The sequence below is a fragment of the Primulina huaijiensis genome, chromosome 10 (assembly GCF_012295235.1).
Source record: "Primulina huaijiensis isolate GDHJ02 chromosome 10, ASM1229523v2, whole genome shotgun sequence".
NCBI classification, from domain to species: domain Eukaryota; kingdom Viridiplantae; phylum Streptophyta; class Magnoliopsida; order Lamiales; family Gesneriaceae; genus Primulina; species Primulina huaijiensis.
Genome location: NC_133315.1, coordinates 14,964,626 through 15,035,491, shown reverse-complemented (window position 1 = coordinate 15,035,491; position 70,866 = coordinate 14,964,626). Strand labels below are relative to the sequence as shown.

Here is a 70,866-nt window from a genome sequence, read left to right as displayed (position 1 = left end):
TTACATTGGTTTTTAGCTTGAGTCCTTCACTGACTTAAGATCGGAGTGGTCCCGCCGGACACCTCTCCGGCCCCCATTCACGTGGTTATTTTCTTGGTTGCAGATCCTTTCATCCACCCCAAGAAGCAAGCTTTTGACCCAGGAGTTTGGTTCTCTTTTCCTTTACTATATTGATAGCAGATCCGGTAGAGTTCCCGACCCGCTCCTCCATTTCACTCGGATCGCATCAATATTTTTACTTTGCAAATGTAATTTATCTCTAGAGTGCTACGCGTGAGCAAGTTTAGGATGGCTGACCTTCATGATTATATAAGAGCTTGTTTACAGACTAGAAAAGTTGCTATGCTAGCAATTCTAGTGTCAGGGGGAATTGTACTGCAATATTCTTAGCCGGGTCAGATACTTCTTTGATGCACTCAGAATCAACCAGCGGTCAAAGTTTTTCTCTACAAACAAATTTGCCGATGCTATGTACTTACATCAACTCAATCGTGCTGGTAAATTTCTTATGGACCTTCATACTTGCGTTTGTCATCAACCTGCATACAGTTGGATAGATGCGGCTAAGTTTCTGACGGGTGCTTCAGCAATTGGAAGCATCTCCATATCGGTTATTCTAATGCATGCTGGAGTGATTAGTTTGGGAGCAATGGTGATGGAGCTGTCGTCTTTCTTGGTAATTGTGTTCTCCATTCTGTGCTACCTTAAGACAAAGAATGACGATGGATACAGTATGTTTTAAGCTATTAACTCTACCTGTTGTCCTATACAACACGCGTACTGGTCTCGGTCCATGACTGAGCATTCCATTCATGTTCGTTTGTTGATACGTTGATGATCAAGCAAAAATGTATATCACTAACATGTTCTTAGAAGGACGTCTGAGTATGATACGTTATATTTGTGTTTCTGTTTTCCTGAAACGAATAACATAATCCATTGCTGCTGATACCCCTGTAAAGGCCTGGGTCCAATTGGAAAGCCCAGAATAGAGGTCAGCTTCCCGGACACTTCACTTCTTCCCAGGCACTTCACTTCTTCCCGGGCAGTTATCGTAGCCCGGGCTCTTATACAAACACCCGGGTAACCGACCACCCGAGCCACCTCGAGAATTGAACCACACTCGAGTATGATTGATACAGGCCGTCTAATCTGTCAGAACAACTTGGGCTTGGAGTGTCCTAGAAGTCATCAGAAGCTAGGGTATGGGCAACCGACTTGCCATACTTCGTAGGTGGCACTGGAAATTTTCTACTATAAATAGCAGATATTAATGTCATTTACAGATTCTGAAATCTTTGAACTCTTAAGAATTTTACATATTTTCTCTCAAATATTGCTGGTAGTCTTCTAAAAAAACCTGCTGACTTTAGCATCGGAGTGGCTACGTCGGATACTTCTCCGGCGCCCATTCACGAGTTCCTTTCTTGTTTGTAGGTGATTGTTACAGCCATTCTTTCACTCAAATTCCCCAAACATTATAAATTATTGATTTGACCCATTGGAGCTCCTTACCCGGCTCATCTATTTCAACAAGATCACATCATTGGCGCCGTCTGTGGGAAACTTGAGTTCAAGACGTTGATATGGCTCGTACCAGAAGAACTAACCAAGATAATTCTCGAGCCCAGGGAGATGGAGGGCAAACTTCGAGACAAGGTGAAGTTAATAATACTGGGCCAAATCTCATCAGCATGACCCCGGAAGGATTGAAAAAGATTGTATCAGATGCCGTAAAGCAAGCTATGGCCATGAAAGAAGTTTCTCAGCATGTTACCCCACCCGACAACAGACAGGAGCGGGAGCAGGAGCAAGAGCAAGAAGTGAGGAGGGAAGAGGAGGTAGGAGGAGAGGATGAGGAGTCCAGTGCTGGATCCAAATCGCCTACTGTGGCTGAGGAGTTGTTGGAACTAAGACAGAAAATGAAGGTTCTGGAAGGGTAGTTGGAGAGTCGTAGTATTTCTCGAGCTATTGCTAAGGGTTGCCCATTTGCTGATATCATCGTCCGGGAACCTCTTCCCGGAAACTTCAAATCCGCCAAAGTAAAAGATTACGATGGCAACGCAGACCCTGAGGAACATTTTTCCAGATTCGAGAACATGGCCATGCTGCACTGTTACACTGACAGAATAAAGTGTAAAGTGTTCCTAACAACGCTGGTAGATTCAGCCCAGAGATAGTTCGAAGGATTGTCCTCTCAAAGCATACATTCCTTCAAGGACTTTCAAAAGGTGTTCTCACACCATTTTAGCAGCAGCAAAAAGTACAAAAAGACTGCTTTCAGTCTTTTCGAAGTCAAGCAGAGCCCGGAAGAGAGCTTAAGGGCTTATATCAGAAGATTCAACAGAGTGGCTTTGGATGTCCCCGCCTGTGCCACTGAAACAAAAACTACGGCATTCACACAAGGCTTGAGGGATGGTGAATTTTTCAAGTCGTTGACCAAAAAGGTGCCCGGGGATTTCGAGAACTTATTATCCCAAGCAGAAAAATACATCAACATGGAGGAAGCCCAGAAGCAGAAGAGGGAAGCTGTAAGGAAAGAAAGAGGAGACCGGGTAGCTAGGCCCGAGGAGAAAGGGCAGAGAAAGAATAATCCAGGACACTTTTCTCACCATGTGCCTCTTAAGATTGCCCGGGACAGAGAGGTCCAGGAGTCCAGTAGGGATCTGGCCCCGGACCATCAGTTATCCCGGCCGGAGAAAAGAGGATTTTGTACTCTCCATAAGGTGTGTTATCACAACACCGAGGACTGCAAAACATTGAAGGGAAACTATTCCTCCCCTTCCGCCCCAGAACAAAGTCAAGCCAATAAGAGGCCGAGATTGCCATGGACATCTCCACAGCCAGGGTCCAGCGCCCGGGGAGGAGGTATGAGGAATGTACTGAGAGGAGAGCCCGGGAGGAGAAGAGAGCCTGAGCGTGAGACAAAAAAGAATTCACCCCCTGCTACGGGGTTGATAAAAATGATATCAGGAGGCTCTACTGATGGAGACTCCAACCGGGCGAGGAAATCGAGGAGTAGGAGGGAGTGTATGGAAGTAGAGGGAATGAGGAGGAGCGAGGCGGTCATCAATTTTGCCCCAGAGTATTTGAAGGGGGTGAATCTACCCCACAATGATACCCTGGTTATCCAAGCCCGGGTGGCAAATTATGACATTCTGAGAGTCTTTGTTGACTCGGGCAGCTCTGTAAATGTAATTTTTAAATATGTCTTTGTGCAGATGGACTTACAGGGTTATCATTTGGAAGCTGTGGAAACTGCCCTCTTTGGCTTTGCTGGCCATGTGGTCTACCCGGAAGGGGAAATTGTCTTACCACTAACCCTGAGCTCCCAGGATCTCAAGAAAACGGTGATGACTTCTTTCACTGTGGTGGACTCCCCATCATCTTATAACATCATACTAGGTAGGCCGGCCATGAATGAGCTGAGGGCTGTGGCCTCTACCTATCACCAAAAGATAATGTTTCCTGTGGGAGCCCGCGTGGGTGAAGTCCGGGGAGACCAACCTTCCTCCCGAAAGTGTTATGTAGAAGCTGTCCGGGTAGATCAGAGAAAAGCTAAGAAGGAAGGGAAGAAGGCCCAAACTGGTGAAGTAGGTAAAAGATCAGTTGAGAAGGGAGAGGTGCATTTCGTGGCAGAAGAGGACCAAGAAATTGTAGAGATTGGACCAGGCCAGCAGATCTGAGTGGCTCGGGATCTCAATGTATCCACCCGGGTCAGTCTACTTAACTGTTTAAAAGCTAATATTAATGTTTTTGCCTGGTCCCAATAGGAGTTGACGGGGATCTCTCCCCTGATATCGGAGCTCCAACTGAATATTCTCCCGGGATCTCACCCGATAAAGCAAAAAAAGAGACACTTTGGTCCTGAAAAGGACAAAGTTATTAATGAGCAAGTAAAATAGCTTTTGAAAGCCGGCCACATTCGGGAAATTCAATTCCCTACATGGCTCTCGAATGTGGTATTAGTGCCCAAATCTACCGGGAAGTGGCGCATGTGTGTAGACTTCCGAGATCTCAATAAGGCTTGTCCCAAGGATCATTATCCTCTGCCCCGTATTGATCAATTGGTGGATTCCACCTCGGGCTTTGAATTACTGAGTTTCATGGACGCATACCAGGGGTATCGTCAAATCCCCCTGGCCAAGAGTTATCAGGATAAAGCCAGTTTCATCACCTTGGGAGGTACATTTTGTTATATTGTAATGCCTTTCGGGTTAAAGAATGCAGGAGCTACTTACCAGCGTTTGATGAACAAAGTCTTCGAGAAGCAGCTGGGACGAAACGTGGAAGTCTATGTGGATGATATGCTGGGCAAGACCCGGGAGGTTGCCAGCTATATTGTTGATCTAGAAGAAACCTTTGCCACTCTCGTGCATTACGGAATCAAACTTAACCCGGCCAAGTGCATTTTTGGCGTAAAGAGTGGTAAATTCTTGAGATTCATAGTGACAGATCGGGGGATTTAGGTGAATCAGGAGAAAGTCAAATCTGTGCTGTGCATGCCATCTCCCCTATCTGTCAAAGATGTACAGAAGCTGACCGGGAGGATTGCTTCCCTCTCTCGATTTATTTCCCGATCAGCACACAGGAGTTATCCTTTCTTTCAACTCTTGAGGAAGGCCCAGCAATTTGGGTGGGATGAAAAATGTGAACAGGCCTTCCAGGATTTGAAGATTCATCTTGTTGAACTTCCGATGTTGGTAAAGCCTGAGCCCGGGGAAAAATTGTTTGTTTATCTCTCTACTACAGAGTATGCTGTCAGTTTAGTATTGATAAAAGAAGAAGGCTCTGACCAAAAGCCTGTGTATTATGTCAGTCATGCTCTGAGAGGCCCTGAGCTCCAGTACAGCGAAGTAGAAAAGATTGCCCTGGCCTTGGTTGTGATCGCTCGGAAGCTACGACCATATTTCTTGTCTCATCAAATCATAGTACTCACTAATAGCCCTTTGGGGAGAATTATGACTCACTCAGAGGTGGCCGGGCTGATGATTAAGTGGGCGGTGGAGTTAGGGGAGTATGATATTGAATACAAACCCCGGGTGGCCATCAAAGCACAAGCTTTCTCAGATTTTTTATCCGAGATGGCCCAGCCCGATGAAGAAGAAGTATGGAGAGTGTTCGTGGATGAGGCATCTAGCCTTGCGGGGTGTGGAGTAGGTGTTGTGATAGTATCCCCCACAGGAGAGAGTATTAAATTAGCAGTAAAAATTGATTCTTGGGTAACTAATAACGAGGCCAAGTATGAAGCTGTCCTCGCTAGTATCCGAGCAGCACAGGAGATCGGAGTTTCTCGGGTTATTCTCTATTCCGATTCGCAACTGATCACTCAATAGATAAAGGGTGTTTACGAGGCCAAGGATGACAGGATGCTAAAATACTTACAGCTCATAAAAACCCAGGCAAAGACCTTTGTGGATTGGGGTATTGAACAAATACCTCTGGAGGAGAACGGAGAGGCGGATGCTCTGGCAAAAATGGCTGCTTTTTTATCTGAGGTCAGCACCCGGGAAGTGTTACATGTTTCTCGTTTAATCCTCTCTATAGATGAAAAGGCATTACCAGCACTAGAGGACTCCTGGATGACATCCTTGATCAAATTCATTACAGCAGGAGAACTACCGGAAGACAAAATCCAGGCTCAGAAAATCAAGAGACAAACTCTCAGGTTTGTTCTCTTGAATAATGGCTTGTACAGAAGATCATTCCAGGGACCTTTATTAAAATGCTTATCTGAGGGAGAAGTGGATTACGTCTTCCGGGAAATTCATGAAGGGTGTTGTGCTGAGCATCTCGGAGGAACAACTTTGACCCGGAAGATGATGCTCGCCGGGTTCTGGTGGCCAACTCTTAGCCAAGATTCTACTTGAATAGTCATGTCTTGTGAAAATTGTCAATATCACTCAAACTTTCAACACAGCGCCCGGATACTCCTATGAAGCCTATTTGGGCATCTTGTCCCTTTGATCAATGGGGTATGGACATCGTGGACCCTTTCCCAATTGCCCGGGCTCAGAAGAAGTTCTTATTGGTGGCTGTAGATTATTTTTCTAAATGGGTAGAAGCTGAGCCATTGGCCAAAATCACTGAACAAGAGGTTTTAAAGTTTTTATGGAGAAACATAGTATGCCGCTTCGGAGTGCCCAAAAGACTAATATCAGATAATGGAAGACAATTCCAGGGAAGGGAGATTACATCTTGGTGCCAGGAAATGAAAATCACTCAGTCTTTTACTTCCGTTGCCTACCCTCAAGCTAATGGTCAAACAGAAGTCGTCAATAGAATTATTATACAAGCATTAAAAACTAGGTTACAAGGCAAAGGAAAAGACTGGGTGGAAGAGCTACCTAGTGTTCTCTGGGCATATAGAACCACTCCCCGGGCCCCTACTCAAGAAACTCCTTTCAACTTCGTATATGGTGCCGAAGCAGTCTTACCAGTTGAGATCGGACAAACTTCTTCCCGGGTATAATCTTACCCTGATAATAATGATCAAAGCCGGGCCATAGAGTTGGATTTGGTAGAAGAAAAAAGAGATCGGGCATCTATTCAGATGGAAGCATATCGGGGCAGGATTGTGAAATCATATAATAAGAAGGTCCGGATCAAGAATTTTCAAATAGGGGATCTGGTCATGAAAAAAGTCAATCCTGCCGGGGATGTTGGGAAACTAGAAGCTCGGTGGGAAGGACCTTATAAAATAACCCGAAAGGTCAGCTCAGGATCTTTTTATCTAGAGGATGCCCAAGGACACTCTCTTAAAAGGCCTTGGAATATTTTTCATTTAAAGAATTATTATACTTAACAAGTGTAACTGTTTATTGGAAGATATAATGAAAGATCTATTTTCCCAGAGGAATATTGTGCATTTAGTTATTGTATATCGGGAAGCCACCCCTCGACCAATAAAAAGCCCAGGGCACTACACCCTGGCTCGGGGAACCACACCTAGACCATTCCCAAGTCCCGAGACATGATCTCCGGCCCAAGGCTCCGTACCTTGGTTCTAAAAAGCTCTGGGCACTACACCCTGGCTTGGGGAACCACACCTCGACCATTCTCAAGTCCCGGGACATGATCCCCGGCCCAAGGCTCCGTACCTTGGTTCTTAAAAGCCCAGGGCACTACACCCTGGCTCGGAGAACCACACCTCGACCATTCCCAAGTCCTGGGACATGATCCCCGGCCCAAGGCTCCGTGCCTTGGTTTTTAAAAGCCCATAGCACTACACCCTGGCTCGGGGAACCAGACCTTGACCATTCCCAAGTCCCGGGACATGATTCCCGGCCCAAGGCTCCGTACCTTGGTTCTTAAAAGCCCAGGGCACTACACCCTGGTTCGGAGAACCACACATCGACCATTCCCAAGTCCTAGGACATGTTTCCTTGGCCCAATGTTCATATTTCCTGGTTATTCAAAGCCTGTGTCTTAACTTAAAAAGATCGATGATTCTTGCACATGGATTTGTTGCCTGAGTAAATGATTCTTTATCCAGGTTATTTATTAAAATGCCCGGTTAGTTTTCAACACTTAGAAATTTTAGTGGCTCATTAAGTCAGATATATCTCGGTTGTGTAGAGCGGGTGTTAAATATTTGTCAAAATATTATTGATAAAACAATTGAAAAAGAAAATTTCATTAATAAAAGCCCGGAGGCTAAAAATTACAAAGAAGAATGAAAAATTACAATCCTAGTCTATATCAATATGATCGGACCCCGACTGATCCCCTTGGTTTTCCTCCTTCTCCTCCTCACCATCCTTGGGAAGGGATGCAATAGCCAGTCCAAAATCAGGAAAATTTTCCTTATCCTGGGGTAAGAGTCCAGCTCCCTCAAATTGTTCCCGGCACTTGTCAAAATCGGTCTTGAAGAGAGGATAAGCCTTATCTACCACGGCCTTCTTGAACTCAGGAGATTGAAGGAGGGAAGCTTGCCATTTATTCCTATTATACTCCGCCAAGGACAGAGCACTATCGGCCTTCTCTGCCCTGGACTGCTGCACTTCTATCTGCTCGGATATAGAATGGTTTCTAGATTCCGAGACAGACAAGGCACTTTGCAGATTCTCCTCCCGAATAGCAGCTTCAGTGAGGTCTTCCCGAAATTTGTCCAGTGCCGTGTGAGCATACTCTAAGGAAGCTTTTAGTACGGCGACTTCCTCTTCGTGAAGGCTTTTAGCCCGGCCAAGCTCTCCATGCAATTGATCTTGGATCTCTTGGGCAGCCCGAGCTTGTTGGCCTTTCTTGGTAGCCACCGACGCCACTTCCTCGAAAGCCGAGATCATCATTTGGGTAGCCTATACAAAGGAAGTCAAAAAAAAAGGTGGGCAAAATAAAGGATAAAATAAGAAAGGACTTACAGATAAGAATCGGTTGGATCCCTCAAGAAACCGGGCACCAGGCCTCGGATTCTTCAGAAAGGCCTCCTCTTCAGAGGTAAGCATATGCTTTAAACGCCGGATGCCTGTTGAAGTGGCCCCCTCCAAGAAAATGTTGGGCCAGGTGGGTTGATCGGTCATAGGAGGCTCTTGGAGAGGCTCCTCTGTAGATTGTCGTCGGGGAGGGGTGGTTGACCGAGTCGCTTGGGACGAACTCTGGCCCCCTTCTTGGTTAGATCCACCCAAATTTTGCTCCGGGCTTGTGACAGCCTTTCGCTTCCTCTGGATGAGGGGAATGTGGTCTTCAGGGTCTTCCTGGGATAAATCCCGGGTCACCTCCTCTTGGTGGGCCTCCACCCGACCCAGCTCAGCTTGCCTGGCTGTTTTCTCCTTAGCCTGTTTCTTCTCAAGGGCAGCTTTCTGGGCTGCCAACTTTTTCTCTTTGGCTGCCTTTTCAGCCGCCCATTTCTGCGCGAAAGCCTCTTGCATTTTGGAGTTATCTGCAAAGTAAAGGGTTATTAAAGATTGCAAAACATGAATAAAGGATAAAGATTAGAGGAAAGAATAAAGAAAGTTACCGGGTTGAGAGTCCGAGCCAGCAACCTCGTCAATCACCCGATCTATTGGGTCTTCAGCCCAGACGCTCAACCCATATGCAACCAAGTTCTCCTGGGAAGAAGGGAAGAGGAAGAGTATTTTTGACCCTCCACCAAATCTTGGCTTCGGGTGTAGAATTCCTTAAATTTATAAGCTCGGGGAAGGGCAGGTTGAGAAGAAAGAAAGGGGAGAAACCCTATTAGACAAGATAGTGGGGCCGGGAGTTGGATAAAGAAGTATCTTCCTTTCCATCCCTTTTGAGAAGGGGGGATATCATCAAGGAACCGGGCCTTAAGCCTGGCAGAAAGAGAAAAGGCATTGTTACCTAACCTACAAACAAAGTAATATTGAAGAATGAGGGGGTTGATGAAAAGGTTATGCATGCGGAAGAGGACATAGGCCGAGGCCATAATCCGGAAAGAGTTGGGGTGAAATTGATTAATAGGTACACCAAAGAGTTTGGCAACCTTGATGTAGAAAGAAGGGATGGTGAAGCGAAGACCATTTTTGATTTGGTCCCGGAAGAAAGTAGTATACCCGGAAAGAGGGCTATCTGCCCGATCAGAGGATCCGGGTATAATAATAGGAAAACAAGAGGGAATAACCCCCAGAGTTCGGAGTTCCTCGTCCGCCCCCGACCGCAAAGTGCTGCTCATTGAGGAGAACCAAGGAACTCCCGGGGCCTAAGAAGAAAGGCGGTCAGAAGCCCGAGCTTTTCCCTTACCCTTGTCCTTTCTTGGAGCTCGGGAAGTGCCCGAGGATGAGGGTTTTAAAGAGGAGGGTTTGGTTAAAAGGGTTTTTGGTTTTTTGGAAGGTTGGGTGTTAGAACGGCGAGGGGGAGACGGAGAGGAGTCAGAGCGCTGTGCGGTGGACTCGTCGCTAGGAGAGCCCCGCACATTTGCTCCAGAGATAGAAGAAGTAGAATTAGACATATTATGAAGGAAAAACTTACGATTTTTTTTTGGGAGGAAGACGGTTGAGGATCGTCGGAGCTAAGTGTTTTTGCGCGGAGGAGCTTCAAGGAGAAAATTCGCAAGGGCTTCGCCGAGATTTTAAATTTGTAAGTGTTTTTTCGAAAACAGGAGGCTTAATATATATAGGCGGTGAGAACAGATCTCGGCCGTTGATCCAAGCACACGTAGACGATCAGGATGCGCCTCGGAAATTTTGCGGGTATACGAAGGGACACACGCAATTATTAAAGTGTCAGACTTATCGGCTTCTCGGAATGCCAAACGTTTCTGACCGTTGGAATGGAAGGGCACGCGTCATTATGACACCTCATCAATAGCCCGGGAGATATAAGGCCCCGGTACTTTATGTTAACCCCGGGAGATATAAGGCCCCGGCACTTTATGTTAAGCCCGGGGGATGTGAGACCTCGATACTTTATTTTAAACAGGGGGGATATTAGGTGCTGGCGTTTCAGTTTGTCATTTATCAGTTATTATCAGTTAGTCTTATGGCAGTTATTATATTCAGTTCATGATATACACATCAACTGATGAAATTAGATTCTTGCAGCACAGTAAAAAACAAAGATAAACAGAGAAACGTTTTATTTATTAAAAGAAATGAGCAGAGAGTACATTCAAATATTCTTCCTCAACGGCATCCCTCCATTTGTTTAACCAACTGGTTAAAACTCCGGTGGAAGTCTTGGCAAAGCTATCTGAATCTGCTATATTCTTCAGGAGCTTCATCTCTTTTTTAAGCATCAGCATGTAGACACCTTCGTGAGTAAAGATGTCCACACTATCTGCAATATGGAGGCGCCGGCGATATTTCTTCATAAGAGCCACCTGCTCAGGGGTGGGAGTTCCCTCTACATACTGAGAAGATTCAAGCTCATACAGCCCTTCCCAGAATCGAAGCACTTTATGGAAGACTTCATCCTCCAGTTCAGTCTTTCGTTCCTCCAGAGTTGTTTTCATGAACCCCTCTGCCATATCAAAAGTCTTCGAACTACTTGAACCTGCCATTGTACTTCTCAGATAATTATTTGCTGTTGAGGGTTACTATATATAAGGGAAAGGAATCAAGCTCCACCGTTGATCCAGATCAAATCGGATGATCAGAATGAGTCTAGGAAATTGTAACAGGTATGTGAAGGGACGTGTACGCATATCGATGTGTCAGACTTATTTGATTCTCGGAATACGAAACGCTTTTTCGGCAGGAAGTTAATGCTAAACGCATGCGTCATAAATGATACCATACGGACTTCGTGAGAATACTAAACGACACAGTACCTAAAGCCCGAGAGATGTGAGGCCCGACATCTCATCCTCAGCCCGAATTGTATCAGACCCCGGTATCCCATTTCATCTGTGGGATATTTGAAGCCTCCGATGCTCTTACACTCCGAATTATGTTCCAACAAAAGTACAGATATGACTAATCGGGACAGCGAGTCAAGCTCTAGCCCGACTATTTTAGGGATGGGTGGTGATACCCTTGTAAAGGCCTGTGCCCAATTGGAAAGCCTAGAATAGAGGTCAACTTCCCGGGTACTTCACTTCTTCCCGGGCACTTCACTTCTTCCCGGACACTTCTCTTCTTCCCGGGCAGTTATCGTAGCCCGGGCTCTTATACAAGCACCCGGGTAACCGACCACCCGAGCCACCTCGAGAATTGAACCACACTCGAGTATGATTGATACAGGCCGTCTAATCTGTCAGAACAACTTGGGCTTGGAGTGTCCTAAAAGTCATCAGAAGCTAGGGTATGGGCAACCGACTTGCCATACTTAGTAGGTGGCACTGGAATCAAGGTACCTACCTCATTTTCTACTATAAATAACAGGTATTAATGTCATTTACAGATTCTGAAATCTTTGAACTCTTAAGCATTTTACATATTTTCTCTCAAATATTGCTGGTATTCATCTAAAAAAACCTGCTGACTTTAGCATCGGAGTGGCTACGTCGGATACTCCTCCGGCGCCCATTCACGAGTTCCTTTCTTGTTTGTAGGTGATTGTTACAGTCATTCTTTCACTCAAATTCCCTAAACATTATAAATTATTGATTTGACTCGTTGGAGCTCCTTACCCGGCTCATCTATTTCAACGAGATCACATCAGCTGCTTTACTTCAAAAGTTGTTGAAACAGTGTGTCGTTTATTTGTGAAAGAATGTTGTTTGAAATGCCAAAAGAAGTAAGGTAGTAGTGGAGAATGGCATGGTTGGGGAGAATGAAGAAAGTAGTAGCTGTAGTTTTTGCAATAGATATAGGTTGGATTAAATTACTTGGCACCTTTCTTTTTCTTTTTCTTTTTCTTTTTCTTTTAATTTTCAAGAAATAAAATCAAATATTCAACAACTTTATTTTTTCAAATATTTTTTTCGTCCATTTACATCTCCGACATAATCATGATTTTTAAGTTTCACACCTTTAAAAATATTTTATTACTATATGTGTAATTTTTAATACCAATAATTATGTTTTGAAATGTTAAAAATATGACATGTATAAGGAATTTTTTTAGATATATGGATATGTATAGTAAATATCATTGAATTATCGCTTTCTTTTACCATATGATATTTATAGCAGATAATATATTTTTCTAAACAATGAAACGAAAAAGGAGTGGAGTGGAAACCTAGCAGGTCAGGATGACTCATCTTTCTCGAGAAGTAGAGCGAGTAGTAATAGGAGGAACTGTTTAAGTACTGGCCCAACAAAAGGAGAAAAAGGCTAGGCAAGATTTGTACTTTCTATTTGACTTGAGCCTTTTTAAAGTTTTTTCCATCTATTTTTTGTTCATAATAGACTGAGACCGAGCCAAGAGTCAAAAACACGAGGCCGGAGTGCTTCGAAGCATGCAAATCAAATGCAATCACTTGCACAGTTTTACACGGCCTATTTGGATTTAAAATATTTAGCTTAAAAAGACATTTTATTAAGATTTTTTTTAGTTTCTTTCCTTAAATAAAAAGTAAAAAGATTTATAATTTAGATAAAGAATTTACTTTTTTAAAAAAATTAAAAGTTCGGAAACTAATTTTTTTAGGTTCCTGAAATAGTTATTTGTACAGTACTTCACTTTCTGCTATCTACTTTATTTTATAAATTTTTTTTATTTTTTTTCCCCATAAAGTGAAGTACCTGTGTCTTGAATTATTACTTCTTTATCGTTTTTCTACCACGGAAACATGACTTTTTTTTATTTAAAAATGTTTTTCTTGAAAAAAAAATTACTCCAAAACTTTTTGTAACCAAAAGTAATAATATTATGTGATTGAAGGTCAAAGCACATTGCATTTCATGAACATTATGAAAATCCAGGTCTAACCAAGAAGGTTTTAAAATTAAACGACGATAATGAAAATATTTTATGTTTTTCACACAAAATACATGTGACAAGAGAATGCAACATTAATCACGTGGAATCCTTATCAATCCCTCCCACCCGAAATCTCTTGGGACATTTCTCTTCATCCTTGCAGTTGGTTGACATCCTTGTGTCTTTTGCCTCCACTGAGCATCTCTTATAAGGTTTGAATCCGGTCCGGCAAACTTTAGTCATCGACTCCTCTTCCATATCGGGTAACCGGTTCTGGTCATTAAGGTTGAACTGCAGCCGTCCTGTATTTTCCATGTCACTATTCTTCTTTCGCTTAAAATTTAAATCATGAGAAAAACTCTGAGGTAGTATTTCTCTAGAGAAAAGCGCCTGAAAGGCCAATCTCCCCTGCAAGCAAATTGAAAACAAATTAGTGCAATGCACAAACTTGTCTTCTTAGAAAACAAGGCATAATTCTAAGTCACCTCTTCGGATACTTCCTTCCAAGGGTCATTTATGCTGCAAAGGCTTCTATAACGTCGGCTAACGGGGTCAGTTAATGGATGGTTTTCTTCATCTTCTTTCAATTCCTTATCTTCAAAGTTCTTTTCCTCTTTTCCATCCGCTTCTACTTCACTGCTGGAAGGTGTATTTGATCCACATGAAGAACGGTCTACCTGTTTTCTACCCTTGGACTTGTTCGAGTCCAGCGGCTCCACTGTGTCTGCCATTGGCGCTGCTTCAGCCGCTGCCGATCCAGAATGTGGTTTCCCGCCTTCGCTTCCTTCAGAACATGATGAGAATAAAGTTGAATGCTGTTCTTCCAATTCCTCCAAACACTCAGGTCCCAGTTGTTGATCTTCTAATACAAGATCAGGAATGTCTTCTTTTTTATCACCATTTGCTGATCTCATATTGCCATCTATTGGAGTTGCAGATGTTGACGGAGCAGTAGAGGTAAATCCAGGATGAAGTGGTGGACATAATGGAAGCAGACCGTGTGCAGCCCACCAAGCAGTTGCAGCTGCCACTGTAGCTGCAGCAATTGTCGCCATGCTAGGAACTGTATTCATCTGCTTTGGTTGAAGTCCTCTGGGTGTGCCTGTAGAGGATTCCCCTGATGCGTCCATGGTAACACATGGCCATAAAGTTGCTGCAAAGCTAGCTGCAGCATAGGCTGCTGGATTTTGTAACAAAGCAGATACAAGAAGACTTGAAAATGTGGATGATAAGTGCAAAAATGATTCGTAATCATCTTGGTGTTGGAATGCGGCGGATAATGGGTGAAAACCTGGAAAGGATTGATGAATGGATGAACTTGATGCATTACTATGATGCTCAGGAGTAGTAGACCCACCCGGATTCATGAAAAGACATGGAGGTCCATGAACACTCAATTTTTGGTATCCAGAGTCTGTGCGTGCAGTGTCTAAGACAACACTTTGTGTATTCATTCCAAACCCTCCTTCAAGAATGTGAACAGGTATGCGAGGCAGACAGTTTTGTGAGGCGTCATCGTTTGGGGTTGGCAAGTTGTCAATATTTTTGGGTTGCTTCAAATCATCTATTTGTTTGCCCTGCCAATATTTTCCATGGTACGGATGTGAATTTCCAATATTGGAGGTGTTAAATGACTCATCATCCTGAAGCAGTTGCTTGTTACAACTCTGATTTGTCAGAAGTTGTTTGGCAACAGAGGCTTGAGTTGTTTCATCCTGATTATTTGTTTCAGTTGAGAGTGGGACATATTCCCTAAAGGTGCATAAATTTGTTGGCGCAACTGACGCTAACGAGCTTTTGCTCACTGAATATGAGTTGGCACGAGCACCTGTCTCGTGAAGAGAGAAAACCGCGGAGTCATTTTCAAGGTTTCTATCATCATGTTTTCTGTTATTCCCATCATCACTAGATTTCTGGAAGGATGCGAAAAAACCATGTCAATTTCAGTGATGGAAAAAATTAATAAAACAAATATGAAATTGCATACTTCAAAGAAAGGAAGAATAACGCACGGAAAGCACAAGAAAGAGATGATCCTATAAAAGACAATGTAGTATGCACTGCGATAAAAAAAAAATCCAATGAAAATATTTAAGCAATACCTCAGACAATGGCTCCTGCTGTAAGTCCAGAGTCGTTTGACCCTGGCACAAAAAAGAAAGAGGAGCTGATAGTTTCCCATCCTTCACTCCCGTGCTCATCTTTCGAGGATAAGGATTAGTGGGTTTCCTTTTAGGCCGTGGTGGAGGAATATTAATGTTTAGAGTATGCCCAATTGGAACTCCTTTAACAAAGGACTCCTTTTCCAACTGGATAAAGCAAATACAAGTTACGGGTTTTAACACAAAATTTAACTTAGAAGGAGCATTATCATTAAAGTACTTTGGACAATTCAAGGAAGTTTTGATTACCAATCCGGAAATCTAATAGAATTAACCAAATGGTGTTCACAATGTGCAAAAAATAATGAGAATTTAACGCAATCTCTTTGAAGATTTTCACAGAGAAATGATTAAGGCGTTATAAGAATCTAAGGTTCATACTCGTTAATCACCACACTATTGTTGATATCCACAAGTAACACATGTAAAAAGTTAGCTTGTCAATAAACATATTATTTTAATTTAGTATTATTCTAATTCTGTCATTTAAGGTCCTGCTGATTATGCTACTTTCAGATTTATTTGTTTTCTTAGATACTTGTCTAATTAAGTTCGTAAAAGGGTTGCATGTTTATCACATGTCTACCAACCAATAATCAAGCACCAATAAGAGACACTTCCCTTCAAAGTCTAGGGCAACCATGGGCCACAAACTTTGTGTTGCAGCGACAACAACAGTTAAAAAACAGCATATTAAGCAAAAAAAATTGCCACGTAAGTAGGGCCAAGGACAGCGACAGTTTGAACTTTGTTTTCGCCTATAGAGAAGAACAGAGAGAAATAAACTATACTCAGTGGCCAATGTCTTGGTCTGGATCTGTGTTTCAGTCTTATGAAGACATGAGATTGCTTTAACGATAGTAGATAACAGAAAATTGACCCGACAATTAAAGAAATAGAAATCCTAAAGCGAACAAGGGGTCATGCAAGCACACAAAAGAAGAGCGCAAAATAAGAACTCGTCTTCCTAAGATAGGAGTGGTTATCTATTATTATTAATGTAATCTCGTGTCTTCATAAGACCAAGTACATATCCAGACAAAGACATTGGATCCTGTGAACATGGGGTCTACGGGAAAGAATGCAAGCGCACAAAAGAAGAGTACAAAATAAGATGCCATCTTCCTCAGATAGAAGTGACTCAATCGCCTTGCACTCAAAGCTGTCATTAGAATTTTTCACCAGACTCAATCGCCTTGCACTCAAAGCTGTCATTAGAATTTTTCACCATATAATTATTCATAAACTCTTAATACTTTTGGACTACAAATTGTATATTATTAATTAACTAAATAGTGAACCAGTAGTTCCCTCAATTCACAAGCTGTTACGATCAAGCGCTTAAGCTATAGCTGTTAGCCAAGGCGTAACTTTATTTCCTTATACTCATGATATCGCATAGTACACTTACTTGGGTGCTAATAAACCGGGCTGTAAGGCTCATTAGTCTGGAGAGGTGTGTGCATGTCTGCTGGTGCTGTCTCACATCCCTTATAGATCACTCTTATATTTCCCAACCGTCGATCTTGTCTCCACCAAAGATAGTATCATGCGTTAAGATTTGGTGTCACTCTTTTACGGCCCACCTAGCTAACCAGATCAAGCAGCGTAATGCCAGCATCTTGACGCACGAGAACTTCCTAGGAGGTCACTCATCTCAGTACTAATCTCACTCATGTACGCTTAACCCAAAATCCTCCCAAGAAGTATATAATTATGTTTCTTGGGAGACTTGAACTCGTGACCTCGTTCTGATACCAATTGTTATGATCAAGCGCTTATAACTAGGCCAAAGTTATAGCTGTTAGCCAAGGCACGACTTTATTTCCTTATACACATGGCAGCGCAGAGTGCACCTACTTGAGTGCTAATGGGTCGGACTGTTAGGCTCATGAGTCTGGGGAGGTGTTAGTCTATCTGTTGATGTTGTCTCATATCCTTTATAGATCAGTTTTACCTTTTCGCTAACGCCGGTAATGTCCACCGCAGAGATAGTATATGGCGTCCTCTTTTATAGCCCACCTAGCCAACCAGATCAAGCTGGTTGGCGTCAACAGCTTGACGTTACGTGACTTCTCAGGACGTCACATATCTCAGTAACACTTTCACTCGTGCATTTATAACCCAACACCAGCTTTGGAACACAATAAACTTATATCATATCATATCAGAAGGAGAGTTCCATAAACAAAGAAATAGAAATCCTAAAGTTAACCCTACAATGGAAAAGAATGCAAGCACACAAAAGAAGACTACAAATAAAGACCTTGTCTTCCTATCTGTGATTCAATCATCTTGCAGTAATAGTTGTCATTGTAATTTTCACCAAATAATTATTCATAAACTCGTAATACTTTTGGGCTACAAATATTGTACATTTATAACTAAATGGTGAAGCAATCATTCCCCCAATTCACAAGCTCTGGAACCCAATGAACTATTGGATAATCATAACGAGCGAAAGTTTCATAGCTAAATTAAATCTTGTAGTAAAAGGGTCTTGATGTGATTCAATCATCCAACTAACTTGGGGTCTAGAACGTGACAAAGAGTTCATAACATTGTTCATGCGTTGCCCCTGTCTCACATGTATTGAAAAACGATGTTTGAAGTTTGAACTGGTTAATAATTAGCTATAATATACTCCTACAACAACTTGAGTTAACCATTTTCGTAGACCGAATACGATTATGAAGTAGTTACTACGGGAGCTCATTGTGGAAACGTGTTTGTGCAGGCTTGGGCAGTCGCCAGAAAAAACATCGGGAAACAAGTGCTATGTTGCACAAAGTATAGGTGTGTGAGATTCACAGCTTGAACCAGCGAGACATATTCCTACATCCACGAGCGCCATCTTTTTGAACCTGTAGGGGTCATCTCTAAATTCCCAGGGCTATTAGGGTCGGGTCATGAAGAGGAAGTCGCATTCTGAAGGAGAGGTAAATATGATGCTCTAATCCCACATGGATTAAAAAATGAGTTTGAATTGGTTAATAATTTGCTACAATGTACTTCTATAACAGTTTGAGTAACCATATTATAATTATAACATCATAGTTGTTACAGGGGCATAACATCATAGTTGTTACTCGGGCCCGGGGTGTGACACTTCAATTTATTTTAACCATGATGATTGTGAGTCAAAAACATATGTCCCCTTGATGGAACTAGATTTTGATTACTAAAATATTAATAGATCACTTTGTGACACTCAAAACAAGGTACAAGATTGTTGTTGATCCTGAAAGATTCGATTACATGGATCATCTATGGGACGAACCAAATCACCAAAACAACTCAAAACATTAATGATTAACAAACAAACAAAAAACTGAAAATAGGCTATTCCACTGAGAGACCTAATCTGACTGAAGCACTCAGCCAAGGATTAAATCATTTTTCTAGGCCCAACATATTTGAGCTCGTAACAACCTACTTGCCACAAGGTGTGCTATTATTTATATTATATAAGGCACTATGCCATGAATTTTGCAAGTTATGATCAACAATAACACGAAAAGCATACATTATCCTATTATATACATTTTATATGGGTACAAAAGGAGTTCATGGTAACATAGGTTTTCTTCTCTTTTTCACACTTCATAGTTCATATACATCTTTTGAGTTAAGGAGTTAATTACCTATAAAGACAACAAAGAATAATGAGAACGACCAAGAGACAATTGTAAAGAGAAATCTATCATATTTCAAATAGCAAATGTTATTGAAGTCAGTCTCTTACTTACGCCATGTTGGTATCAAATAAGCCAAGATATCAGAGACAACTAATATGAGTTTGATAAGTGAAAATAGTTCCTCAGAGAGGTATGAATTGACATTTTCATAAGTTGAAATTTAAATTTGAGCTGAACTTGAGCTCAATCTAGATAAGGTTGAGTCCTTCGCTTCTTTTTCCAGCTAAAGTTTGGAATATATGCAGGACATTCAGCATTGGATTGGCTCACTTGCACTCTCGAACGTAGAAAGTGCATGCGACCTTGGAAAACTACTATTCTTACGCAGATATAATTATATATACCAATACTCCATGCAACCATTGATGACAAGGTGTGTTTCCCAACAAGCACTCTTATAATAGAGAACACCGCACTGGGCAAAGATGTATTTTGATGAATCAGGCAACAGTTTGTGCCAGAAAAGTGACTACAAATGTATTTTCTTGTTATGGAAAAAACAGTTTACATATAAACTTAAATTTGAAAATTGTTCAGGTGAGAACCTCACAAACATAGTTTTACCTGTGTCTTAGATAAAATCTAGAGGTTGAAAATTTTCCGAAGTCATCAATTCATGATAGAAGTATAATTGATGATTAACCTTTGTGAAAAATTTCTGTGCATGACTTCTGATCTGCACTGCAGTCTTGGTTCCAATATGTTCTGCATCACCACCAAGAGGTCTTTCATAAAGAGAAAATGCATCTAAAAACAACGTTTCTTAAACAGAGTTGACAAAACAATAACCAATCTTTTTGAATGATTATAAATCCATGATCAAGAGACTTGATTAAGGGAAAATAAATGGCCTTAACAACATAAGAATATTGGGCAGTCTCAAATCAATTATTGTCTCATCTATAAATCTATTAAGTAATGCTAGAACAGTGACCTTCTATACGCTGCCAAGCTCGCCCATACAGCTTGAGGGCTTCTAAAAACTTATCATGTTCCTCCTCAGTCCATCGCTCACGTTGCTTTGTTATTGTATAAGGTTTCCTGGTCTATATATAAACACAAATTTCATTGCTACGTGATGTTGAAATGTGAACGCATATATTTAAATGACACTAAACAGCAGAGAAAGGATACCTTAACTAGAAGTTCTTCTCCAGAAGAATAAGGGTCCATTGAAAGGACAAGGAGCTGGTTCAGATAAAGAGGCTTTCCTTCATCACTAGTCACAATAACTCATAATAGCTAGGGCTGTGGTGATAGTTTTATTGCAATCGACCTGCTAAAGTAACACTAGTAATGCAAAAGAGAAACTTACAAAGAAATCAATGGATATCTATGATCTATATCTGATAATCAGAGCACAGATTGACAGCTGTAGAAGTTGAGAATGTAATCATTTACGTTGGTATCAAATACTTTAAAATAATATGAAAAAACTGTAAACAGCATCTATTATTTCATATAAATTAAACCCCGGGCAAAATTCCAACATTTTTCTGCTGCATACCGTCAGACATTAGACTTTTCGCTTAAATCTCCTTTCAATTTCACACTCAAAAAAATATGGTGGACAGGCATTATCCGGTCAAATCCCATGAATCCTCCTAAACCAAAAGTACTGTTACTATCTTCGGAAACAATTAAAAAAAAACGGCATGTGTAAGAATCAGAAATAAGCGGCAGACAGAGACAAGGCAGAGGAGATCCACGTTAGAATCCAAAAGAAGTACCAGCAAATAGTAAAAGTAGAACTGTATTTAATTCCTTAACCAGAATCCTCACCAAAACGAACCACGCGCTGCCTTAACCCTTGCTTCCGATCCAAAAAGCCATGACAGAGCACAAACACATAAAATGGAAGGAAAAAAGACCAATTCAATCAGTGAGTAACAACTGTCACAACAGTCGCCATCTTCAGATATCAAAACACCAATAACAAGCACTCAAGAAGGTACAATTATTATACCTGCGACGCCAAACACAGCACGACACAGCTCCGATCCTTACCCGACCATGCATGTGCAAGACCTAGCCGGAGAATCATCAACGGCGGATCGGAATCCTCAGAACTCCGCCGGAGAAACCAGAATATATGCGATAATGCGAGCAACCACTGAGCAGCAAACGCGCAAGAATTGCTGGTAGAAACAGCAATAGATTGAAGGAGAGAGTAGGATTTCTTATTTATTTTCTGAAATTTGCCGAGGAAAAATTTGAGCCACAAGTGGGTTTCATTTTTTAATAATTAAGAAAAATCGAGGCCAAAATGTGGCTAGGGCAAGAAGAGGGCCGCCACGTGGCAGAAAACTGGTGGCTGGATAACCTACTCCAAGAGTCCTCACCTCCCTTTGCACTTTATTTTAGCACTAAGCCAGCACATACACACATTTTATTTGGACCGTGCTAAAACAAAAGGTTTTATGACCAATTAATTAATTTATCGGATCTTGAATTCATATTTTATAAAATTTTATAAAATATAAAACTCAAAAATAAAATTTACCTATCCAACTAAATCAAATATTTTCATCCCTTCAAATTTTAATTTAGTGACTTCTCCCTCACCCTACCTTTTTCTTTTTGCTTAAGCTCTCCATATTCGGGGATTAATCGATTCTTAGAAACATCATCTATTAAATCAGATAAGTGTTAGCACCGGAGGTGCTTTCAAGAGTCCGAGTTCTATAAATAATGAATAAAAGATAAGACTGTCAACCCAACCAGATTCTCATACGATAAAGTCTCTCGAAATACTCCTGAACGAGCTATTCTAACGAGGCATTTCAATAGTAAAATTTATGGTTTTTTTATAGTTGATATTTCAGTAAGATCTATTCGAGAAACTGAGATTTTGAAGATAAAACAATATTTTTTTGTAGTTTATATTATTTATACTTATAACCAAAGATCTCTTGACTAAGTGATAAGGTCTAAGACTCAAGTTCTAAGAATCATATGATATTGGATTCAAATATCACTTGTGTAGATAATAGTTATTAGATAGAAATTCCTCTGTTGTATCTAAAATGATATACGCTCATAATTCTTAGCACATGGGTTTGTAAATATGGCAAAAACTTATGTGAGACGGTCTCACGGGTCTTATTTTGTGAGACGGATCTCTTATTTGAGTCATCCATGAAAAAGTATTACTTTTTATGCTAAGAGTATTACTTGTTATTGTGAACATCGGTAGGGTTGACCGGTCTCACAGAAAAAGATTCGTTAGACCATCTCACAAGAGACCTACTCTGTAAATATATATGAAAGATTACATTAATTTGTTTTCTTGTGCACGATTTTTGTATTATATAAAGTATAATTATACTTCAGTAATTTTTCTCTTGTTAAATTTTCCAATCGAGTTTTTCAAAATACTCGTTCGAGCAATTATTTAAATTGTATTATTTGAATTTATGATACTTATAAAATATACACAACCAAAAACATACAAGATAAGAAATTAATTTTAAATTTTTATTTGTAGTTTTAGAATATGCTAAATGTTTTTATAAAAAAAAATTCAGAGAATTTAAATTTTCATCAATTTCCTTATTATAGTTTGTGCAATTAGCTCCTCAACTTCTATGTACAATAAGAAATTATTTCTAAAATATTTTGTTTTACCAATGTTATTTTTCAAATTTTCCCTAAGTTTGCGGTGTCCAAGGTTCTGAAAATATGATTAATGCAAATACAGATAGGGGTGAGCAAGATCTCGGTTAAACCGAACCGAATTAACCGATTTTAATTCGGTTAATTTGTGATCGGTTATTAAAACTAATTCGGTCGGTTCGGTTATCAAAATAAAATTCGGTTCGGTTCGGTTCGGTTCGGTTATTGGCAATTCGGTTCGGTCACCAGAATGCACACCCCTAAATACAGATTAATCAACATGTTTAAGAGAGAGTTCACAAAAAATTATACTTTTAGATTAGTGATTGATTATTTATAAATTATGAAGTTGGAAAAATAAAAAATAAATAATGTTTGAAAATAAAAGTGAAAAATCGAAAATTTTTAAGCTAAAATATTTGTTAAATAGTGATACTAATACTATTTTTTAATGAAATATAAAAAATATTATTAATTAGATAACACACTTCTCTTTCTCTTTATAATTATTGGATCGTGAGAGAATATATTTTCATTTATTTACTAAACTCAAACCTTCTTATTATTTATATAAGTTGTTTAGGTTTATTCTTAGGACCTAAGACGAGAGGATTAGTTACTAATTGTTGGTCAGTGCTCATTAAAAGAATATGTGAGACAATTTCTCGGATCTTTATCCGTAAGAGGGTTAACTCAGTCAATACTTACAATAAAAATAATATTTTTCATGTGTCGGATAAAGAGAGTTAACTCAATCAATACTTACAATGAAAAATAATACTTTTGACATAAAAAATAATATTTTTCATGTGTCGGATAAATGTGTAAATCTGCCTCACAAAATTGAATCGTGAAACATTATGATATGAATTTTTATGTCGTTAAATATAGATTTACTGAAGTTTTTATGGTTCGGGAACGGGACACACTTTGTAGTTACATGTCATATCATATATCTCTAAATCAAAGGAAAATTGAAGTGACAATCAAATTCTGCGTTGGCTGTGTGTGTTTATTATGGCCCCAAATCTCATGGGGACACATAATGGAATTATGCATGATCATAATTGAATTGAATGGTACCTAATAGATCGTGTAATTTGTTAACCTTCTTGTCATATGATATTAGTATAATTACTAAGGTGTGAAATGTTTTGTGGCCATTGTACTATTGAAGGAAATTAATATTTGTAAAGTTTGTTTTGTTTCATGGATTTAATTGGGTGACATAACTTCCATGTTTTTTTAAAAAAAAAATTATTTTGGTAAAATAAAAATATCGTGAGTAGTATACATGAATTTATAATATTGGTCATTGTAACGCAAATTTCTTTATTTCATAAAATCGCAAAAAAAATGCAGATACTCGACCTTCTTGAATTTGATAAAAAAAAAAAAAAAAAGAAGCGATCTTCTTAGATTTGAATAATTTGAAGAAAACCATGACGGACGATTTCGTTTATCTTATTGAATTTGATGAAGAATGCGACCTTCTTGAATTTGAATAATTTGATGAAGAACACGATGAACGCCTTGAATCACGCCTTGAACTTCGCTGATCTTCTTGAATTTGTGTAAAAACATTTCATGTTCGCAATCTTGATTTTGATGTTAACAAAATTTGTGATTGCATTTCTAACATATTTACTTATGTGTGAAGTTGCAAACACTAGAAGCAAACTGAAAATGAATTATGCACAAACTGAATTTTTGGCAAGTTTCGGTTTTTTGATGATATCTCTCAGCTGGATGATTCAAATGACAATCTGTCAAAGTAACTCATCAGAAAACTCAATTTGGAACAAGTCGTATTGCACGTCAGTTGGGCAAAATCGGATGTTATCAAGGTCTAACTGATCTCTGAATTACCGAACGGATTGCACGAAAACAACAATCAGTTGGGTATGAGAAGTTGCCGTATTTTGATCATATCTCTCAGCTCGATTATTGAAATGAAGCGATTCAGTATGTGTTGAAAATATAAGACGATGATGTACAAATCATCTTCAGAAGTCAAAGTCTGAATCGAAGCTTAAGGTGCTGATAAATGACGATGAAGCTACTATTTTTGCACAAACTGAAATCAACTAGTCTGATTTCAGCACACCAGCTGAAACTGAACCATCTGAACTAACCAAACCAGTTGAACTTATCCAGACCAGCTGAAACTGAACTGAACCAGCTGGTGACCAACTAAACTAAACCAGTAGCTGACCAACTGAGCTGAACCAGTAGTTGCTGACCAACTGAACTGAACGATCAGTTGAACTGAACAACCAGCTGAGTTGACCAGAGTTGACTAGTTTAAGCTCGGGAAAATGTCCAGCAAGGCGAATTTGACCGTTTCAATTTCAGAAACAGTACAGAAACTTTCCAAACAGTCATATTCTTGTATCTAACGTATATATCATTGTTGGAGCCTATAAATACAAATCTTGAAGATCAAACAAGAGCTTTTGATGAGGATTCAAAGCATGAGCAGTTAGCATGAAGAAATAAACTAGTTGAGAGCACAAGCTCTTGTGTGAGGATACATTTGAGATGTACACTGTAAAGGATAAATTCCTCATACATAATCACTCACACATGTACAAGAGAGTTGAACTTCAAATACTAGTTGAGTGAGTCTTCACACAAAGACGTAAAACAATGTGTTTGTAGTCTTTGCATATGAAACATTAAACAATATGTTGATTGTGAGGTGCTGCCTGCAATCTTGAGTGCTAGAAGTTCTAGTTGGGTGCTGTCCTTCTGGAGTGAGTTTGTACAAGGTGTTTATTTACCTATTGCATTTACTCATCATTTTTATTGCTTTTAAAGATGCATTATTGAAGTATTTTATGTGTTCTTCAAATACCAAAAATATTGCAAACAAATTGTTTGATAAAATGCATCAACCAAAATTTTTTTTACTCATTCAACTTGCATATATTTTAAATGCTTTACAAAATATTTAATCGGTTTCTAAGAAGGATTATTTCGAGTGTCTTCCGCTTGGTTTGAACACCAAACTCGATTTAATTCATCGGTATTCAATATTTCAAGAACCGATCTATTGAAGCTCAACGATTTCTCCCAAATCAATCCTAACAAGTGGTATCAGAGCTAGTTGTTCTAAGAAGGACATTTGAAAGCTGATATTTTAAAATATGTTTTATTTAAAATAGATTTCAAAATCCTCTTAAAAACTTTATATGAGTTTACCGTGGGAAGAGAGAAGATTGTTGGATATACAACTAACATTGTAGACACTTCTCTCGACTCTGTATTTTGTTGTTTTAGCAACTTGTAGGGTTTTGAGTTTAAACTGACAGCAAAACAACTAAACTGATCAGTGGACAAGATTTTAGTTGCAAGCCTACCATTTTAGCTGATCAACAGACGAAACTCAGCTACACTGAAATGCTGGATGATTAGGAGCTTAATCATCAGCAGTATACGGCTGCTTCATTGTCATATTAGATCAAAATAGATGATCAATGCGTTTAAGCATCAGCTGAGTACAGTTTGAGTCAGCTCGATCAGTTAGACAACACAGAGATCAAGTCCAAAGCAAATTAGATGCTCTCCTAACAAAGAAAACTCAAGATCGATGCAGCATTTCAAAGCTTCCAAGGCAAATAGTTATTGGTATATTCAGTTCTATTATATATAAACTGACTGATACTTGATATTGTTTAAAATTTGCTATTGTAGTAGCAATTTCCCTTACACATGTTTGTGTGCATAATGTATGACACAAGGGACGCTTATTTGATTAAATAAATATCATGTTTATCCAGTTGATTTCTATATAACTTAATTGTTATATCAAGATTTATTGCCTAAACTGCCTGAATGTTAAAAGATGTTAAAACTTTATTAAATCGCGTAAATGATTATATTTTTAAGGGGGGGTTTTTAATTCAGTTCCTGAGGGAGAATTTTCTTATCCTCGAACTGAAAAATGTTTTAAACTTGTTTTTAATTCAGTTCTGAGGGGGAGTTTCTATTAATTATCCCTTGACCTGAAATTTTCTTTCTTTATTTTTCGCTTAAATGTTTAAAGTTTTTTATTCTCACAAAGGAGGATAGTCAAGTTTAAAAAATTTTAAAATCGTTTTAATTGCTTAAGTTTTGTGATCTTCAAAAAGAGAGAGATTGTTGGAACATTCATGTTCGCAATCTTGAGTTTGATGTTAACAAAACTTTTTTTTTATTTCTAAAGATTTTATCTTAGTGCGCAGAAATCTACCAAAACAAAACTGAAGGTATCAAGACCTAAACTGATATCGCCAACTGATTGAGCAAAATTGAACCAGTTCAACTGATTGACCAGCTGACAGGTAGTTCAGCAGAAGACCTTCAGAAGCCCGGTCAGCTGATGAAAAGCTCAATTGACGAAGAGCACAGCTGACCAGTTCAACTGAAGCAGTGAAATCAGTTCAGCTGACGAGCCAACTGATTTCACCAAACCAGTTCAAGACCAGTTCAACTGACCAGTTCAGGACATCAGTTATAAATTGACCAGTTTTAAGAACACGAAAAGTTTATTTTAATGGAAACCATTTGTGCGCATTTAAGTAAAGCAATTGTCCAGTTAAAGGACAATAATAGACGTTGCAGCAGAGCTTAAAGTCAAGACGTTCCAGATCGACTGTCAGAAAGGACAAGACACATATATCGAGGAACAGATTCAAATTGCAACGGACAAATTTGATGAGTCTTGATGAACGGTCTCAAAGCTTCTATAAGTACAAGACCAAGACCATCAACAAAAGTGTGGAAAAATATATACAAAAGTGTGTAAAGAAGAAGGGCACGCTCAACTCACATCTGTTTTCAAGAAGCAATAAGCCCAGATTTGAGAGAACACTTCAAAGTGTTATCAGCTTAGATTAGAAACACTTTTCCCTCAGTGTGTGAGAACAATTTCGTATCAGTTCTCAGGTATGCACACACACCATCACTCACATATATTCAGAGAATGAGTGTACTGATAAGTTGAGTGAGTCTTGCACATAGACGTTAAACTTATGTATGTAGTCTTTAATACATAGATGTTAAACAAGTGTTGGCTGGAAGGTGCTGCCTTCAGTCTAGACTAGGAGTTCAGTTAGGCAGTAGGATAAGTCCTAAGTTGAGTGGGTTTTTATAAAAATGTTGTATAAATCAAAGTCTTCTAGTGGATCTTACTCGAGGTGGTAGAAAGGGTAACATATGAGTAGTTGAAGTCTCTGAAGTATCGAGTGTTCTAGTGCCTTCGAAGGCATTTCGAACACTATATTCTCCAATGAGCTGCAATAGCTCGTGTTCTAAGAATGTTAACACCGATGAAATAAATTTAGTTTGGTTTAAAACCAAGCGAAAGAAACTCGAAGTAATCATTCGCGAAGAATACTGTTACTAGAAAACATTTTAACTTATGTAAACTGAATAACTGAAAAAAGGTAGATTAGTTTTTGCATTCATCAGTTCAGTTATGGTGACAACTGAACTGACGGATACTCTAACTGATCAAAACAATTTGAAAACAAAAGTTAGTCAGTTAAATACACAAGATATGTTTATGGATGTTCGGAGACTTCAACTGCTCCTACGTCACCTCTTCTACCTCCACGGGTAGGATCCACTAGAAGACTTTGATTTATACAACACTTTGTACAAACCCACGCAACTAGGACTTACACTACTTCCTAAACTGAACTCCTAGCTACGACTGAAGGCATCACCGTCCAGCCAACACTTCTTTAACGTCTGTGTGTCAAAGACTACATACACAAGTTTAACGTCTTTGTGCAAGACAATATTTGAGTGGTTGAGAGTGTTTGTGTGTGAGAACTGAACAAGGATGTTCTCACACACTGAGGGATAAAAACTTTTATACTAAACTAATAACACGTTGAAGTGTCCATCTGGGCTGATTGCTTCTGAAAGCTGATTTGCAATGTGCGTGCCCTTTCTTTTCTCTCTTATTTGCGTTTAAGCTTTTTCTCTCAGTATCTTGTTGTTGTTGTTGAGTCTTCACTGATCTTCTCTTTATATAGGCGGAAAAAACTAATCGTACAGTGAGACTCATTTATTATATCTGTTGCATCTTGAATTCGTTTCTTGGACTTTGTGTCACGACTGTTCGACTGCCCTTCTGAAACGTTTTGTCTTTAATGCTCTGATGCAACGTCCATTATTGTCTTTTGACTGTATAATGGCTTTGTACCTTCATGCACAGCTGGAATCCACTGAAAGAGTTTGTCTTCATCTACAACTAAAAGATTATAACTGATGCTTCGGACTGGTCAGTTGAACTGATCTTTAGTTGGGCTGATGAAATCAGTTGACTCGTCAGTTGAACTGATTTCACTCTTGTTCAGTTGAACTGATCAGCTGGGTTTCTTCACCAGTTGAACACTCCTTCGGCTGGCCAGGCTTCTGAGGTTCTCTTGCTGAACCACTTATCAACTGGACAATCAGCTAGACTGCTCAATTGACGTAATAGTTAGACTGATTCAGTTTGTGCGATCAGTTAGGTCTTCAATTTGCGATGTAAACAGCTCATGACTGATCCTAACTTCTGCACACTAAGGTAGCTTATTAGTAACACAAATTAACAAGTTTTGTTAACATCAAAATCAAGATTGCGAACTTGAAAAGTTCCAACAGTCTCCGAACATCCATGAACATATCTTGTGTACTTGATTGTTTAACTATTGTTTTCAAACTGATTTAATCAGTTCGAGCTGTTATCAGTCTCACCATAACTGGACTGATATATGCAAGAACTGATTCCCCTTATTTCAGTTATTCAATTTACACAAGTTAAAAAGGCTTTCAAATTAGTCAACTTTTTTTAACGAATGATTATTTTGAGTGTCTTCCGCTTGATTTTAAACCAAACTCGATTTAATTCATCGGTGTTTACATTCTTAGAACACGAGCTATTGAAGCTCATGGAGAATATTGTGTTTGAAGCACCTTCGCAGGTGCTAGAACCGATCCATCAATATTTTTCATCACATGTCGATTGGTGACAAGATCTCAAAGATGAAGGTTTTTTTTACAAAGTCAATGGGAAGTTTTGGAGTCGTCACAAGGAGTATGTCCAAAAAGATGCAAGTATCCTCCGGAGTAGCTCACTTCCATGAGACCACCCAAAAAAATGAAAGTGAATATTCATCATCCATTCCTTGACCACCATCAAGCTACTCGTGCACATTAAATATAGCACCCGTGATGGTGCCACAACTTTAAAATATCAAGTAGCGAATCTGACGAAAGCCATTGAAAGATTAGTGAAACATGTTAAAGAACAAGAGTCTTAAATTACACTGTTGATGGACAAGATAGATCATGCTGATGCAAGTCACACGAAAGGAAAACATCATGAAACTAATTATGACACAGAATCATCATCGGTAGAAATATAAAAGGTTACAACAAATAAATTTAATGTCTCATCCGATGGAACAATCCCATCGACCAGCTAAAAGAGTTCACTATGGGGACTATCAAAGATAAATTTGACGGATGCTCAAAGTGTTCTCTTGCCTATGTCAAGCCATATTCGCAAAGAATTGATAATTTAATAATGTAGATGGGCTATCAACCTCCAAAATTTCAACAATTTGATGGTAAAGGGAAACCGAAGCAACATGTGGCTTACGTTATTGAGACATGTAATAATGTTGTCGCGTATGGAGACCACCTGGTCTAGCAATTTGTTCGTTCGCTAAAGGAAACACATTTGATTGATACATTGATCTAGAGTCATACTCGATTGATTGTTGGAACCAATTAGAACAAGAATTTTTTAATCGTTTTTATAGCACCCGATGAGTAGTCAGTATGGTTGAGATAACAAACTTGCGACAATGTAAAGAATAGTCTATCATTGATTGTATTAACTGTTGAAAAAACTTGAGCCTTAAATGCAAAGACCGATTGTCGGAATCTTCTACCATTGAGATGTGCATCCAAGGCATACACTAGGTGCTTCGATATATCCTCCAAAGAATCCAGCCAAAGACATTTGAAGAATTAGCTACATGAGCTCATAATATGGATCTGAGCATGACTGCAAGTGGAGCGGAAAGACCTCCAACTCAAGAACATCATATAACAAAAGAAAGAAAAAGTTACAAGACATGGGACGAGTCTTTCACCAAAACCTCAACCAAAGAACCTATGTCAGTTAATGCAAAGCCCGTAGAAGTCAAAGGAAACACAAGCGATAAGAGCAACAAAAAGAAAAAAATCTCTAAAGAAGGAGAGCGCCGAAATCTGACCTTAAAGGACATGCAAGCGAAGCAGTACCCTTTTCTTGACTCCGATGTTTTTGGAATATTTGATGAATTGGTCAAAGAAAACTTGATTGAATTACTAGAACTGAAGCGACCCAAAGAAGCTGTACGAGTGGATGACCCAAAATGATTGATTTTTATTCAAGGATAAAGTAATGTAGTTGGCTCGCCAAGGGAAAAGCACACTTGAAGAAGATAATTCAACTATGAATCAAGTCGAAATCCAATGGAATGATGATGAAGTGCATAAACATAATGATGTGTCATGCTACATGACAAATTTACAAAGAAGTCCCTTCGACGAAGTTTGACAGCTTGAAACTGAGAAAGATTGTATGGAAACCTCGGCATAAATACTAACGAAGATCTATCATTCAGTTCTGGATTTCACAATCAGCCACTATTCTTCACAAGCTATAGTCATGAGAAAAAAGTGAATACGATATTGTTGATGGAGGTTTAGCAGTCAACATTATGCCTTTGTGCACAGTGAAATAATTGAACATTGCCATGGAAGAACTTGAAAACAGTCGTCTTATGATCCAGGGATTTAATCAAGGAGGGCAAAAGGCTCTTGGGCCATTAGATTAGAATTACTAATGGACAACATAACCTTAAGTGCATTATTTCATGTCATAGATGCCAAATCACCCTAAAACATGCTGCTCGGTCGACCATGGCTTCATGAAAATGGGGTTGTTCCTTCTACATGACATCAATGTTTCAAATACAGTCGAGACGGAATGGTGGAGAATGCTCTTGGAGATGAGAGATCATTTTACGGAAGCTAAATCACATTCTGCTGTTGTTCGTGATATGTTGGTGGATAATTTCCAATGTCATCCAGTGCCAATTGTACCAAAAGCAGTGATGACGATGATGTGCAATAGTATGAATGTTGATATATCATAGTACAAGGCTTGGAAATGGAAAGAACTAGCAGACAATATGTTGAAAGGTGATCCTACGAAGAGTTTTGCTTTATTGACTTGTTATTTGCACATGGTTGAGCAGATGAATCGAGGAAGCATAACAGACATTGTTGTCGACGAGAAAAATCGATTCAAGTATATGTTTCTTGCCTTTGGTGCATGCGTCAGAGGATATCGAAGTATGTGGAAAGTTGTATCAATTGATGGTACGTGGTTGAAGGGCAAGTATAATGGTGTTTTACTTGTGGCATCGGCACAAGATGGAAATTATCACCAATATCCTTTGGCGTGGGGAATCGTAGATGTCGAGTGTACTTCTTCGTGGAGTTGGTTTTTGACGAAGTTGTTAGAAGTAGTACCAGACGAGTATGAATTGGTGATAATTTCAGACAGGCATCAAGGAATCATAAATGCGGTTTCTACTGTATATAGAAATGTGCATCATGGTCATTGTACGTGGCATTTATCCCAAAACCTGAAAACGAGATGCAAAAAGAAGGGTGCAACCGAAATATTTTTGCACATTGCAAAAATTTATAGGCCTTCAGAGTTTGATAATGCATGCAATGAATTTAGGAATACATATCCTGAGACAGCGCAATTTTTGGACGAGAGAGATTCACTTGATAGATGGACTCGAGCATATTGTCCAAAGACCCGTTATAATATTATGACGACAAACGGGGTTGAGTCGATCAATGCTAGGTTACTTGAAGAAAGGAAGCTGCCAATCATTGCACTTTTAGATTCTTTGCAGAAACTGGCCTCATGTTGGTTTGCCAGATATCGCCACGCATCAATTGCAAGTAACACTAATCTGACCCCTTCCATCGAGGGGATTCTTCGTAGCCGATTCACTGATGCCCAGGAATGCAAGTTTTTTATTTAGGTCGTCTGGAGTTTGATGTTAGGGGCCGTGGACATTCGGCCATAGTGGAACTGGAATCAAAAAATGCACATGTCGAGTATTTGATATTGATAGAATTCCATGTGCTCATGTCATTGCAGCCAGTTGGTTAGCGAAGATTGATATATATGATCTGTGTTAAGAGTACTATTCTACGATGTCATGGTGCATGGCTTACTCAGAGATTGTTTACCCTGTTCCGGAAGAAAATGAATGGCCACGCAACATTAATTTTCCATTGGTGTTGCCTCCTTTCGTAGAGAAGAGAGTTGGTAGAAGAAAACAAAACAGAATTCCTTTCATCGGCTAATTCAGCAAAAGATAGAATCATATGCTGCTGGATGGTCGACCATTAGCCTGATGGTCGACCAAAGTTTTATTTTTGGTCGACCATTAGACCAATGGTCGACCATTGGATTGATGGTCGACCAATCTTTTATTTTTGGTCGACCATAAGCCCATTGGCCGACCATAAGCCCGATGGTCGACCATTACATTTATGGTCGACCATTAGCCTGATGGTCGACCATTAGCCTGTTTATTATGTAAATTATTTCACGATTCATATTTTTTGAAATATAACATCATTTTGAGATTGATTCAAATTTAAATTATAACATATAACATAATTTTGAGATCGTGACACCTGTAAATCATATCTTACAACATAATTGTGATTTCACGATTCAAATTTTTTGAAATGTAACATCATTTTGAGATTGATTCAAATTTAAATTATAACATATAACATAATTTTGAGATCGTGACACCTGTAAATCATATCTTACAACATAATTGTGATTTCACGATTCAAATTTTTTGAAATGTAATATCATTTTGAGATTAATTCATATTTAAATTATAACATATGACATAATTTTCAGATCGTGACACCTGTAAATTATATTTTACAACATAATTGTGATTTCACGATACAAATTTTTTGAAATGTAACATAATTTTGAGATTGATTCATATTTAATTAATATCATATGACATAATTTTTATACCGTCACACCTTTCAATTATATCTTACGACCTAATTGTGATTTCACGATTCAACTTTTTTGAAATGTAACATAATTTTGAGATTGATTCATATTTAAATTATAACATATGACATAATTATGGTCGACCAAAGCCTAAATCCTAAACCCTAAACCTAAAGCACTGTGGTCGACCAAAGCACAGACTTGGTCGACCATTTGGTCGACCATAAAAAAAGAGTGGTCGACCATAAAAGAGTCGACCAAAAAAGTAGAATGGTAGACCACAAAATACAGTGGTTGACCAAAAAGATTGGTCGACCAAAAAACTAGAGTGGTCGAACAAAAAAATACTATGGAATTACATAACAAAACAAACAAATAACAAACAATGTGTGTCCAGTAATTGCATAAAATTGTCCTATACATCACAACAATGACCAATCATTAAGGAACATATTACAAGCTAAAAAATATCTAAACTCAGATACTAATTTTTTATCCAAAGTTAGTACTAATTGCGCACTCTTCGTAGACAAAGAGTATCTAGCAACGACTAATACAAATGCTCCAGAATCTTCTCTGAGAAAAAAGAAAATAAAATAAAAAGTTATTATTTACTGTATAAAATCATAAAATATAATGAACTTTTTTTATATTTCAATTCGAAAGTTAACAACTTACTGTATAATCTTGGCACTGTATTCATCATGAACCTTTATATTCCATGGCCTCTCGGGGTGTGGGTTGTTCCCGACAATGGATAGCAGACGAGCAGCGTTTATAAGTATCTTTGAAGTTGGGATCGTGCCTTCGCTGCAAGTCATATATAATGCACTTATTCACCCCTGTAACGAGTTTTAGCAAAAACCAGCGCCTATCTCTGTAGACAGGGATGAGAATTCTTCGTGCATTCTCCCACGAGATACAAGGCCATTTTGGATCACTGCTTTTCACTTTCCCCACCAGATCTGTGTTGACAACATTATCTCTATCTTCGGCCAATATTGACATCGAACTGTAGAAATCTATGTCCATCAACGACACATCTGGCGACATCACTTCAGGATGTAGGATCTGCATCTCAAGCAATCCACGGAGAGCTTCGCCGAAGTGCTGAATACAACAAAACAAAAGTTTTTCAATGTTTTAAAATAAATTCTCTACAAATTTAAAAGCATTGTAAATGCTTACAGAGAAAGTGACACGCGAGTTTGCGATCTCCATGGGCCCGTAGTACGACTTCTCATATTCGGCATAAAAACCTCGAATCATACTTGGCGAACGGTCGAGCATCGATGCCCTAACTCGCGCCAGCGAGGTGTTTAATTTCAGTGTCACGGTCTCCGCAAGTGGCCTCACTGCGTAAATTGATCAATTAAAACAACTTTAATGAAAATATGAATAGACAAGGTGTAGTGTAATAACCTCTCGACGTGGTCGCCTCGCGACCTGACATACACGCATCGGAAGTCACTTGAATATCTGAAAACAAAAAAGCATATTGTTTAATATACTATACATAAATATAAAATCAAAAAAGTGTCTTACCTTACCTTCCAAGGACTCCTCTGTAATGCCTGGAAGGATAGGCTCGAATATCTGTTGGGTAGCCAGATTATCATCCACACCTAACAGCGTACATTAAACAAATTAAAATAATAGCAACTTCAATGCAAATATGAATAGACAAGGTGCAGTGTAATAACCTCTCGACGTGGTCGCCTCGCCAACTGGATTACGCGCATCCGGAGTCGCTTGAATATCTAAAAAAAAAGTTTATTGTTAAATAAACTATACGTAAATATAAAATCAAAAAATTGCATTAGCTCACCTTTTGAGGACTCCTCTGTAATGACTGGAAGGTTAGGCTCAAATATATGTTGTGTTTGGCTACTACTGCCAATTTCCCTAGCCAGATTATCATCCACACCTAACAACGTAAATTAAACAAATTAAAATAATAATGACAATTCTATCACATAAAAATAATTATAATTAATATAATTAACTCACCAAAATCGGCCTCGGATGATTTTCTCTTCCGCCCTCTGCTATAGGCTATGCTATAATCTTTGTTCTGATGCACTAGCATGTTAGACCTCATCTCAGCAAAACCAGCTCTGATCTGTTCAGTCAAACTCGATCTCAACTCATCGAGACCAAGATTGAAACTCGATTTCAAGTCATCTAAAGCCATATTTATATTCCGGATAGACGCCATGGTCTCAATAAATTCTGCTGACATCTTAACATGCATAGACGCAACGGAATCCTCCAAGGCAGTCAACCGCCTCTCGAAACGATGCTCCAACGGTGACGGGTGGCGGGAAGGATTGAGTCCAAAGTGGACTCTAGGACCCGTACGCATTGGAGAACTAGTGCTAGAGCTGGATCTATTGAGATCACCAGAACGGGTGCTGGAAACGTCCTGAGATGCATTTGCAGAAAGGGTGTGCTGGACTGATCTACTCATATCACCATAAAAGTTGCCGGAAAAAACAGGACTTGAATGTGCAGAAGGCGTGTGCTGGACTGAGGGAGACTCCAAAGGGTGCTCGCTACATATGACTGTTTCACGTTGCCTCCAGAGCTCGAGCACCCGAGTGATGACCGCATCAGGTGCAGAATCAACAAAAATCCCGGTCGTGTAATAAGGTGAAACTAGCTCCTCAGGAGTAGGAGTAAAAAATCCAAGACAATCCTGCATATAATTAATAACAGATCATATTAATAAAAAATTAATGTCCACAGTTATTATATCAAATCAATTCATATTACTTACATCTATAGGAGAACCACCAAAGGCTGCAGCGATATCAGCGCCAGTTGGGGCAAGGTTTGACGACCATGTGTTAGTCACCCACTGAAACATCCTGGGCAACATCAAACCTTCCACATCTCTTCTCCTTGCTACCTTTTGTGCCACGCTCGGATAACATTCATAAGCAAGGATCTGTAACATAAATTTCAAACAATGTTACTAGTAGAAATAACGATATCAAATCCACTTTAACATTCAATAATATACCTACAGAGGTAGAACAAAACCGCCGACAAGGAAGCTGCCGTCAACTTTTTTTACGACCTTGTGCCTCGGTGAGATAATTATATCGCCCTAAAAGGTCCTTCTTCAAACATCGGATAGCATCCCGATAGGCTACTCTACCCCAGGGATAATGGTTGAACCTATCCAAATCATCTACAAGCCTCAAAAATTTAGGGTCGATCTTCATCGTCTTTTTCCTCGTCGCCTCACCAAATACGGTACAACAAAAGTATAGACTAGCCATCTTTATCTTCTCCACATCTATACCAGTCTCATTATGCTCTTCGACATTAATCTTTCCCTCCAAATCACTCAAAGCAATCTCAGACTTACCGGGAAAGTGTGTGGTGCCAAATACATCTCTATCTGATAAATCTTCGGGCTCTATAGCGCAATCGAGACCCGTTATTAAACAATATTCTAACAAAGAAAATCTAACCGGTCTTTTGCGCACCACCATCCACAAATCATCACTACTACTATCAACAATCTGATTACTCATTAAATACCATATAATTTGACTGGAAATGTTAAAATCTCAATAATACCTAACCAAATTACCAAAAGCCGACTGCTCGAAAAAATGGGTTCTCTCGTCGTTGTTCAAATAGCGATGAATCTTCTCAGAAACCTCTTTGTATCTCGATTGAATTGTCAATTTGCATCGAAATACTGCATCTCTGCCAAGTTTCCTCGGCAAATAAACCTGTGACACAAAAAAAATAAGTACAGTTACGGAAATATTGGTCGACCACAAATTGTCGACCATAGCCATTTGTGGTCGACCATAGATTATGGTCGACCACCCTGTTTGTATGGTCGACCATTTGATGGTCGACCATAGGTTATGGTCGAACACAAATTGTCGACCATAACCTATGGTCGACCATTTGACCACATGTCGATCATAAAAAACAAAGTGGTCGACCATAATCTATTGGCTTTTTCACTTTGATGGTCGACCATGTGAGGTCGACCATACGTTATGGTAGACATCTCATCGTCGACCATCAAAGTAAAAAAACAAACGCTCATTCACACGCACACGGCATACATAAATCACGAAAATGGACAAAAACACAGAAGCAAAAAATCGAAATAAACGCGAATCTTACCACATTTTCGTTTGTCATTTTTTCGATTGAGTAAGCGTCACCTTAAGGGAAGGGTTTTTCGAGGGTTTTACTGGAACGGTCGGAGGTTTTGAACTTTTTTTCGAAAAGATGCTATGGATGTTTAATCGAGGATAATTAGCTAAAAAAGATGTATTTAAAGAATTTAAACTTAAAACCTAAGAACATAAAAGTAATTTTAACCATGAATTTTTTTCCAAAAAAAACACAATATAGTACCTTTTTCCTGATTTTCTCCACGCAATGCAAATGGCAAGCAAGGGTTTTAGCTCTGATCACGCCGGTTCCGCCTATGCGCCACCGGCGGTGCGAGAATCTGGTCTCTGAGCCAAGACCCATGGAGTTTCTCAACTCCACAGTCTCATCGCTCGCTCCTCGCATGTCCCTAATTAACGCCTCCATTTCTCTCTCTCAAAAATCCATCAGCAAGCTCTAGAAAATTCTACAATACCGCCCTCTTTCAATCTATTAAACCCGACCCACTATGTATTCAAATAAACTCGAAATTTCCGCTCATTTTAGTAGACCCATGAACCGAAGGAACTATCTGTGGAAAAAGGTTACTCAACATCGGCAATTTCATCAGGTGAGATCCCCTGAAGTCCCAGTTCGTGAATTCTATGAAAATGATGACTGTAAGTTAAAAAATGTCGATAGTTCTGCTGAACAAAGCGGTAATATTGAGTAAAAGAGCAGTCTTGATGATAATTGTTGCGCCTCTGGTTATGTCAAGAAACAGAATCCAAATTAATGAAAAAGCAATTTGGTGGGCCTATCTTGTTGAATGGACTAGAGGGTTGGGTTGAGCAGTACAAAATGGATTCTGAGTTTTGGGGGGCATTGGGACTGGACATATATTTGCTGTTTTTCAGGATTCTGAATGTAAGGTTGAAAGTGTAGTTGTGAATGAGGATGAAATTATGAGAAGACGTGGGGTTGATCCCCATCTTCGCGAGGTTGGTGAAACTGAAGATTTAGCTGTAGTTATTATAAAATATCTTTTGCAAAAGACTTGGCTAAAGAGATGGAGCGTGGGAGTACCATCATCATGAAAGATAGTTCGGTGGCCAAGTTTGTATTGCCCGCAGCAAATCAGTTGTTACGGAGGCAATTAGGGGTGTGATGTTGAAACCAAGTTTGCTACCGAGGATGTCGAGAGCTGGAGTCAGAGTATTTGTGGTTTATTTGCGGTTTGGGCAATTAAGGGCCTCTTTGGCGTTGGTGAGGATAGTGGGAAGCGTACAATGTTGGAAAAGGGTATGTCGAGAAGAAAGATGGAAGCTAGAAATGAGAAAGTGGAGATGATGAAGGGTAGCGTGGAGGTGATTTGGGATCCAACAGAGCCTGAAAGCATGCCTTTTAATAGGCCTCAGCTCGATAAGGAAGAGCTTCTAAATAGCATTATTAGGTCAAAGGGATTGAATCATGAATCAACATTAGCAGAGTATTCTAGATACCAGTCTAAGGATTTTGAGGATGATATTCAGCAAATCAGGGCTATGGCCAGACATGCACGAGAAATTGAGAAAGGAGAGTCTTTACCTGATAGTGGTGATGATGACAATGATCAAGCTGTAAATGCATTGCCTACTGGAAATATGAATCTTCCTAAACAAGACACTGTGGCTGTTTATGAATCTTATGAAACAATGGAATCTAGTGGTACTAAAAGCGGGAGAGTAAATGACATGAACCTGCTGACTGATGATCCAGACCATCAATCAGATCAGCCACATGAAAGTAGAACAAAGTTAAGGATCATAAAATCATTTAGAGAAGCCAGAGAGTACCTTTCACGGAAGCATCACAAACTGGAGATAAACCGGGAACCTGAAGCTAGTAGTGGGTTTGACAGTGATTTAACCATGCCTAGTGTAGATAATTCATCCTGTAACCCGGTTCAGGCTTCATTAAATTCAACTGGTGAAGTATTTGACTGTTCCTCCTCAATGACTGGGCATGATTATTTGCATCATCATGAAGATTACAAGGGTGTAGAAACAAATAGCACATCACATTCTACAACTGCTGAAGTTGGTTGTAAAGGTTCGATGTTGTCAAAAGAAGCTTTCACTCAGGTAATACCTGGAACTACAATTGAGGGCAAAGAAGATGGTAAAACCACGGAACTAACCCAAACTTGAGCCATTAGTTAAAAGTCGCAGTTGGATTCAGAGATAACTATGTAGCTGCAACGGAGAGCTCAAATTATGGGTTGAATTCAGGTACTGATTTGGCTCAACTTGAAACTAATGGTGATGAACAAGAATTTGAATGGATGAAGGATGAAAGGCTAAGGGAGATTGTATTTAAAGTTCGAGATAATGAGCTGTCCGGAAGAGATCCATTCATCTTGTGGATGATGAATATAAATATGCATTTTTTAGTGGCCTTGAAAAGAAAGTTGAACTTGAAAATGAAAAGCTGATGAAGGTGCATGAATATTTCCATGAGAACATTGAAAATCTTGACTATGGGGCAGGTAAAGTTTTAGTTTCTTCATCAAGTTCCTTGTGATTTTTTTACTGAGTCAGTCAAGAGATGAATTTAATTGTAGCCCTCCCTGGAATGAAACTTACTTATACTTTTTCTTTGCTTAATTTCATATTTTGGCTATTGGTAGACAGTCAATGAGACTAGTTAGAAATTCTTTTTGACTAGTCATGTTTTTTTCCTCTTTTTTTCTTTTACTTCTATTTAGTTATTACGAGAAAATTTCAACCTTGCATGCAATGAATTGAGACTGTTAAACTAATGGGGCTCTTTGTTAATTCCATAGACGGAATCAGCTTGTATGATCCACCAGAGAAAATCATACCACGATGGAGAGTCTCCCCTGCTGAAAGGAATCCGGAGTTCCTGAACAATTTTGTGGAACAAAGAAAGGTTCTTGTTGCTGAAAGTCTTAAAAATTCATTTCTCACAAAGAACACTGGAAAAGACATCATTCATAAACCAAAAGAACCTTTACCTAATGACGAAAATCAAAGTTCAAGATTTCAAAACGAGATTACATCATCATCACAGACTGTTATAGCACGTAGTGACGGTTCTGTTAGGGCTGGCAAAAAATCTGGACAAGAGAATTGGCAGCACACAAAGAAATGGTCGCATGGATTCTTGGAGTCATATAATGCAGAGACAGACCCAGAAGTCAAAGCTGATATGAAAGAATAGGTAAGGATTTGGATAGATGTATCACTGAGAAAGAAATAAAGGAAACAGCTGATTTTATGGATTAACTTCCTGAGAAGGGAGTGTCTTGACTTTTCCTATTTCCTTTCAAACGTATGTGAGGATATTCATAGATTCAACTTTGATGTTTGTTGATGCTTTGCAGGATGCTTTTCGTGAAGCCAAAACAAATGGCTTTGGTGTAACTGTGGTCAGAAAAGGTCAGCTGCGGCTGAATATAGATCAAACATTGGAAGAAGTAGAAGAAATGATCGTAGACATAGGCAGTAAGATTTATCATGATAAAATCATGAAGGACTGTTCTGTGGATATTAAGGCACTGATGAAGGGAGTTTTTGTCATTAGCCAACCATCCAGAAGGTAATATTATAGTCTTATAATCTTTCTTCCTCTGAATGTGTCGCGATATCGATCCTATTTTATTGCAGAGGTCTTATAAACGTGAAACATAAGCTTTTGAAACCTGCATGAAGCTTTATTCCCAAGCTTTTAAACCTGCATGAAGACAGCTTTATTCCCTTTATGTAAATGTGAACTGAATTTTTGTTATAAACATGGTGTGATTAGGCCCTGGTAAATTTCATACAGGCCAATATCGATTGGATTTGAAACTATTTACTTTTTTATTTATTAATGTTATTTTATCATTTTGTTCAACTCCCGGCTTATTTTATTTGCCTTGGGTTTGTGTGGGAGATTTTTTTGGTGAATTTAGAACTTTGTAATTTTTGTTGTTTCTGGATCTGTTGAAAATATTGCTGGTAAATTAAGAATTTGTTACAAAGATACTATCTTTGTTACAGCAGTCAAGCAAGCTGAAATTCTTGTATTGGGCAGATACCATGTTGCCATACTGGGCCGTGGACAAAAGTAGGACTCCCGAGTGTTCTACAGTTGAGCTAGCTAAAATGTTCTGATTCTTTCTTAACCTTTCAACTCCACATTTTTTGTTATGTACACGTACTAATGCATTAGTTATTAAGATATACTTATTCGGGATATAGTTTATTGAAAATTACTTTTTAAAGATGATACCTCATCAATTGTTTGACCCTTTGTCCGATCATTTAGTTCATCGTTGGTGTTAATGGAGTTTGATCAGACATTGTGTTCAAATTATCTAGAACTTTTGGTCCCTTTGCTGGTGTTTTATAAATCTAATAACTTATTGGTAATGAGTTATGATTTTTGGGACTTTTTGAGGCTGTCTTATTTGGGAGGCTGAAAAGGCACTGACATGTTCCGACCACATTTGATCTCACTGAACATTGAATGGTAGCCGGTTCTGAGATGATTTTCTTGTCATTGCAGGAAGAAGAGAAGGCAGTAAAACCATGAGCAAGGCATGCTTTTGATTTTTCTCGAACGCGGAGTATTGGTAGGACATCGGGAGGCAGGTTCACTATCAAGTCACTCGAGCGATGTCTCATTTTTTGAGGCGAGTCGTTTCTGTGTCTCTTTTATCCATCTACAGAGAATGAAATGCAGATTCGTCATGCAAATTTGATGCATATAGTTATGTTTAGTTGTTGGAATGATATGATGGGCATGCGGTTCTAAGTAGGGAATAATCGGAGTCGAAAGAAGCACAAGTGGTCTCCTCAGAATAGGAATGTAAATCTACTTGCCACCTTAATTCTTAAAGCTTCAAATCAAATTATTTTGGGTGAGTTCAGAATCCCAATTCCCTTAGGAGAATTATGCAAGGTTCAAGCTCGGTTTTGATTTACAATTGAATTTTCTATAAATCTAGCATGGTCATCATAAAGAAAATTTTCTACAAGTCACCTAAAAGAGAACAAAAGACCATTCTATGTATTTTGCGAGCTATAGCTGAAATTTCTTCCAATTTTGTCTAGCGATCCTTCATTATTATTCCCTCTGAGAAGCAAGGACATAGCATTCCAAGTCGAGGGCGAGATATATGTGGAAGCGACACGAATTCGACCAATCTGCCAAGCAGCTGGGGGGAAACTTTCTAACCCACTTTGGGAAGATCAAGTGATTTATCAAATCTGGGCAAGTTTAGAACTACTCGAGGAGACTGGGGAAATCCAAACGAATGTCAAATAGATGCATAACAATATCATATCATTCGACTAGCAAAATCGAAAGTCTCAATGGGTTGAAAGCCTTTCTTTTCTTGGTGACCTCATCACTAAGTCCACACGGCGACGGCCAGCGAGAAAAGTGTAGGGGTCGTTCGGCCTGCCATCTTTGGAGTTGGGTTCTGGGGAGGCGTAAAGAGAAGGATATACTGCAAGTCTTCTGCTCATAGAGGAGAAGAAACAACAATAATATGATACATGCAAATTCGTTCTCTTTCTTTGCTATATTCTTATTTACTCTATAAAATCTTCTTTTCTTTTCTTTTTTCTAGTCTTTAATCATTAAGACTGACGTGCATTAATTCAATTTTAATTGGTAAAATAAAAAAAATTAAACTCTAAATGATGAAAGATTTTTTGGTACATGAACATTTAATTAAATGAGTGGCAAAACAACATGAGGGAAATTGGACTTCAGTCCCCAGCCGTCGATTTTTTTTGTGTTCAGTCCCTGGGTACTTTTTTAGTACCACATTTTCACATGAAGTGTACCACATTTCCACATGAAGTGTACCTCATTTTGTATGACATAGTACCACAATTTTGTGGGTAGTGAGTGAACCCAAAGAAATATTTTGATTGTGGATTTTTCACCAACTTCCCCATTTAATTAAATGAGTGGCAAAATATTAGGGAAATTGGATTGTGGGTAGTGAGTGAACATTTTTTTTGTGTTCAGTCCCTGGGTACTTTTTTAGTACCACATTTTCACATGAAGTGTACCACATTTCCACATGAAGTGTACCACATTTTGTATGACATAGTACCACAATTTTGTGGGTAGGGAGTGAACCCAAAGAAATATTTTGATTGAGGATTTTTCACCAACTTCCCCCAAAACATGTGTGTTGCACGTGATTAACGAATTTGAGTGCACTATGAATATTGACCGTAAATTTGCAAATTAATTTGGACACACAATTTTTCACAAATTATTCAATAACAAGTATTATTTTACAGTTTATGTACCATTTCGAATAGTCATGGTAATTTTTCCAATAATTTTTTTTTGATTTTTGAATAATTCAATATTTTTTTCATCTTATTTAAAATTTTTATTTTTCCCGCTTCTTTATTCGATTAAATTTGACAATTTCATAAATATTTATGATTTCCATATTTCTTTTTAATCATTGGATTTGATGTTGATTAATATCTTTGATATTTGCCTTGTTTTTCTTATGAACTTCTTATTTTGTTTGTTTGAGTTGTTCATATTTTGGGTTGTTAGACTTAATTTAATTGTGGTGATGAGAGTCAAAACCAGTAGATCGTATTAGTAAAACCAGAAGACAGTACAAAAGCAGAAGTTCTCGTATCGCCTTAATAAAGCAGTACTCTTCGAGTACTTATCAGCTTAGATAAACAGAAGCAGAACTTGGCTTTTACACGATCAGAACCTATCGAACATATATTAAATGTTACCGTTACTTTACCTAGTACGAGTATTAAATGCACCATTAATGCTGAACAAAGACATTTAACGCTCTTTAACAGTTTTGGTATGAAACAAGACTGATTGTTTCATAGCTTTCTGCATGACCCATTTTAGGTACTAAAGCTGATCTTGCTCAGGAGTTTCAGAAGCCGTTTTTGATTATAGACGTTGGACTCAAGTTTTCTATATATTAGGTTCAATCCTATATAGAAAATAACGTTATTATCATTATCTACACAACGATTATTCCAACGTGAACTTGAGCTATCTTCAAGTACTTATCTTCGAAACTCAACATTCAGAAAAGTAGCACACGCTCTATTATCAATATCCGATCTTCTGAGATCATATTGTGCTGCTGTTTCGTAAATCTTTTCAGAAAAGTAGCACACGCTCTATTATCAATATCCGATCTTCTGAGATCATATTGTGCTGCTGTTTCATAAATCTTTTCAACCTAAATACTTTACTATATCTTTGAGAAGAGTTTGTAAACTGAGAAAGAGTCTTTTCCAGAACTTTGTTGTATTTGTTTTACTGAGTTGTGTAACTAAGAGTTTCCGTAGGCTAAGGGTAAGCCCTACTGAAGTGGGTGTGTACGAGTGTGTACTGTAATATCCAAAGTCTTTTAGTGATACCTTTTGGAAACAGAAGAAGGAGAGACGTAGAAGATTTTATCTTCGAACTTCCAGAAACAACCATTGTTCTACTGCCTACTGTTTTATTGTATTTCACCGTACTCCATCGGATCGTTTCCGCACTTATTTTTGTGATCTGCTGGACTTACATTCGAACAAAATAAGCTTTAATCTCTAACATGATTCTAGCACCTTTTGCAAAATCACCCAACAAAAGAAAGAGTTTATTCACCCCCTCTAAACTCTATATCGATCCCCAACAAGGGTCTGACTCCATTTTATTTCATCTTTTTTTTTGAAGTCTCACTTGGTTTCTTTACATCTTTCACAACCATTGACAACATATCATTGTTCTTATTAACTAATTTGTCTAATTTGAAATGGAATTTGTGATGTTTCTTATTTGGTTATCTAAGGTTCACTTTATTTTAGACATATATTTTCCATGTAAATGAATTAAAATAATATTTAAATAAGTTTTCGGCTCTCTCCATTGGATACATACAAACGATTTAGACTCATAAAAAAATTTAAATCTAATATTACGCTCACACAACTCTAATTTATTTCATGTCCCAACGTATCTATATATCACACAAAAAATCTATTATTTCCATATTATTATTCTTTCACAAGACAAATGACAAATACTGCAACTTCAAAATTCGTCTATATTGCCTTATATTTTAGGTTATCCATCATTATAAATCAAATAATGATAATTTAAGTTTTTTCTTTAAAGGTGTTGGATAATTATGTCTTAAAATAATAAAAATTTCAATGAATAAATAATAAATTATCATAAACGAAACAAACGAATCAATTATTAAAAATCGAAGTATAAAAGTTCATCTTATCATATCTAAATATAAATAATAAAGGTTAAGAAAAATGAACAATTATCTATAGCAAATATAAAATCTGAATTAAATTTTTTATTTATATAGTTTTTATTTTTAAGAAACGACATTCACTTCGACGTCATAGTCCAATTATTCATGGATAGGAACTTCGATATATAATAATATTTCAAAACGAAATGAGAGGAAAAAAGAACAAATTAAGAGAATTAAGAATCAAGAAATAAGTATATTGTTTTTTTAAAATACATCACATTTTTTTCAATATTTTCATCAAATAACTTATCTTAATCTATTAATTTACAACTCAATATTTCACTCCAACGTATAATTACTTAATAATAATAAACGATAATCATTATATATACATTTTTATTCAAATGAAAAAGAAAAACTCTGATTTGAAATCTTAAAAAAAGTTAAAACATAAAAAAACTATAAGAGTCATAAATAGTTTCTTTAAATAGTATTAGTTTGACATAATGATAAATGAAAATAAATTAAACAATTTTACATATTAAATCTCTCATGGAAAAAAATTTAAACACATGTTATATAAAGTTTAATTGTTTGAAAAAAAATGAAGGAACATTACAATATCATATTGAGGAATCTATATTGAATGAAAAAATGATTCAAATTATCTGAATCATCATATGAAATTATTATAAAATAGAAAAAATATGATCAAATATATCTATGTTATAAGAATAATTATAAGAAGAAAATTCATTGTATTTGCATAAAAAAATCAAGTAATTTTTGTCGATAAAATATCATATATTCGAATGAAATAAAAAATATGATTTAAAAAAAATTACTGCTAATCAAGTGTGTTAATTAAAAATGATATGAAATGAAATAATAAAATATCATTATAATAAAAAAATTTCGGAAATTGCAAAATTTGTGAAAAATAATTTACCTTGAATATGTTTTAATTTAAATGACATTATATTTTAATTGACTCGAATATAAAAGACAATATCAGATATTGAATTTATGAACATTTTAACAAAATACACAAACTAAAATAACAAGAAGACATATATATTAATGATAAATTTATTGTTTATGAGAAATATGACAATCTAATGCATATGAATACAACTTTCTGATTCAATTTTTGTACGCAAAAAGTTAAATATATAATTATTAATATTAAAATATATGTACCCAACAAATAAAAAGTAGATGAATAAAAGTAAATAACACACATTAATTATATATAGATCAATCAAAGCAATACACAATAGATTAACATTAACACTAATATGATTTCGTCCATTTTGATTGTTTTATGAAATCGATGTACATTAACTCATTTGACTCAAAAATGCTCAACCATTGTTATGAAAGGCGAGCGCACAGGCGCAGCCAGGCGCACATGTCATTAAAGCGTTCGCCTGTGCGCTTGGGTATTTTTATGCTGCGATTAACTATTTATAACTCAAGCCCATAAAATTTAAAGCCCAATAACAAACAAAAGCCCTTTTTAATGTTTTAAAAAAGCCCTACAATCTGATGTGCGTTCTTTTTCTTATCGTTCATTCAAATTCTTTCTGGTTTTGCGCAGCAGTGGCCTTTCTCTACGTCTGAACTCTGAAACTCTCTACGTCTCTGTATCCTTAACGTAATTCTGTTCTTTTTGTGCCTTGTGGATTACAAAGTCTCTACGTCAGTATCCTTCACCTAATTCTGTTCTTTTTGTGCCTTGTTGATTACAATATAGGATTTATTGTATATGGATCAATGATCATCTGTCTGTGCTAGGCAGCCCTACAATCTGCATGCTTTGCTTGATGTCTTACTGTTGCTGTGGTCTGTGAATTGTGATTAGGAAAAGAATTCTTGTTTTTTGGCAGCAAATCTTATTAAAAAATATTTTTTGGCTCCCTAATGCTAATCCATGATAGCGCTATGTATCCTAATTTAAATCCAAATAGTTGTTACTTCACTTAAAATTTCTGTAGCCAGGGATAGCTAAGAGATTGACGAGTTAGCATTTTCAAGAGAATATTTCTGTAGCCGGGGATAGCATTTAGCAGTGTACTTTTCTAAGTTTTCTCCATATACTTGTTGTCTACAGAGACGTAGATTACTTAATGCGACTCAAAATCTGTCATGCCAATCAATACTCAAAAAATATATACATGAAAGTCCTAATAATTTTGCATGTTTTTTTGAAGGACTTAGCCAGTTCATCTATAATATCAAGAAATTCCATCATTACCAGAAATCTTTTGTTCTAGGTCTTTCATAATTTCACAATCATATCTAGCCTTGTTGAGTTGTTTCTCCTTCTGTCTATTTTTTTTTATGTTTTCTATATCTTGTGGGATGTGACGTCATGAAGGAAGAATTTTTGCATTATGTTATAATGTTGTTGCTGTTAACTTTTCCTTAAGAATTTTTGCATGCTGTTATAATGTTGTTGCTGTTATAATTTTTTGCATGCTGTTATAATGTTGCATGCTGTTACCGTTGCTTGATCTCTAGAATAAAACATGTTTTTACAGATAAAAATGTCAAATTCTGAATCACAAGTCCTTCGAAAAGATCCAGCATGGAATTATGCAACACTAGAAGACCCAAAAAATACCAATAAAGTGAAGTGTAATTTTTGTGGGAAAACAAATAATGGTGGGATTTATCGACATAAACAACATCTTGTCGGAGGCAATAGGTGAAACGTCTACCCTTTTTATTGATTTAAAAGTACTAGAATTTTTTTTTAAACACTCAATTTTCGGCCATTTACATTTACCACATGAAAATATTTTTTATAAAATATTTTACTCTTTTAAATAAAACACCAACCAAATAGCATTTTAAAAATCAAGTGCAATAGTCAAAAAATGAAATCGTCAACTGTTTTACCAACCCTAAAAAATAATAAGTTTGGAAAGTATAGCCCATACTAAACCTCTCAAAAATCTCTCAAAAAGCATAAATAAATAGTCTTACAAATCTTTAACATTAATCATGGATCATAAGTCGTAAATGCGGAAAAATAGAAGCGCTGGTCCTCTGGTTGTGTGCGCCTTCAGTCCAGTCAAATCATCCGTCAAGACCTCCCTCAACCTCACCTGCATCCATCACACCTAGTGAGTCTAAAGACTCAACACACCATAATTTTTATAACAAATAATACTTATAAAACCCCATGCAACAGTGAAAGTACTTGTAAGTAAAAATAACTTTTCATGACATGCAAACATAAACTTTAACTTTCCTTTTTTTCTCAACATGACATAACATAAACATTTTTCATGATCATAAACATTTTTCCTTTTTCTTTTTCCTTTCGTTGAATTCAGATCGTTAATTGTGACGTTCCTCATCATGACATAAACCTCAAAAGTCGATGGATCCATCTACATGTAACCACAGTACTGGGCGACGGGGATATCAGCGACACTCTCACCGGTCAACTGAGTCTTGTCCTATCTTTTTTCGAATAGAAATACAATCGTCAGGGTTCTCTCTGGGGCCTTTTCCCACAAATGGGTTCCCTCGGGGGCCTTTTCCCCTCACGATATTCCCATTATTACCATTACCACAAAACCGTTACCACATAACCGTAACCACATATTCGTAAGGATGGAAACACGATCGTTGGGCTTCCACTGGGACCATAACCCTCACGATATCTCCAACATTATCGAATTAGTCACAATCACTCCACTTCCTTCAACGTTTAACATTCTCATTACTTTATAAAAATCATGCATAACATCACATTTTCCTTTTTGAAACCAAGCATGCAACATGTATTTTAAATGTCTTCCTTAAATCATAAAAAAAATCTCTTAGACATTTAAAATCATAATTTAATCATGAAAATTTCATAAACATTTAAAAATAAGCATAATATCATAAAAACAGCATTTAGGGCACTGCCATGACCTTTACATATTTTTAGGTGTAAAAAGACCGTTTTACCCATGGACTCGACATTTTACGTTTTTGACTTTTTCCTTGATTTCTTGACTCTAACATGTCCCAAATAATTATTTAAGCTTACATGAATTTTTCTATAATTTTATTTAGCTTAAATATTAGACTTTTTCATTTATCTTTAAATAATTGTTTTGACAGTGTTTTAATCCCGAAAAATCCAAAACTTTAATATAAAATTCTAAATTCAAAATGTAGTCTTTTTATATTATTTTAGCCCTTATGAACCACGACTCGACCACCGTGAGCCGTTTTTCAATTTTAATGAGTCAAAAACCCTAAATTGACACTTAAACTTCCACCCCGAGCCAACTTTCGATTTTAACGAGTCACCCCCAAACCACTTTGATCCAAAACTTGACCAATATCCTAAAGTACCCTACGGGACCCTTAGACCACTAAGAACCCAACCCAAACAACGAAAACAAGCAACCCCAAACAGCCCCTAAGCTGGCCGAGAATCCTTATAGAACTAATACTCTTTGATTTGCTTCCCAACCCTTACCAACGAGCCCAGCCCTTGAACCAACCACCCGAGCACCCTCCTAAGACTCTATTGCATCACCTTGACCCAGCCCTTGAACCCCAGACCGAGCCCCAAACCCCTGGAAGCAGCGCGAACCCTGCGCACTTCCTGGACAGCTTCTCGGGTAGAGTCCTAGCATGGCTAGGAATCTTTTCCCAGCCCCTACTCGAGTCATAGCTTGGCTAGGACTCTCACCCTGACCCATGACAGCCGCTAGCCGAGCCCTGACCCAAGCCAAGGCCAAGCCCATCCCCTTTTCATGGAACTCGTACGCCCCAAACCCCTTGACAGCAACTTACGTTTGTTCTTGTTTCTTTGGTTTCTGCTGAAACTTGGGTGTGTGTGTGGGACTTTAATTTACACAAAAGCTTTGCTTAAACATAATATGACATCATGACAGCCCCTTAACATGCTTAGAACAAGTTCCTTTGGATTAAAAGTCATCTTTTCTCATATATACATGCAATATGCCGAAAATTCTGAAAATAATTTCATGTTCTTCATGCATACAATAATTCAAACACTAATATGGTATAATGGATGAGAAAAGGAGATGTATGGCGTGCCTTTGCATTTTAAACACACGAATAAAGGTTTACGACGAAGAACGACGACGACGGCTTGAAAACTCTATCAAACTTGATGCTTATTCCTTGCTATTTTGGAACACTTCTCTTGAAATTGATGTGTGTGTGTCGTGTGTTAGAGTGGGGAGAAGAGTTTGAAAGTGTAGGGGAAAGTGGGCGTGTGTTATGAAAAGGGTTTGGGTGTGTTTTGAATATTAAATACATAATTAAGTTACTAATTAAGCTTATGCCCATTAGGTAGATTAATTAGGCCCATTAGTGCTTAATTAGAATTTAATTAAAATATTAAAAATAATTTTGTTTAATAAAGTTTGTGAATTTATTAGCCGGGTTGCCAAAACGTTCGTATTTTCGTTAAAAATCCAACACCGATAAATTTTACGTCCCGGCGTATAAAATCACCTCAAAATCCCATATTTTCAAAAATAAGAAAAAACATCACCCATAATTTAAATAATTAAAAACATTTATTTAATAAAAACATTTTCTATTTTTCAGCCATCGGTCTCCATTCCTCGATCGCAACTCGAATAACCTTTAAAAATACATTTTAATGCAACCATGTAGAAAAGTATATTTTAAAAATGTCAAAATGCACAACATAATTAATCCATGAAATTAAAATATTTAATTAAAATACAAAGGATTTTAATAAATGCATGCATGTGGTTCGCGTGGACCTTCAAATTTTTGGGACGTTACAATAGGAATACGAAAACTTGCTCAAAATGTCCAGAGCACGTGAAAGAAGAAATTAGTTCTTATATGTCGGAAAAAAATTGAAAAATCAAATGGATGTGATTCCTCACTTTGATGAAGTTGCAGAACAACAAGAATATTTGGATTTGGAAGAAGAAGATATACCGACAAAAAGGAAACGACCTAAATCAGTTTCATTTGGTCAGCGTTCTAATCTTGCAGCTGATTTTTCTGGGAAGAAACTAAAACAAGCTGGTCCAATAGATTTATACTTCCGACAAGATGTTGATGAGACTGTACCGCAAGGAAAGAAAAAAGATGCAAAGACAGCGAAGTTGTATGATGAAAATAAGAAAAAATTGAGAGAGAATGCTATGCAAAAGTTCGCTAGATGGATGTATGATGCAGGTATTCCTTTTAACACCGTGAATTATGATAGTTTTAAACCATTTATTGAAGTTGTTGGACAATTTGGTTGTGGAATGAAGCCCCCTACTTATCATGAAGTTAGAGTTATATGCTTAAAAAAAGAGTTAGAACATACAAGATTAATACTGAAAGAATACACGGATGACCATGTTAAATATGGATGCACTTTGATAGCAGATGAGTGGACTGATAGAAAAAATAGGATATTGATTAATTTTTTGGTAAATGGTCATAGAGGGAATGTCTTTATAGAATCAGTGGATGGGTCGAGCTATACTCACACGGGTGCGAAATTGTTTGATTTGTTCAACAAATATGTGCAACAAATTAGGGCAAATAATGTGGTTCAAATTGTTACTGATAGTGCAAGCGCAAATGTTTTAGCTGGTATGGTTTTAATTTTTAAATTTTTATATTAGTTATATCAATTTATATAAATTATTATATTATTTAAATTAAAGTTGTAACTTCTAATATGTAATTTGTATATTGCATTTAAATTTTAATGAACAGGGGGTCATTTGGAAGCACAATATCCTCACTTATACTGGTCTCCATGCGCTGCTCATTATTTAGATTTGATGCTTGAAGATTTTTTTAAACTTCCTCACTTGAAGAAGGTATATGAAGAGCAATGATGGTTAATAGATATATATATATAACAGGCCCCAAGTTTTAAACATGATGAGAGAATTCACGAGGCAAAAAGATATGGTCAGAGCTGGAAAAACTCGTTTTGCAACCGCTTTTTTAACTTTAAAGCGGTTTCAAAATCACAAGCGAGTTTGAGAAAAATGTTTACATCTGAGAAATGGACCACTAGTAAATTTGCAAAGGAGGCACCAGGTAAGCGGGCAGCAGAGGTTATACTAATGCTTTCGTTTTGGAATATGATTGTTTATGCTATTAAAGTAGGTGGTCATGTGGTGAAAGTTCTTCGATTGGTTGATGGGGAAAAAAACCTCCAATGGGCTATATTTATGAGGTAATGGATCGAGTTAAAGAAGCTATTGTTGCCTCATTTGATAACAAAGAGGACAAATATAAAGATATTTTTGCTATAATTGATCATAGGTGGACGATACAACTCCATCGAACTTTACATGCTGCTGAGCATTTCTTAAACCCGGAGTTCTTCTACTCAAATTCTAATATAGAAAATGATAATGAAGTTGTGACGGGTTTGTATAAATGTATCACTAGGATGTGTGAAACCGAGGAGTTACAGGATAAGATCATGGACCAATTGCCAATGTACAAAAGGGCCGAAGAACTTTTTGGGATGCCCATGGCAGTCAAACAAAGAAACAAAAAATCACCAGTTAATCAATATTTTATTTTTATTATATGATAATTGATATGTAATAGTTTTAATGCTCAATTTTTTATTTTGTTTCAAAATTACCAGTGGAATGGTGGTTGGCTTATGGGTGTTCGACACCCGAATTGCAAGTGTTCGCGGTGAAAGTTCTTAGCCTTACTTGTAGCTCATCTGCTTGTGAACGAAATTGGAGTATGTTTGAACATGTGAGTACTAAGTATTAGTCTTTAATGAAATATTAAATAAATTTATTAATTTAAAGCTAAAATTAATTTGTATCAAATATGTGCACCTTCATTCCAAAAGAAGAAATAGATTGGAGCAAAAAAAATTGAATGATTTGGTTTACATCAAGTATAACAGGGCTTTGAGGCGCCGATATGATATGCGTGATATGATTGATCCTATTTCTTTTGGCTGATATCGATGATAGTAATGCAGGGTTGATGGGAGGATTAAATAATAATAGTGGTGACGAAAATGATCTCGTATTTGATGATGATAATTTGACTTGGGGTGAAGTTGGACGAGCTTCTGGGGTTGATGAAGATGCCTATAATTTTAGATCTTGAGGCACATCCTCTACAAAAGAAGCAGCGGCTAGTACGAGTACATTAAATACGTATAAAAGAAGATCTACTAACTATCGTTATAGCAGTGAAGAGGATGAAGAAATTGATTTTGGCAAAAACGATGAGGAATCAAAAGGATACAAATCTGGAGCTTCAGCTTCTGGAGATGATGATGATGATGATGATGATGATGCAGTTGAGGAGGAAGAAGATGAATTTGATGATTTAGATTTTTGAAGTTTTTTGGTTAATATATTATGATGCACTTACGACTTACTAATTTGTTTTTTTTGCTATGATTTATGCTACATTATCTGTTAATGAATTTTTATTTATATTATTTTTTATCTTTGTCAAAATATTTAATTTAAATCATATAAAATATTTTATATATGTTGAATTTTAAAATTTGTGTCATATGCGCCTTACTTCAATAAAACGTGCGCTTCGCCTCGCGCCTCAGGCCCCAAGACACCCTTGCGCTTTAGTGCGCCTTGCGCCCCAAATAACTATGTGCTCAACACATTCACAAGAGAATGAAATAGTGATCATTGTCTACAAATTTTTTTATCTAAAATTGTAAATTGAAAATATACATTATTTAAATTTTATTTTTTTTAAAATAACTGAAGTCGGAAAACTTCAAAGTGTCCAAAGCAACATATATAATAAAAGATTGAATCTTGAAACTCGAGATGTAATTATGAAATTAAATCATCTAACCAAAAAATGAAAAAAGAAGATAATTCAAAGTTAAATATCTGAAAAAATGGATCGACTCATCAAGTTTCAAATAAGATCCATAAAAGGAAAAACACTTGTCATTCGTTGATAATTAGCGACATCCTAAAAATGCCTTGATCGAAATATGATTTTCAAATTAAGTTTCGAATGAGTGGATGCTGAAAAAAGAAAAAAAAAAGTGACGATACCAAGAGACCCACGCCACTTCATAGGGCTGCGAAGCTTTTAACAAACTCTCAATCAGAAAGCGGATATTTTCCCCCAACAGGTTTAGCTAAGATTCTTGCATTTCTTTCGTTTTTCTTCAGATAGCAGATTGGATTATAAAAATTGTGTGTATTGCTGTTACAAATGATGATAATGTATATTGATTATTGATGCATAATTGGCAGGAAATTACCCGAGTTTTCATGAAAAACTGCACGTTGCATTATGCAGCATACAGGAACATACACCCATTATGGGCTCTTGCAGAATATCGCAAGCGGGTTCCATTACCACCATCTCTATCACCTACACGCATTCACCTTTCTTGATCAAATACTATTGATTTTTCTTTGATTATTGTGGAATGAAGAATTCTGGCACATGTTGTACTTAAGGTTTCTGACCATAATCAAAACCAAACCCAGGAGATGGCAGTTAGCCTCACAATGTGGACAAAATTCTACTGAAAAAACTTCACATAGTTGTGAATAAAATGGAAGGGGAAACTTCAATGTGGAAGAGAATAATCAGAGATTGTGATCACCACAAGTTTTGCCAAATGTTAAAACTTTTGAAATAACGCTTTGCCCCTTTACTTGAAAAGCAATCTAAATGTACTAGTAATTGCAGCAATCCTCATAAATAATAATCATTGATAATATTAGGAATATAACAATTTTTTGTGTAATGTTTTGACATAGATTTGATCATATACAAGGGAGCTAATTTCATGTAAAAAAACCTCAGGCCAATTCAAGTTGCACAAGCTATATATCCTCATACGTCTAGCTCATTAGAATATATGTGATTATACTGTCAAGTCTGCACCTTCGTTACCTTCCGCTTCTGTTAATATAAAAGATAAATGAGGGAAAAGGAAAACGCAAAGAGGAGAAGACACCATGTATCAACTAGGATTTTTTTAAAAATTTATCATTCTAGATCATGTAGAAAGACATGTTTCACATATTAGTTCAAAGGTATTTGAAGAAAAGCTACATAGCAGACATTTCATTTCTTGGCTATTACTTTCTTTGGAAGCATCTCTAGTGGCGTGGTTTTGAGAAGGAAGAGCCTAGCTGCCCGTTCTTGCAAAGTGCCCCCACATTTCAATCCCCGCCTTTGAAGTTCTGCTTTTAATCTTTCCATGCCAAGAACCTAAAAAATATTTGATCGTGGTTAACATTTAAAGAAAATAAGTGTATATATATACAACAAAGAGCTTAAATAATCAACTGCGTACCTCTAATTCTGCTGCTGAATTGTATTCATCAAAGTTCAAGGGATTGTCCAAATCTTGAACTTCTGAACTCACAGACGCTGATACTTCCTCAAGTGGATCAGAATTGGTAACACTGATCACTTCTGCCGTAGATGTAGCTATTTCCTCAGGAACAGAGACACCGGGGAACAGACCGATCATTTCTTTCGATTTGCTTGAGTCAAATTTGTGAGGCACCTCCATTTTGGCTCCATCATGATCCATAATTTCCTCCCGGTTCTCAACTGCAGGTTCGTTCCTACTTGTACTTTTACCATCATCAACACACCCATCAATGCCATTATCTGATTTTGGAGACTCTTTAGCAGAAACATCCTCCTCCTGGTAGCCAGGGGAATCTTCATCAAGATATCCAGATATGACTTTCTCACAAGTAACTGAACATGGAGCGTCCTCAGCTTCTTTGCTCGAATCTGAAAGATTTCCATTGTCCGTAATAACAGATTTGGCATCCTCCACCCTTTTGTCTCCATCGATGTCTTCCTCATCCATGTCCTCACTATCACTGTCTCCAATTTTTCTCTTCCCCGACCTGAAAAAAGGTCATATGTGTGAGGTAAACACTAATGGATACCTCAGTAATATTTCACTGTCACAAACCATGAGTAAATCGGAAACTTTTAGATTCCTAATTTCAAAATTAAAGATCGAATGGCTTCATAATGTTCTACAAACAGATTTAAACTTTGTATCCATCTTCAATGCTCGCATACAATATAATAGCGCCACAATTTCGAACTTTCAAAAGTTCTAACGAAACAACGATACTTTTTTTATGAATAAATTGTCACATGATTTTCAGTAAATTCGCCCAGCACCCTGATTAATTAAGTTATGTGAGGCAGCAATATTTATAGTCGAGTCTCCAAATCTACAACCTCGTACAAGAAAATAAAAGGCAGAGCAAAATACAGGAGGAAATTTCATACCATATCTTCAACCGCTTGGCATGATTCTCGGTCTCCTTTTTACCATCCTTCCTCTTCATCCCATTCATCGACTCCCGGACCGACCTCTCCACCTCCTCCATGCACTTGGATGATTCTTCCCTATACTTTGCCACATACTTCTCAGCACTATCAACCCCCTTACTCTTCCCAGTCTTAGCAATTTCCTTGGTCTTCTTTTTGATATACTCCTCGGCCATCCTCTCCAACTTCCTTTCATCTGCTTCGGCCCTCCATTCCTCCAACTTCTTCTCCGCGTTGACATGTCTGAGCCTCCGCCCACTCATATCCCTGCAAGCGTCAAAATTATTTGTTTTCTTCTGTCCAGCCTTCGTCGCCGCACCTCTAAGCAAAGACCCAAACCCTCCTTTCCCACCTCTAAGCCTGAGCGACAGATGCACCACCATTGGAAACTTCCCCACCTCTCGATCCGAGCGTGATTGAAAGCCGGACGATCCACTACAAAACAATTGATTTGGGGCCAAACCACCCGTGCGGCGAAAACCATCGGTATTCAGGTCTAGGATTTCTGGGATTTCAGTAGCTTGTCTGGATTCGTCGAGTTTCAAAGTTTGGGGATCATGGAGGATGCGGGAGTTGTTAAATCGGAGGAGTTGAAGGTGGGAGGGGACAGAGGTTAGAGCTTCGATACGGCGTTTGAGGATGGAAACAGAGATTGAGGGGGTGTCGAAATTCAAGATTTTGTGGCGGCCATCGAGCAATTTCACAAACAGCTGGTGGATTTCTGATTCAATCATCCCCATCGTGTTGATTCCGATCGATGGTTGGCTATGAAAAATGATTCCGCTCCCGTATTTATTGACCCGATTTCTTCAATTGAAGCATGGTCTGGGCCCTCTGCTTTGGGCTATCAGGTCCGTGAGACTTCAAATTTTATTTTAAAATATAATTGGGCCACGAGTCTAATAATAATTAAAACAACCGGGCCGGACCATGCACACGCATTACGTATGCAATATAATATATAAATATGAAATATTGCACGTATATAATATTTTTTTGTTTTTAAAATATTAGCTTTATTTATAACATTTTTTAAAAAATCAATAAATTTATTAATATGATATGTTATAATTAGGAAACAAATGTCTCATATAGTCTAAAATCAACCAAGTAATGGAACCACAAATTACATAATGCAATGATTATTAGGAATAGAAAGTCGATCATGTTACGAATATGTAACAAATTAATGTTTTCACTCATATAATTACCAAGAACTAACAAATATTATGTCCACATATAAAATATATCAAGAAATCTAAACAGTCTAATACATTAAAAGTAAATAATTTTACTATCTTCAATTGTTTGAACGAACCTTGATTATTTGAGTTTTTTTTCTTCTTTAACTCCTAGAGCCGTTTGTGAATTATTCGAAACTCGATTAGATAAAAACTCGTTTGAGATAAACGAGCCTAGATCAAACTTTACAATATTCATTTTCGTTGATAAATTCATGAGTAATCTCTTAGATGAAAAAAGAATAGTTTTTGTTGAGTGCTGGTTTTGGGAACACGTTTTCTCCTTCTTTCCCACGTTTTCTTTTATGGTTGACTTTTCTAGTATTAATAGGCTTTGTAGCTATTCTCTTGTACGTAAGAAATTCAGAATCTTCGATATAGAAAATCGCTTCCTTCATATATTTTGACATGGTATCAGAGCAAGGAAATTCATATTCGAGCTCTCAATCTTTTGGATCGTGATTTTTTTTATCATACTTGATCCATTGATTCTATCTTCGAGGATTTCTTAGCTCGCGACTTCGATTCCAGCTTCACTGCAAATTTGAAGCTCAACAATGGCGAATGGTCCTAATTTCAATGATCCGATGTTCATTCATCCCTCAGATACCCCACCCCAGGTATGAATCTCGTCAGTGATCAATTAGTAGGAACTGAAAATTATGGCATTTGGATCAGAGCTATGTTGATAGCGTTGCAAGCTAAGAATAAGATTGGATTTATCGATGGTACATGTAAGAAACCTGAAGCTGGTAGTGCAACAGTATTGCAATGGGAGAGATGTAATGCTCTTGTCTTATCGTGGATATTGAATACTGTTTCTAGAGAAATTTTTGGTGGAATAGTTTATGCGACCGAAGCTTCAGTTGTCCGGTCAGATCTGAAGGAACAATTTGATAAGGTCAATGGTTCTCTCATTTTTGCCTTGCATCGGGATACATGACGATTGTTCCCAGGACAAAGCACTATTTCCGCACATTATTGCAAGCTTAAACAACTTTGGGATGAGTTTGCTTCCGTAGTAATTTTGTCATCCTGCGAATGTGCTGCAGTTAAAAGATATGTCGAGCATGATCAACAACATTGATTACTACAATTTCTGATGGGGTTGAATGAAAGTTATGCCGCTATACGAAGTCATATTCTGATGATGTCGACTCTACCTATAGTAGGGCAAGCTTTCTCAATTGTTTCTCAGGAAGAATCTCATCGTTCACTGTATGTTATTGAGCATCCATCAACTATTTTTTACTCAAATCAGAATAGGCCAGATGACCAACGAAAGGATATCATGAAGCCGGATGACCAACGAAAGGATATCATGAAGTGTGAGTATTGTAATTGGAATGGACACTCGAAAGAAAATTGCTATAAGATTGTTGGTTATCCGCCGCGGCATCGCCTCTTCCAAGGACAGACTAAAGGTGGTGGCAATAAACTCTTTGGGCGAGGTTATGGTAGAGGACATAGGAATGTTCCAAGGACAGAATTACGCTTGGTATTCGTTTTTTTTGTGTCGTGCAGGAGATAAACCACTATTGGACAAATGATGGCGACTAGAGGTGTTTTTGAGCGTGAAATGTTGGAGGACAAGGGCCGCAACACCAAGGATCAAGCCCTGCAGCGCTAAGGCTTCTAGGATTAGACCAAGCGCCTAGGCGTTATACATCAGCGCCTCAGCGCCTGAATGACCGAAAGATAAGCGCCTAGGCGCTGACCATCAGCGCCACAGCGCTAGGCCACCGAGCACCAAGCGCCTAGAGCAGCGTCGTGGCGCCATACCTTCGAGGATCGGGCGCCTAGGCGCTGCCCAAGCAGTGCCGTGGCGCTAGTGGCGGCGAGAACAAAACTAATGGGCTTGAGTTTACGGCCCGTACACGGAAATAAAAGGAAACGAGGGTTCAAAATTGTAGGAGAGCACTTTTTGGAGAGAAATACACACGAGAGACGAGAGGACACACGAGACGAAGATCTGGAGTGCGAAAATCGATCACGAAGACAAAGAATGACGAATTTGGGGACAGAGACGCCACTTTTGATTTGTCATCTAATCCTTCACTTCTTTTATTTTCTAGTGTTGCGATGTCTAAAGCTTCAAACATGTTTTGTTTTTGTTTAGATTTTGTTATGAACTAATTTTCCAGTCTAGAGGATGATGTAACTTTGTGGACACGATGATTTGACGTGTTTGTTTATATGATTGAATTACGTTTTGTTTTAATTATGCTTTTTGTTTTTATTCGATTGCAATTTACTGGTCATAAATTGTTGTTGTCTGATTAATTTTACAACTCGGGAGAAGGACTAGGATTATAGATCATTAGAAACATATCAATGAATGTTTATAACGTTCGGAAGGCGTATAACTTTAGCGAGGCCTAGGTAAGAACATCGGTTGCATTTATCATTTGAACTTAGATTTTTATTAGGAATGTTTGAATCGAAGTATGATTGATACAATTTATTCGTCATTTGGGAAATAGAAAATAAAATAATTAAGTGTTCTTGGCCATTAAATAATTGGAATTCATGAGTATAAATACAACCGGGAATAATTATCGTGGAAACTTAGTGAACTCACTCCTCTATATATTTTCTCTCGTTGATATTTTCTCGATTAAGTGAGTAGATCAATAGTTATTTGCGATTAATTCGTCCAAGCAAACCAAACCGTTTATTGATTTTTCTAGATAAAGTCGTGACTATTTTAATTACAAGCACTGATATATTTTTACATTCACACTCCTCGTGGGAATGATACTTTACTCACATATATTAAAATTTGACAACCGTGCGCTTGCGAGCGGAAAATACGCAACAATACCTACTCAAACAACTCACAGAATATGCAATACCAGGACTCGTGCTAACCATTAAATACATTATACAACCTATTGCATTTGAATATGGCACATTATTCATGTTTTTAACATCAAAATCAGTTTTAGGAGATTGCTCTTTACTAAAAACAAAATGACCAACTAAATGTACATTGACTGGTTTTGCATTCGACATGGAAAATTTACTCAAAACTTTCTTAACATAAGAACCCTGATTCAACAAAATGACAGAACGTTTTCTATCCCTATAAATGTTCATGCCAAGAATACGTTTCACATCTACAAGGAATTTCATAGCAAATTTAGCACTCAAGCAATTTTTGACATGGTCAATAGTTTTCACACAAAAACTAATCAATAGCATATCATCAACATAGATAAGCAAGAAAACAGAAACTTTAGCATTGTCTTTGAAATACAAGAAATGATCATACTTACTTCTAGTAAAATCCATAGAGAGCATGCATTCATAAAAATTTTTGTTCTATTGCCTAGGAGATTACTTCAATCCATACAAAGATTTCTTTAGCAAACAAACATGATCAGGATACTTAGAATCAACAAAACCATCAGGTTGACTCATAATTTTCATTGAGTTCACCATGTAAAAAAATAATTTTAAAATCTAATTGTTTCAACTCCCAATCAAACTGAGCAACAAGGGCAATCATAATTCTCACAATAGTAAATAACCACCTACAGTCCACAGAACAATTTTCACGTTTAGGTACAAGAATCCAAGTGTTGTTAACATGCGGTGAATTAATTTCTTCATTCATCCCATTTAACCATTGCACGGAATTTTCAGACTTTAAAACCTCTTCATATGACTTAGGTTAAAGTTTATCAATCGATTCAAACACACTAAATGCATGAGAAGTCATATGAAAATCATCAAAATGTTGTGGCTGCCTAATAGTTCTTCTAGATCTATCCTTAGCCAATTGATAATCATTCAAATCACTAAGATCAGTTTCATGCATATTTTCAGCAATTTCTTCATGCACATCAGCATCAACTTGATTATCAAAAACAGTTTCAGGCAGATTTTCAGGTAAATCGTTCACATCAAGAACATTTTACACATTTTCAGAATCATGACCTGGACCAAGTAAATGCTCTACCTTGTTTGGAGCAGTGGCAGGTTCAGGAATAGGTAAAGGAACAGATAAACAAGAAAATTTAAACTCATTGAAAACAACATCCCTGCTGATTAACACTTTAAAATCAAGTTGGTCCCTTAACCACAGTCTATAACCTTTAACCCCATCAGGATAGCCAAGAAAAACACATTTCACAGACCTAGGTTCAAGTTTGTCATTTTTCTGATGCAAAAAAGCAGAACAACCAAAAACTTTCAAGTTTGAAAAATTAATTTGCGTACCCCACACAATTCTGGACACTTACCATTCAAAGGCACAGAAGGTGACCTATTTATCAAATAATAAGCAGTACAAACAGCTTCACCCCAGAACTTTTTTGAAAGACCAGAACTTGCAAGCATACACCTCACCCTTTCAAGTAAAGTTCTATTCATACATTTAGCGACACCATTTTGCTGAGGCGTATGAGAGACTGTCCTATGTCTTTGAATACCAGATTCGGCACACAAATTGTCAAACAATCGATTAGAAAATTCAAGACCATTATCAGTACTTATAATTTTAATTTTCTTACATGTTTGATTTTCAATCAAGTTTTTCCAGTTTTTAAACTTTTCAAACACATCAGATTTGTTTTTCATTAAAAACACCCAAACTTTTTTTGAAAAGTCATCAATAACAGATAGAAAATACTGATTTCCACCATGCGTTTGCACACTAGCAGGACCCCACACATCAGCTTGCAAATACTCAAGTATTTCAGAAATGACAGAATGTTTGGGAATAGGGAATTTGAAAACTTTAATCTGGAATGCTTACCAAGAACACAAGAATCACAAAATGGCATAATCACTACCAAAATTACCATCTTTGTGCAAAATTTCAAGACCTTTACAACTCATGTGACCTAATCTTTTGCGCAACAAATCAGTTTTGTCACTTAAGACAACATTCAAAGAATTTTGCAGACAAAGATTCAGATTCAGCATGACAAACATACAAGTTTCTCTTTTTGACAGCTTTGAAAACCACTAAAGACCCTTTCAGAATTTTCATAACTCCATTTCCCTACCTACCCGGTAAACCATCATCTTCTAATGCAGCACAGAAAATCAAATTATGACATAAATCGGGAACATGTTCACATTTTTCAAAGTTAACACATAACCAAAATCAAATTTCAGCAATACATCACCAAAACCAGCAACTTGACACAAATGTTCATTTACCATAGAAGCAGACCCATGCTTCAGTTCTTCATAACTAGAAAACAAATTTTTAAATGGGGACATGTGGAAAGTGCACGCAGAATCAACTAGTCATTCATTATCACACAAAGAACTTGAATGCACAGAATTCACCACATACACATCACATACCTCAATCACCATAAAATACAGCTATGGCATTTAAAAGAACAATAGGGGTGTAATCATCAATATTCTTATCTCATGTTTACTCATTATCTTGAACTAATTTGGTAAACACATCAAGGTTTTCATCAATTTCCTTGTTTAAATCAAGTTTGAAGCGGAAAAATTTCTCAAGCAAAAACAATTTACTCGGTAACGAAGTTTCAGTGTAAAGTTCTTCTAATTTCTCCCAAAGTTCCTTAGCCGATTTCAATTCACCAACTTTTCTTAACACAGAGTCAAACAAGTTAAGAATTATAGAAGCAAACTCATCCATTTCAGCCCTTTTTTCAGGAGTTTCTGCAGCAGAATATGACAAGTCTATAGCTTTGAAAACTCTTTGTTGTACCAAAATACCTTTCATTTTCTGCTGCCATATTGAAAAATATGTTTTTCCATTAAAGGTTCGAGGGTATATCCAGTTATAGCCATTTTCAAAAAAAACAACAGTTAATCAAAAACAGCAAATTTTCATACAGAAAAAATTTAAATCACACAAGATCAAAACGAACACAGCGGAAGCAATTTTTAGCATGAAAATGGAAACACAACAATAACCAACAAGCACATAAAACCTAGAGTTTTATCAGCAGCAAATTCTAACACATAAATCTGCGGCAAGCGGTTACGCTACGAAAATAGTAAAAAGGAGGTTCCAGCCAATTTACCAGAACGAAACCCTAGATAGGGAGATCAGCATGGTGACCACATTCGAGGTGCTGAAGTATCTTCCTTAGGCCGCCGACCAAGCAGCCATCCAGAAGTGACCTATGGGTGTTCTGATCAGGATTCTCGACCCAAATTTTCCTGGTTGTATATATACAATGATTTTGACAAGTCATTTCTAGGGATATCATTATGCATTTGCACATTTGTATCACTATTTAACTAAAGTCTTGATTATTTTTGTCGTTTTAGTTCATACTTGTGAAATTTTGATAAAATGTTTCGGAATCGTCGCAGTTTATCCAAGAAGATCAAACATCAGCATATCAACTTGGACCATGTCTCTCGAGTGCCCGCCCGTTTTGTTAATACATACATATATATTATGTTCTAATGTCATATGTCAGTAATCCATATTGCAGGCATTGGTCTCATCAATAAATACAGCTTGCAAACAAACAGATAAATGATAAAACTACAAATAATCTCAAATTTACAGAGTTACATATTGTCTTTACATTCCAGACAAACTTTATAAAAAACCCAAAACAAAACGAAAACTGCATCTTATTTTCTTGTACGTTTTCTCTGTTATTCCTGGCTTAATAAATTATTGTCACAGGTAAAAATGAATCACAACTTTGTATTAATTCATGAAAAAATATATAGGCAAAATAAAACGATGCATCAGGTAAATTTCTTTCATCTTCCTCGGTGAAGAAAAATAGTTGCACATCAGAAGTACCAGTGAAAGCCATCGAATCCTTGGAATCTATGATCGTGGAGCTCCTTTTGGAACTCGCATGCCAAAACCACGCTGTAGCCTCTCCATGCTGTTCATAATCTCAAGTCAGTAAATGAAACATTTTCATAAAAATGATTCACAAGAAAAGGAAACAAAAGATATACACCAGAATAGGAACATACGTTGGAGCAAGTTTTCCCAGGCTCTTTAGCTCCTCACCAGTCTCCTTGTCAATGATTCTGCCGGATATTTCAATGGCATATGATCGATTTCTATCGGTTGGCATCCCTCTACGTTTCAGCAAATTCAAATCTTTCTGGTTAAGTTCTCTACCATTCACATATATGCCGGTGTTTCCACCAGCACACTTTTCTGGCATGGGATGGTTAAATTCCTTGATGCCCGGCTGCAAGAAAAGAGAGCTAATTTTTAAAGAAACGTATGGAAGAATCATACATTCACCAAATTTGAGACTGTTTCATCAACGAAGATGGAAAAAATTCTTACAGGAATTATTCCTAGACAAGGGCCTCCCATCAAGCCCCAGAATCCAGCTTGGTAGTCATACCTGGCCAAGAAATAATATATAAGATATTGATCAAATGCAAAACATATATATACATACATATGTCTATCTTAAAATCAGATTTGATATTATAAGAACTAGATATTCCTTGTCACATGTGCCAATATATTTCACATATATAAATAGGTGAGAATAGAATTTTGGTCTCATGGCGATTGTGTAGTGGACTAGGTCCATAGCCGAACTGCGTGAACTATGAGTTGTGTCATTTTCTTTTTACCATACTTCAACTATTCATAAACAATCTTGACAGAAAGTGATTGGGAAGAAAATGTCATGTTTAGTTTAGGTGCGTGAATACCAGTATTGCCCAGGGTGGATGGGTCCGGCAACTTCTTCTGCCTTCTTAATCATTTCATTCGGCATACGATGCCCATTAATGGTCACATCAGCCTTTTCTTTCTCAGGTTTCTGATTTGATCTACTAAATTCCTTAAAGCTCTTTTTTACAATTCCAGCAAAAAATGACTCAGATGCTTTTCTGCCTTTTATGCTTGCCTCTCTGGAATCAAATGATGTGCCAGTATTTGAGAACTCATTGGATGATACGTCCGTCTCAGTTGCTGCTGACGAGTTATTGATAGAAAATTGATGCCTGGTAGTCTTGCTTGGCAAATATTTTTCATGGGAACCTTGACGATTCTTCACATGAAACTTATTTGAATATTCAAAGTATTCTTGAAGTGATGATCCCACAGGAGGTGAAGCCTCTTTATTCATTCTTTCCTCGTAAGCCAATTTAGGGTCGTCTCTCAGCACATTCAAACTTTCAGTCACTTTCTCCACCTCAATAGTGTGCTTCGATTTGGAACTTTGATACTTGGTCTCAGAAGAATCGCTGCCTCTTCCCTGGCCAGGTGAAGGTTGTTCTGGTTCTCTATCCATAGACTCGAAATCATAACCAGTATTATCATAATCACCAGATGAGAAAGTGGTCCCAACTTGATTTAGATGCCCATGCATGTATATTTCCCCACGTATTGGTGACAGACTACCGTTGTCATCAAGCTTAACAGGACTATCTGTTGGTGCTTCTACATCATCACAAATCACTAGTTTGTTATTGGAAAATGCAAAAAAAATCACTATAGAGCACACCCCACATTTAATTTTCTTCGGGTCGCTGTTAGTTGCAACATTCTTTGGCAATATCAACAACTCAAAACAATTGAAGCATACGAAGAATGGAGCACCACCGCCTATAGGGCGACAATGTAGTACAGCAGAAGCTGAATGCAACCTCGGAGGATGCCGGCGGATAAAACAATCCACTTCAGAATTCACGTCACTGGACCATCTCGTGTGTGAGAGAGGATTATGAGATCTTAAAGGATGATGATCTGTATCTTGGAAATGATAATCTCGTGGACCGATTGAGCCGGAATTTTTTTGATAGTTAAACAATGTATCAACTAATACATCGGAGAACTTATCACCGAAGGCAACGGGAGGACCTTGTCTCGTGTTGAAACAATGGAAACAAGAGCAAGATGGATGGTAATGATTGTCACTAGGATTATATGGCTCGAATGGGTCCAAATAAACCATGCCATCACCCGCGTATGATCCAGAACTATTTGGATGAGATGAAGGTTGTTGATAAAGAGGAGGTGTTCGAAAGGGAAAGGGACCCCTTCTTAGCATCTCAGATCTCAATGGACCCTCATATTGTTGAACACGATTCAATGCGCATCGTGAAGAATTAAAGCCGTCAACACCCATTTCTAGTCTGTGCATCCGATAAGGCTCAGGGTACTGATTCTGATAAGAAGGCCTATTAAAACGTGTACCAAGATACGGGTATTGCCCTGATGAGCTATTCACTCCCAATGATTTATTGGGATACCAATCCTCAGAACTATAACGGGAATCTTCATGAGCAATCGGCCTGTCAAGAAAAGTCTTTTCTTTACCCCTATCATTCAAATAACCATACCGACTCAGCCGTTCATTCCTCCCATCCAACACCCTAAAAATCTTAGGTCGATCTTCTCCAACGTAACCATCTTTGTTAAATCCATCCACACCAATCCTATTCTTCACCTCAAATTCATAATCATAACTTGGCCTAGACACAAGATTAGACGAGCCATGGTCCTCAGAAACTTGATCTAATCTTTGCATCCTATTCTCATCATCATTACATAAAGTCAAATCCTTGAAATCTCGAGCAACACCTGCTTGTCCCAACTCATCCAAATCACTACCTTGGATTGTTCCACCACCATGCTCCCACAAGTTCTCCCTATCCATCAGGCTACCACCGTAATTTTCAGCTGAATCCCGCAAAGCGCTCCTCTCAGCTCGGCTAGATGAACTAATGTTCGACATCCCATCAGACATACTACCCTTTTTCTCATATTTTTCAAGATACTTCTCTTTCATCATTGCAACCTTTTCCTCATCAGACCTTTCTGAGAACGAGTCCAAATTAAAACCTTTGTCCCCTGCTGAAAAGTCAACCATACAATAGAACCCACAAAAAAAAAAAAAAGAAAAACAAAACAAAGAACAAAACATCAAGAAAAGATTAACATCAATCAAGTCCCATCATTCCCAATATCTCCCAGATAAAAAATAAACCCAAATTGAAATCGAAAATGAAAATTTCTCAATTTCCATAGGATCAAAAACACCATGAAAGAAACTAAATCTCAGAATAGTTCACAAAGCACAAGTCTTGTGCTTAATATATCTGGAAAACTTACCTCTTAAAACCGCTCCACAACCACCGCACCGGTAAACAGAGTAACCAGTGACCTCTGGAAGCAAATTCTTACACTTCGGACACCGAACTAAACGAACCTCCGCTGTTTCTGACATTCTTTTCACAACTTTCAACTAATCTTCAACATGCCCACAAGCTTACAATTCATGCATTTCTTGGCATTAAAATATAAATTTTTTCGGTGAAATTTTGTTTTAAAAATTTGAAACTTTGTGCTTTTCCACGCAGGTGACGATCGGAACGGAGAAATAGATGTGCTCGCACAGTTTGAGGGTGACGCAACCGCCAGTCCACAAAAAAATAAGAAATATAAAATCACTTTTATTTATTTATTTATTATTATTCTCTTCAATAAAATAGTTCAGGTCTGACTTCTGAGGATCGTATATTTCTATACAAAGCTAGCTGGCAAGTCATTGACAATATAATTTCTTGAATAAAAAATTTATTTAATTTTTAGGGATTAAAATCTGCAAATCAATGACTAATTTTGTTCCTTTTTTTGTCTGAAAAATTTTTGATGTTCAATTTGAATGTTATACTTTACATTAACGACAGTTTTTATTTTATAATTTTTTAATGTTAATTAGTTAATACTCAAATTTTTTGTGTTTGGTGGATTAAGTCGAAAATAGAATATGGAAGCGAATCTTGCAATTTTGCCGTTTTGGTTTATCGTAAATGCAAGAAGCAATTGTTTGTAATAACTTATTTTTATTATTATTTTTTACTTGCAATCTTGCTTTATTATTATTTTTTAGATTAAAGAAACCAAAAAAATTAAAGAAAAGAAAAAAAATCACTAATCAGCCCAATTAGCTTATCAATGATACGATACTCAATTATAACAAATTTGAGCTAACGTAAGAATCCAAAACCAGTTTATTTTGGTTTTCGGAAAATAAACAAAACCAGATCAAATAACGAAAATAAAAATCGGATTTTTGGGTGAACTAAACCAATCCAAATGAATTTTCAATTCGCCCTTAATTTTGAGCACGATCAATATCAATAGTACATTTTTACATGATACGATACTCAATTATAACAAACTTGAGCTAACGTCAGAATCCAAAACCAGTTTATTTTGGTTTTCGGAAAATAAACAAAACCAGATCAAATAACGAAAATAAAAATCGGATTTTTGGGTTAACTAAACCAATCCGAATGAATTTTCAATTCGCCCTTAATTTTGAGCACGATCAATACAAATACTACATTTTTACACACTTACTAGAAAAGTTTATTAAAATTGATAATAAAAAATAAATGTGCTGGTATACAGTCATGGTCCTTGTGTTTTGGTATAACTTGCCCTTGTTCAATCCATTACGTACTCTTGTTTAAAAAATTAAAATTGAAATTGAAATTGAAAACTAAAAATAAAATTTGTATTTTTTATTTTTAATAAGTTTTTTTAGATTTTTTTTAACATGGGTTTAATTTTTCATGCAAAAAAAAGGGCTAAAAAAAGGAAAATGATATTTTAGGGATTCTAAGAATTACATCAAGACACTATTTTTTCGGGGTAAAATTCAAATTCATCCCTCATGTTTAAAAGCAGCGTCAAATTCGTATACAGCCTTTCGATTTTTTTAATGTCATCCCTCATAATTTTTTGGTGGCCAATTTATTATCTTTTTGAATTGTTTTACCTAAATATTTTTTTGGTTAATTTATATATAAAATACATTTACAAAATTAAATTTTATTTTTTCAAACTCAAGTATTTTTGTTAATTTTATACCGGTACAAACTTGTATAACGATTAAATTAAAATTGTACGTGTTGGATCAAGAAATTTTATGTTTTAGTGTTAACAAATAATTAAGCTGAACTGGTCCAATTGAACAAAACTGATACGGTCACAATTGAAATAGTTCTTACACTACAACAATAAATGGCTATTGTGACACTTTTTTGTAGACACTTTTAATTAAATGTTGTTATAAACACTTACTAATGACACTTGTAAAAAATTAAT

The 70,866-nt window shown here is 37.3% G+C and overlaps 6 protein-coding genes across 22 annotated transcripts; 2 read left to right on the top strand and 4 right to left on the bottom strand.

The window, feature by feature from the left end:
• Positions 1-4,250: 4,250 nt before the first annotated feature.
• On the top strand, positions 4,251-5,870 carry LOC140985924 (uncharacterized). Its single transcript, XM_073453869.1, has 3 exons — positions 4,251-4,448; positions 4,623-5,222; positions 5,337-5,870. Exons 1-3 carry the CDS (start codon positions 4,251-4,253, stop codon positions 5,868-5,870), a joined length of 1,332 nt encoding a protein of 443 aa, XP_073309970.1.
• A 7,356-nt stretch (positions 5,871-13,226) lies between these two features.
• Positions 13,227-21,336, bottom strand: LOC140986425 (protein LATE ELONGATED HYPOCOTYL-like). 13 transcript variants are annotated; one of them, XM_073454667.1, is made up of 9 exons: positions 21,093-21,336; positions 20,909-20,939; positions 20,442-20,498; positions 20,261-20,345; positions 20,061-20,172; positions 19,770-19,831; positions 15,369-15,575; positions 13,752-15,179; positions 13,227-13,674 (listed from the first exon to the last, which is right to left on the bottom strand). In XM_073454667.1, the coding sequence occupies exons 4-9, from the start codon at positions 20,297-20,299 to the stop codon at positions 13,363-13,365; spliced, it is 2,160 nt and encodes a 719-aa protein (XP_073310768.1). In that variant the 5' UTR covers positions 20,300-20,345; positions 20,442-20,498; positions 20,909-20,939; positions 21,093-21,336; the 3' UTR covers positions 13,227-13,362. The 13 variants fall into 13 exon arrangements, with proteins under 13 accessions (XP_073310768.1, XP_073310771.1, XP_073310761.1 ...); XM_073454670.1 differs by having other exon boundaries at positions 20,909-20,935; XM_073454660.1 differs by lacking the exon at positions 20,442-20,498 and having other exon boundaries at positions 20,261-20,416.
• A 13,482-nt stretch (positions 21,337-34,818) lies between these two features.
• Positions 34,819-38,426, bottom strand: LOC140985922 (uncharacterized). Its single transcript, XM_073453867.1, has 8 exons — positions 38,244-38,426; positions 37,453-37,597; positions 36,938-37,275; positions 36,628-36,798; positions 35,859-36,546; positions 35,677-35,775; positions 35,037-35,327; positions 34,819-34,958 (listed from the first exon to the last, which is right to left on the bottom strand). Exons 1-7 carry the CDS (start codon positions 38,424-38,426, stop codon positions 35,221-35,223), a joined length of 1,731 nt encoding a protein of 576 aa, XP_073309968.1. The 3' UTR covers positions 34,819-34,958; positions 35,037-35,220.
• Positions 38,271-43,548, top strand: LOC140986805 (uncharacterized). Of its 4 annotated transcripts, XM_073455167.1 has the most exons (6): positions 38,271-40,506; positions 40,804-41,201; positions 41,365-41,579; positions 42,531-42,657; positions 42,784-42,885; positions 43,079-43,548. In XM_073455167.1, the coding sequence occupies exon 1, from the start codon at positions 39,269-39,271 to the stop codon at positions 40,166-40,168; it is 900 nt and encodes a 299-aa protein (XP_073311268.1). In that variant the 5' UTR covers positions 38,271-39,268; the 3' UTR covers positions 40,169-40,506; positions 40,804-41,201; positions 41,365-41,579; positions 42,531-42,657; positions 42,784-42,885; positions 43,079-43,548. The 4 variants fall into 4 exon arrangements, with proteins under 4 accessions (XP_073311268.1, XP_073311267.1, XP_073311266.1 ...); XM_073455166.1 differs by lacking the exon at positions 42,784-42,885; XM_073455165.1 differs by having other exon boundaries at positions 42,531-42,885.
• A 12,663-nt stretch (positions 43,549-56,211) lies between these two features.
• Positions 56,212-58,348, bottom strand: LOC140986897 (uncharacterized). Its single transcript, XM_073455290.1, has 3 exons — positions 57,520-58,348; positions 56,552-57,122; positions 56,212-56,466 (listed from the first exon to the last, which is right to left on the bottom strand). Exons 1-3 carry the CDS (start codon positions 58,299-58,301, stop codon positions 56,320-56,322), a joined length of 1,500 nt encoding a protein of 499 aa, XP_073311391.1. The 5' UTR covers positions 58,302-58,348; the 3' UTR covers positions 56,212-56,319.
• A 6,938-nt stretch (positions 58,349-65,286) lies between these two features.
• Positions 65,287-69,179, bottom strand: LOC140986441 (uncharacterized). Of its 2 annotated transcripts, none has more exons than XM_073454697.1 (5): positions 68,863-69,179; positions 66,456-68,604; positions 66,076-66,136; positions 65,751-65,974; positions 65,287-65,656 (listed from the first exon to the last, which is right to left on the bottom strand). In XM_073454697.1, the coding sequence occupies exons 1-5, from the start codon at positions 68,975-68,977 to the stop codon at positions 65,596-65,598; spliced, it is 2,610 nt and encodes an 869-aa protein (XP_073310798.1). In that variant the 5' UTR covers positions 68,978-69,179; the 3' UTR covers positions 65,287-65,595. The 2 variants fall into 2 exon arrangements, with proteins under 2 accessions (XP_073310798.1, XP_073310799.1); XM_073454698.1 differs by having other exon boundaries at positions 66,456-68,601; positions 68,863-69,178.
• Between the last annotated feature and the right edge of the window lie 1,687 nt (positions 69,180-70,866).

Excerpts from the sequence above, each read along its gene's own strand:
- LOC140985924 (XM_073453869.1), top strand. The coding sequence starts at position 4,251 with ATGAACAAAGTCTTCGAGAAGCAGCTGGGACGAAACGTGGAAGTCTAT. Across the intron at positions 4,449-4,622 it reads GTAAATTCTTGAGATTCATA|GCCCAGCAATTTGGGTGGGA; the intron begins GTGACAGATCGG and ends CTCTTGAGGAAG. Across the intron at positions 5,223-5,336 it reads CAGTAAAAATTGATTCTTGG|ATAAAGGGTGTTTACGAGGC; the intron begins GTAACTAATAAC and ends ATCACTCAATAG.
- LOC140986425 (XM_073454656.1), bottom strand. The coding sequence starts at position 21,145 with ATGCATGGTCGGGTAAGGATCGGAGCTGTGTCGTGCTGTGTTTGGCGT. Across the intron at positions 20,346-20,908 it reads GCAGCGCGTGGTTCGTTTTG|TGATGAAGGAAAGCCTCTTT; the intron begins GTGAGGATTCTG and ends TATTGTGACTAG. Across the intron at positions 15,180-15,368 it reads AGCAGGAGCCATTGTCTGAG|AAATCTAGTGATGATGGGAA; the intron begins GTATTGCTTAAA and ends GCATCCTTCCAG.
- LOC140985922 (XM_073453867.1), bottom strand. The coding sequence starts at position 38,426 with ATGGAGGCGTTAATTAGGGACATGCGAGGAGCGAGCGATGAGACTGTG. Across the intron at positions 37,276-37,452 it reads TTTCGAGCAGTCGGCTTTTG|AGCCCGAAGATTTATCAGAT; the intron begins GTAATTTGGTTA and ends ATTGCGCTATAG. Across the intron at positions 35,328-35,676 it reads TACAGAGGAGTCCTCAAAAG|ATATTCAAGTGACTTCCGAT; the intron begins GTGAGCTAATGC and ends TTTTGTTTTCAG.
- LOC140986805 (XM_073455166.1), top strand. The coding sequence starts at position 39,269 with ATGTTGGAAAAGGGTATGTCGAGAAGAAAGATGGAAGCTAGAAATGAG.
- LOC140986897 (XM_073455290.1), bottom strand. The coding sequence starts at position 58,301 with ATGGGGATGATTGAATCAGAAATCCACCAGCTGTTTGTGAAATTGCTC. Across the intron at positions 57,123-57,519 it reads GCCAAGCGGTTGAAGATATG|GTCGGGGAAGAGAAAAATTG; the intron begins GTATGAAATTTC and ends ACCTTTTTTCAG. Across the intron at positions 56,467-56,551 it reads ATTCAGCAGCAGAATTAGAG|GTTCTTGGCATGGAAAGATT; the intron begins GTACGCAGTTGA and ends AATATTTTTTAG.
- LOC140986441 (XM_073454697.1), bottom strand. The coding sequence starts at position 68,977 with ATGTCAGAAACAGCGGAGGTTCGTTTAGTTCGGTGTCCGAAGTGTAAG. Across the intron at positions 68,605-68,862 it reads TTGTGGAGCGGTTTTAAGAG|CAGGGGACAAAGGTTTTAAT; the intron begins GTAAGTTTTCCA and ends TTGACTTTTCAG. Across the intron at positions 65,657-65,750 it reads CTGGGAAAACTTGCTCCAAC|CATGGAGAGGCTACAGCGTG; the intron begins GTATGTTCCTAT and ends GATTATGAACAG.